At 39.1% G+C, this 72,089-nt stretch overlaps 1 protein-coding gene across 1 annotated transcript; it reads right to left on the bottom strand.

Annotated features, from left to right (window-relative positions):
- Positions 1 to 32,565: 32,565 nt before the first annotated feature.
- On the bottom strand, positions 32,566 to 57,644 carry SPACA1 (sperm acrosome associated 1). The gene is made up of 8 exons (XM_032215224.1): positions 57,578 to 57,644; positions 57,389 to 57,472; positions 56,758 to 56,814; positions 50,635 to 50,736; positions 49,067 to 49,173; positions 47,393 to 47,528; positions 34,467 to 34,587; positions 32,566 to 32,779 (listed from the first exon to the last, which is right to left on the bottom strand). The coding sequence occupies exons 1-8, from the start codon at positions 57,642 to 57,644 to the stop codon at positions 32,566 to 32,568; spliced, it is 888 nt and encodes a 295-aa protein (XP_032071115.1).
- Positions 57,645 to 72,089: the final 14,445 nt, after the last annotated feature.

Genomic DNA, 72,089 nt, shown 5'->3' with positions numbered 1-72,089 from the left:
GGAAATGTCACAAATAAAAAGATTATGTAAGACGATAGAGAGCCAAATAACTTCTCTGACATATGCACTTACACATAATTCTGTACTGAGAGTGCTTTGCAGCTCATATGCAGGCAAATATACAAACCCTTTTGGGAAAAGATGATTTTAAAATTAAAAATACAGCTCTCCCTTTTCTAATATAGTGGATGCAAACATAGCTGTATTGCAGCTGGTTTCTAGGATAGTATTCCACTATAGACTAGGTCCTAGGACATGATATGATATCCTGAACTGATACCACATGGGCCATAGGAAAGTGGTAGGGCATCCGGAAGATCCTAAATTTAATAACTGGCATTTTCAGTGTTGTGGGAAGAAATGTCCTTCTGGGTTCAGTTCCAAGCGGGGAAAAAGACACTGGCAAGCTGCTTGGAAAGATGGTTTTAATGGTGGACAGGACCACATGGTTTAAGGTCCTGAGGGAAAAGGTGATCACATGCTTCCAGATGTTGGGTGAAGAAGGAAAGAGGCCGAGATGCTGAAAGTCCCTGGCTTTATGCCCTCTCTGGCTTTTGATCTTGATCTTGTATTCTGATTAGTTGCCAGACTCCTATGGGGCCATGCAGGGACAACTCTGTAGGCTGTGCTTTGAGTCCAAGTTTACTTGCCTTGCTGACTGATGTAATTTTCCCAGGTGCCTTGTGGTGAGTTTCGGTAGAAGGCAAATCCTACCTTTGTTATGTACAATAGACTAGCTCAAGCTTTCATGGTCATTGACAAAGGTGGGGACTATTAAGAGTGGGTCTGTTTCCTGCCCAAAAACATGTTTCTTACTTGCCTTGCTGACTGATGTAATTTTCCCAGGTGCCTTGTGGTGAGTTTCGGTAGAAGGCAAATCCTACCTTTGTTACGTAGAGTAGACTAGCTCAGGCTTTCATGGCTCATTGACAAAGGTGAGGACTATTAAGAGTGGGTCTGTTTCCTGCCAAAAAACATGTGTCTCCACTTCTCTTATCCAGGGAAATATAATATTCTGCCTTTTCAATATTTCCCAGGATATTTCATTCTTCTAGGAGAGAGGTGGGTGCTTAACTTCCTAAAAGTGCACCTGGTCAAAAGAGATGAGAAGCTTGAAGCAGAGATGGGCAATCCTTCTAGCTAGGACTCCAGAAAATTGCAAGTAGACTAGCAGGTCCCAATCTTTTGGGCACCAGGGACCAGTTCCATGGAGAGAGGTTTTTACATGGACTGGGTGTGTGTGTGTGTCATATGCTGCATTCATCATAGATGGGGCTTTGCGTTTTTGCGCAGCCCATTTTCTGGTTTGCTGCAGCCCAGTGCCAGTCCACAGACTGGGGGGGTTGGGGACCCCTGAAGTAAGCTACATAATATGACAATAGAAGGACAATTGATCTGGTAGAAAGTCGCTTCCAGAAAGTACATAAGGCGCTCTCTACATTATTTTAAAATGTTTATAAAGGTAGAAGGCAGAGTGAATTAGCTTAATACCAAATTCTGAAAACCCAATACCTTCTTATGAGAAAGTAAAAGAAAATAAGACATAATGCATCCAGAGACAGTGAGTAAAGCTAACAAGGACATCTTGTATTCTTATGCATGTTAGATCAATAAAGAAAGTTAAAACTGGGACCATGGAAACAAGAGTTTATCTTTTCAGTTAAAAAGACAGCAAGGCAGGTGTTAATGAATCTGTACTATCACTGAAATTGTGCTTCTAAATCAGGGGTGGGTTCCTCCCAGTTCTAACCTCTTCCATAGAAGAGGTTCCACAAATCTACAGTGCTGTTTAGAACCGGTTCCAGCTCCCTCCCCCCGCCCGTCCACACATCATCAAGATGAAGAGCGAGAGGAGGAATTCTGGGAGTTGAAGTCCACAGGTCTTAAAGCTGTCAAGTTTGAACACCCCTGGGGTTTTTTATTCTAAAGGGTTAGGGGTGCAAGGGTTTTGTAACTTGAAAGCTTTAAGACATGCGTGCTTCAAATGCCAGAGTTTCTGAGCCAACATTTTGGTTGCTAAGCAAGAGTGTTGTTAAGTGAGTTTCACTACATTTTACAAGTTGGCCACGCCCAGCCAGTCACAGGGCTGGCAAGCCACTCCCACCCGGTCACATGGCTGGCAAGCCACTCCCACCCAGTCACATGGCCGGCAAGCCACTCCCACCCAGTCACATGGCCGGCAAGCCATTCCCACAAAGCAGGCCACACCTACAGAAGAGGTTCTAAAAAATGTTGAAACCACCACTGTTCTAAATCCATAAAGCAAATATATTTGCAAATGAAATGTTGAGAGAAAAATAAACACCCTCTCAAATATGAAACTATCAGCAGTGATTAAAACAAATCCTGTGTAACCATGTTTAGCCATCTATTCTACAGCATAGTAATTTTCACATTAAACTCAATTAATTTCTGAAAATCAAAAGGTAGAGATAAGCTTTTGCTCTCTGCCTAAATCTAAAGGCAAAATTCCTCCCAATGTGAAAAATTTAACTGAAGGTTAATTACATATATCGTACCTGTATGAAGATGTATAAATAGGTATTTGTTTATTTATTTTTGTACTTTATCAGCTTTATACCCTGCCTTTTCTTCAGGAGCCGAAGCCATTGTTTTTATTCCTGACAAAAACTCTTGGAAATAGGTTGGGTTGAGAGAGAGTGAGAGACTGGCTCAAAATAACCTAATTAGCTTCCATGGTTGATGGCAAACTTGCACTTGGATTTACCCATGTCAGTCCAAACCACTAAGCCAGAAGTGGGTTTGTAGCCATTTGGACCAGTTCGGCTGAGTAGGTAGTAACTCGGCTGGCCACGCCCTTGAACTGGTTCTATTGGCGGCAGCGTAGGCACCGCCATCTTGTTTTTTGCTTCAGCGCATGTGCAGAAACAATTTTTCACTATTGTTGATGTTTCTATTGCTATTATTATTATATTTATAACTTGCATTTCTTCAAGAAGTTCAAGACCATATACATAAGGGAGTTTCTCTCTTCCTTTTGCCTTCTTTGTGCAGTAGATTGGTCTGTGAATATTCTGTTTTTCCAAAAATAAGACCTCCCTGGATAATAAGCCCAATTGGGCTTTTGAGCACATGCACTAAAATAAGCCCTCTCCAAAAATATTGCAACACAACAGCAACATGAGATGACCAGGCCCACCGCCTCCTGCACCTCAAAAATAATAAGACCTCCTCGAAAATAAGGCCAAGTGCTTATTTCGGGGGCCAAAAGAAAATAAGACCCTGTCTTATTTTTGAGGAAATATAGTACTTATTTCAGGGGCTTATTTCAGGGGTCAAAAGAAAATAAGACCCTGTCTTATTTTTGAGGAAACATAGCAGTTGAGTCAACATTCAACCCAGCCCAACTCAACTTCAACATTTCATAGTTAAAGATACTGTATTGGATCAGAACAGTGAGAATGATTATTATTGTCAAGAAGAAGAAAGGCAGACTGAGAATTAGCAATGGCATTGCTCCTTTAATCTTTATATAGACTAAGGGAGTCAGCTTCTGTTGCAGTATTTATTTTGACCAATAAAAAATGTTCAGTCCTCAAGTCCGAGTTCATTTATATGGAACCTAAAGGAACAAAGTATCAGCATTTCATAGATGGAAAGCCTTTCCTAGCCTCAATATTAGAGATTTCTAGAGTTTCCTCTAACAATCATGCCGACTAGGAAACTGAATTTCTACGCCTAATCTTGTGTGTGCATGCAAGTGTATATAAAACTGACTGGATGAAGAGAAAGGCAGCACTAGTTTTCATCTTCATGTGCTGTCTCTTTTAATTCCTAGTCAGACCTTGCTGATTATGAATGATGAGTACTGCCGATGTCCAATCATACGCTCAAAATAAGCCGGTTTCTAATTATAACTTATTTTTAGTAATTAATGAAAGCAAAGGATTAGCTTAAACTCATTGCCAATATCCCGGATTAAGATTTAAAAACAAGATTTATATACAATATATGGAAACTAGAGCATGAGAAAATAAAATGTAATTTATAATTAAAGCCAGAACCTGTTGATGGCTCAGATGAGGCAAACTGGCAAGGTGGATAGGTCCCAAAAGACATGCAAAGTGAAATGTGTTCCTTGGGTTTTTGCATATTGCAACAAACTCTGAGGAAAGTAAACAAACTGACTAATTTATAGTTATAGTTTATAGTTTTATTGATTTTGTATGCCGCCCACTCCCGAAGGACTCCGGGCGGCTTACAATAAAACAAGGGAGGGGGAATAATACACAAACAACATTAAAATATACAACAGTCACAATCTCCGGGGGGCTGGATATTTCGAGAGCCCCCCGGCCTGCTGGAGCAGCCAGGACTTAACAGCTTTGCGGAAGGCCGGGAGGGTAATAAGGGTCCGGATCTCCACAGGGAGATCGTTCCAGAGGGCTGGCGCTGCAACAGAGAAGGCTCTCCCCCGGGGAGTCGCCAGCCGGCATTGGCTGGCAGATGGAATCCGGAGGAGACCTAACCTGTGTGATCGAATCGGTCTATGGGAGGTGATCGGCAGGAGGCGGTCTCTCAGGTACCCAGGTCTGATGCCATGAAGGGCTTTATAGGTAATGACCAGCGCCTTGAAGCGGATCCGGAGACTAATGGGTAACCTACCAACTTCTACAAGCAGAATTTCATTTCCTATTCTGTGCTGCTCCTTTCCACTTCTTCTTCCTCCTCCTCCTCCTCTTCCATCTCCATCTGCTTTCCTGTTTACAATTTTCTCTCTCAGCAAAGTGCACTATTTGAAAGCAACCTGCCACCAATGTGTGTGTGGATGTAGAACACGACCTATTCCTTGGCTAAACGCATTGCCTGTACTGAGCTTGCAACCCCTGACTACGATGTATTTTTGGAGATTAATTATTCATCTTCATATTATTGAAGAGAACTACTGATACCTTGTAGAGTAGGAGGACTTAGGAAATTAGGCTGGGAAACAAGAGGAAGTATGCCATCTGCCCAAAGCTATAATGGCTGAGCTTGCAACAAAACATTCTCAGTATGAAGCCACAAATTGCTCAAATTTCCCAATGCTCAGAATCAGACAAACAGTGCAAAGACTACACCGCATTCTTACACCTTACAAAGTCCTGCAGAATGCTATGCATGACAATAAGGGTATACCATCTCCTTAGAAAAAATGGTCAAGATTCTGTTATCCCAGAAAATCATCTGGCCTTTACAACAGGAGTTATTTATTTATTATATTTATTTATTTTTCACATTACTCTACCACCTATCTTCTTCGAAGTGGGACTCTGGGCAGTCTACAGTAAACTGTTAAAGTATAAAACAGTATCAGTGTTTCTCAACCTTGGCAACTTGAAGATGTCCGGACTTCAACTCCCAGAATTCCCCAGCCAGCGTTTGCTGGCTGGGGAATTCTGGGAGTTGAAGTCCAGACATCTTCAAGTTGCCAAGGTTGAGAAACACTGAGTATCATCAATTTCAGCTGACATCTCCATTCAGACCCATACAGCCTCCAGGCACCACAAAAGACCATCCACTGCATCACTCACTTCACCTGGAATAGAGATATATAATTGGATATCATTAATGTCCTGGTTGATCTCATCCAGTGGTTTCATGTAGATGTTAAAAAGGAGTGAAGAGACCACCAATCCCTATGGCACCTCACAAATCAGGGGCCTCGACCTGGACCTCTTACTCCCTATCAATACTGATTGGGACCAACCTCTGAGGGAGAAGATGAACCATCACAGAACTATGCCACCCATCCCTAACTCCCTAAGTTGGCCCAAAAGGGTTAGTCCATGTTCAATAGTATCAAAAGCCATTGAGAGGTTAAGACGAGCATCTTCTTCTGTTGAAGATAAAAGAACCAACCCATGACCACATTCCAAGTAATTGAAGTCAACTTTTTGAAATCTTCCACTGCCATGGATAGAGTTAAATAGCTCTGCTAGAAAAGGGCCATTGGCGGAAGGAAGGCCTTTTCCTCTATACAGTTATGCCATCTGATGTCTTCTTCTAATGGCTTCCACAAGTGGACAGCTTCTGATCATCCTAAGAAGCAGTCCTTTGAGTATTGTTCTGTCTTGTTTTGGATGCCTTGAAGCATTAAAAGGTTCAGGAATATTTATACTTTCTAAGAAGCATATTCAACCCAGCATAGTTTTCAGAGCATAATGTAAAGTGCTGCAGGGAAGATAAAGTTACTTTATTTTGAGAGTAAAAATCCTACAGTTTTGGTTTTGGGGCTCTCCATTCTAAACCACCATCTCTGTATGTACAGACTATCATGAATAAGCCTTCATTTTCCCAGGTCAGCCTTCCATATTGGAAATACCCCTGAGACAGCTCTCTGGAATTATTCTCTTTCACTTTAGAAAATCCCTTAGCAATTGAAAAAGAAAAAGACATGGAGTTGACATACCTTTTAGAATGCATTCCTATATTTGCTTGGATTAAATCTATAATTAAAAAAGCTGCTAACAGCAGTAGCAGCACTAACAACAGAGGTGGGTTCCTACCAGTTCGCACCAGTTCGGTAGAACCGGTTCATCAAATCTACCAAACCGGTTAGAAGAGGATCCACCAGTGGACCTGGAAAGCAGGCCACACCTACAGAAGAGGTTCCCAAAATTTTTGAAACCCATCACACACACCCACAGAGAGAGAGAGAGAGAGAGAGAGAGAAAAAGAAAGAAAAAGTGAGAGAGATGAAAGAAAAAAAGGAAAAAGGGACAGAGACAAAAGGAAAGAGAGAGAGAGAGAGAAAGAAAACACATAGCCGACAAGCCACTCCCACCAGGTCACATGGCCGGCAAGCCACTCCCACAAAGGAGGCCACACCCACAGAGTAGGTTCGAAAATTTTTTGAAACCCACCACTGACTAACAACAATAACAAAATAATGCGAGCAACAGCAAAAGTAAAACCAAGACAAAGAATTTAGTCTCCTATGTCATCTGTGAAGACAGGGAGACATTTACCCTTTTGCTGCTCATATTTAATAGGAAGCAAGTCTCATTATTTCAGTGGAATATAGTTCCAAGTAAGTTTATTTCATATTGCAGCTGCCTTTGGTTTCATGTGTAACTGGGCAATGGACAGTCAATCAGCATGGGGTGACTGGGGGCGGGGGGGTGTCACCATATGGTGTGAGAAATTAGCTGTGTGATTCCATTCTGGGAATAGCACTCTTAGCTTTGTTAGTAGATGTCACATTTAAACGTCTGAGATTGCCACAATGAAAGACACTTCTTATACATAAATACAACTTGGAAATGATACAGCTTCCCTGTTATGAGAAGAAAATGCAAATGGCACATGGTGATGGGTTTTGGCTTAAAATGAGTTTAGCAGATAATCAGTCATAGTTTCTGGTGATGTGCTTCAGAAAGTAGGGTGACTTTTCTCAACATGTGTTTGTGGAGGAGGCTGCAGAGACTATGTTCCATATATTTACTTATGTTAAATTTGTTCAATGCTTATCCCATAGATGCCTGCACTATTAGAAGGGTGCTTTTGTTTTGTTCTTCTGAATCTGCAGAAAGTTTAACAAAGACTAATTTGAGAAGAGAATTGTCTTTTTCCCTGATTAAAAAGACAGCCTTCCACTTATGCCAGGAATAAACATGATGTACTTGTGGATCAGTGGTGGGTTTCAAACTTTTTTAGAACCTCCTCTGTAGGTGTGGCCTGCTTTGTGGGAGTGACTTGCTGGCCATGTGACCAGGTGGGAGCGGCTTGCCAGCCATGTGGCTGGGTGGGAGTGGTCAACTTGTAAAATGTGGTGAAACTCACTTAATAACGCTCTTGCTTAGCAACCAAAATGTTGGCTCAGAAACTCTGGCACTTGAAGCACGCAAGTCTTAAAGCTGTCAAGTTACAAGACCCTTGCACCCCTAACCCTTTAGAAAAAAACCCAGAGCCACTATGTGGTTTTGGTTTAAATTTTGGAATGTTTGTTATAAAGGGACATTAAAACAACTATAGTCAAGGATGAGGTATGATAGCAATAGCAATAGCAGTTAGACTTATATACCGCTTCATAGGGCTTTCAGCCCTCTCTAAGCGGTTTACAGAGTCAGCATATTGCCCCCACAATCTGGGTCCTCATTTCACCCACCTCGGAAGGATGGAAGGCTGAGTCAACCTTGAGCTGGTGAGATTTGAACCGCTGAACTGCAGATAACAGTCAGCTGAAGTGGCCTGCAGTACTGCACCCTAACCACTGCGCCACCTCGGCTCTAATGATGATAGCAATATATATAAATATATGTGATGTAAAATAAATAATTTGATATGAATCAGAGGTGATGACTGTGGAAGGAATGCACAAAAGCTCTTTGTAACCAATTGACACACTTTCTACAATTTGTAATGGAGGATGATTTGTTTGTTTTTATTTAAAAAATAAAAAAAATTGGAAAAAGAAAAAAAAACCCAGGGGTGTTCAAACTTGACAGCTTTAAGACTTGTGGACTTCAACTCCCAGAATTCCTTCTCTCGCTCTTCATCTTGATGATGTGCAGACGGACAGGGGGAGGGAGCTGGAACCGGTTCTAAATGGCACTGTAGATTTGTGGAACCTCTTCTATAGAAGAGGTTAGAACTGGCAGGAACCCACCCCTGCTGTGGATCATGGGTGTTTGTCCGGGACAACTTACCACAGCCAACTAACTCACCATGGTCACCTCGCTACAGCCAACTCACTATGGGGCAACTCATCACAGACAATTCTACATGGTAACTCCACACAATAAATGTTATCTGCCACTCTGACAAAAATAGAAATAATGTTGATGAAACAATGGTGGATAATATTTATCACATTGAGTTATCCCACCTGAAATTGTCTGCAGCAAATTGTCCTGCAACAAATTGGTTGAGGCAGAGATGGCCATTGCAAATTATCCCATTGTCCTACCAATTGCAGTTAGACAAGAAAGCATCATGAATGACATTATGCAAAAGCCATAACTTATGTGCTTCTCTGAGATATGGAGATGCATTATGTTTATGATGTCATTGCAAGAATGACATCATTATGGTGACATTGTTGCTTTGCTGGAGATGTGTTGCTATGAACATGTTTCTTAATTTTCAACCAAATCCTTATTACACTTGATTTTAATTTTTTAAGATTTTTGTTTTTATTTTAAAAAATAATGGAGAGTTGGCAATGCGACAAAACAAAGCATTGGTTTCTGACATCATATTTAGAAACAAACAAGCTTTATAAAGCTGCTTATATATGGTATCCACTACTTCTCTACTGCAATTAGCATGTCTTAATATTTCTTTGTTTTCCATCTTTGTTAAACATTCTCTTAAGGTACAAAAGCTCTTCTATTTGATATAATTTTTCAACATTTTTCTACATCTGCCTATCTTGTAATCATTAACTCCATTTTACCTGTCAAATATGTCTATCTTGGTAAAGGATTCATTAATTTTCAAATCAGTATTGTGCTCCTTTTTATTTCAAATACTCTTATTTAAAATTCGCTGGAAAATTTCAGGTTTCAGCCAAGAAAATGGCAACCTGTGCGTATAAAACCAAATGTATCTTCATGTCTACAACGAAAATACTATACATGTAACACAAGCATATCTTAAAAGTTTATTCATTAATACATTAAACTATAAAGGAAACAATAGATCTTTGTTTTATTGCCTGGTCAGTTATGAGCTATTCCTTAAGCATTCTGTTCATTCTTGTATGTGCTTTACTTCCTTCATATACTGGTTTTATCACATCCTGCACCTAATTCTCATATCCACATTTGTGTAAAACAGTCCATCATTTAAGTTTATTCAACAAACATGTATTGATAAAATATTGAGCTATAAAAATAAACATATAGTATTTTTCTTTCTCGCATTCAAATACTTTTCAATTACTTGTTGAAAAAGAAAGATTTAATCTGTATACCCCATTTTGTCTAAACACTGATCTCATACACGATAGTGACCTATAACATGACTTGTTCGGGTTTTACTCAGCATAATTTGTGAACTCAACTAATCAGGGCTCATTTAAGAAATAAACAAACCAGGGATTAGTAGAATGTGTGAATTCAGTCACTGGAAAGAAGCAGCGGATTGGAAAGCCGGAACTGAAATGATATAGGGTTTCCTGTCTAGGCAGAGGGTTGGACTAGAAGACCTCCAAGGTCCCTTCCAAATCTGTTGTTCTGTTCTGTTCTGTTCTGTTCTGTTCTGTTCTGTTCTGTTCTATTCTATTCTATTCTATTCTATTCTATAGAATAAACAATAAACAATAAATAAACAATCTATTCTATTCTATTCTATTCTATTCTATGCTACTGTATTGTAGCTCACCGATTATTAGTTCTCCATGATTAGGAGAGCGTCTAAATCACTGATGGCAAACCTTTTTTGGATCGCATGCCAAAAGCGGGGGGAGCGCAGGAGGGTCATGGGTGGGCGTGCCACACCCATAATGCTATGCGGGCAACCCAGCACACATGCGCACACAACCAGCGCTTCCCCCTTGCTTTTGGTGCAGTTTTTTCACCCTCGTTGGGCTCCAGAGGCTTTCTAGGAGCCTGGGGAGGGCGAAAACAGTCTCCCCCGCCCCCCAGAGGCCCACTGGAGGCTTCAGGAGCTTCCATGAAGCCTCCAGAGAGCGAAAAACAGGCTCTACGGGCAAACTGGAAGTTTGTTCCTCTGTTTCATGTTTCAACCAAACTTTGTTCATTTTAGCAATTATATGTTCATCTTCATTGCACAATTATAAAAATTATTACAGCTGGAAAATGAAAATGGATAAGAGATAATGGCCGTTTTGCAGGAAGGGTAAATGAGTACTGGAGGAAGACTAAGTAAAATAAACCCCTGATTGGAAAAAAAATTTCAATCAAGCAAAATATTGGGATGAATTGCAGAAGGAAGGGAAAGAAAAAGAAGAGGAATGAAAACGAAAAGAATGAATTAATGAAAGGAATGAAAAAGGAAATAAACAAGCCCCTAGGGTAGGGGTGTCAAACACGATTTCATTGAGGGATGCATCAGGTTTGTGTTTTATCTCGGAGGGGGGGCATGGGGGCAGCTTTATATCACTCATGTCCGGGGCACCTATGGTGGACCGAGTACTCTGTCAGTGAAAACTGACTCCCGAACTCCATTTTTGACTGGGGTGGCCTCCTGCAACCCGCTGCAAGTGAAAACCGAACTCTGTTTTCACTGGCAGAGGGTTGCAGGAGGCTGTCCCAGCTGAAAACGGAGATTGGGAGCCTGTTTTCTCTGGCAGAGGCCCCACGGGCTGATCCTTCACTCTTTCCAGGGCAGTCCCAAGGGCCAGATCTAAGCTCCCCATGGGCCACATCTGGCCCCTGGGCCTTGAGTTTGACACCCCATGCCCTAGGGCATGTAGCACTTTGGATTCAAGGGGAGAAAGTGTGAAAGTGTATCAGTACTCATATGTACTGTAACTTAACAGTATCACCTTATGCTGAGTATCTCTTCTCCCAAAACCATTCTCTAATGCAGTGTTTCTCCTTCTCCTTGCTGCACTGTGCAAGCGTGTGCAAACAGTCATAAAATCAAATCTCCTTTCAATCAAACTCAGCTTCTGCTAATTCCATGGACATATCAACATAATTTGGGGGCAACAACATGGAAGAGGTTTACCAATGTCTTCTTGAAGGATGGCTTGTCGCTCTCTTTGTCTATTTTTGGGTTGCTTTGAATTCTAGTTTACTTGGGAATCTCCCAGTGGTGGGTTTCAAAAATTGTTCGAACCTACTCTGTGGGTGTGGCCTCCTTTGTGGGAGTGGCTTGCCACCCATGTGACCGGATGGGAGTGGCTTGCTGCTCATGTGACCAGATATGAAGATGCTTACAACACTTGTCAGAACCACCTTAAATTACCTCACACACAGCACTGGCATGTATAAGAATATGATATAAACTTGTTTTTTAAAAGGCATCTTTGGTTTGCATTAAAACAACTTCAACACACGCAATGTTCTGATTGCACCACAAATGCAGTAGTCATCCTTACCTTTCACAGAGGAACTGAATTTTATAAATATGAGCATGATAGTGTAGAATAATCATATCCAAGGACCAGTGGTGGGTTTCAAAAAAATTTGGAACCTCTTCTGTGATGGCTCACAATGCACTACACTTTTCTGCATGTTAAATTTCTCAATTGCATATCCAAAACAGAAGTCTAAAATGGATTATGAAACCAAGACAGAGCAAGTGGGGAACCTCCATCCTATAGCATGAGTTACCCAATAGCAACATCATTCTCTTTGACATCAGGATTGGGATTTGGAATGGGTCAGGGCACAACTCTACTAAGCAGTAAAAATTGCAGGAAAATCCGAGGTTGGTTTTTTTTTTCAGGCAAAGAGTAAGAAGGAGGAAAATATTTCCAGTGATTGGTTTTGAGGCTGATTTAACCAATACCTTTAACTAGGATGTTGCACATTTACTGGAAAGATATTGCTTTGCTTATGGGATGGACTATAGTGAGGAGGCAGATCCCCAGGAGGGAAGGATTGCCTTCCAGAGGAGTAAGAGGCATTCAACAGAATCCAGTATGAGAATTCAACAGCTAGATTGCAGCAACTGGAAAACAACTACATGCAGAAGTTGCACTGAAGATAAATGTTCTTGGATGTACCTACTGTATTTCTAATGACAACAGAAGTCTTATTAGCATTTTACTACTATCATAAGCATGGTTTGGCCTTATTGGTATTCAGGATGAGGTCTGTGCATTGGGAGAGAAGGAAAGAAGAGGAACTGGGATAGAACCAAGAAGAGCAAGAGAAAACTAGAATGTTTAATATGTACAGTATATGAACGATATGAAGAATGAGCCATTAAGATCATTCTCAGTGTTCCCTGTAGGGCAGCTTATGTATTTAAAGCTAAATACATACAATTAAATAAAGTGTTACTCTAAAACTATTAAACTATAATGAAATCCACAGTATGTATGTCTCAAGATGTTAAAACACAACATATAATTAGGGAGAAACTAACTGAGTTCAGGGCTCTTGTGTATATTGTTGAAGAGAGGGAAGAATAGCTCCAGCAATAGAAATATCCTGATTGCTGTATACACACATCTCTAGGCTTAAAGCAGTAACTCACACTTCCCCTGATTGCCACCAAAATACAAAGGGCATCCAGGATACAAGCACATAGAGAAAAAGAGGGGAAGACACAACAACTTTAATGCAACAACCCTCACAAATCCTGTCCCATAATATTAGAGGGCGATTAAAATCCATAGAGATAAACACATTACAGTAGAGGTGTATTTGGGCATTGAGGTTTGAAATTTGCACTGTTTTCTCAGATTTTCTTGAGTAAAACAATAAGTGACTCACTTTTTAAAAAGTTAATAGGTTTAAAATTGTTACGTATGTACGTACATCAGAAATCTACATCAGTTTTCATGCTCGCCGTGGATTGGCTAGAATCTACATAAGTTTTCATGCTCACTGCGGATTGGCTAGAATCTACATAAATTGTCATACTCACTGTGGATTGGCTAGAATCTACATAAGTTGTCATGCTCGTTGCGGATTGGCTGTCCCAACCGCGGGGAATTTAAACTGCTGTCATTGGCTGGCTGGTCTGCCTGGAGCTCCTTAAAGGGCAAGCTCCAGCAGCCCAGCCGGCAGAGCGCAGTCACATTTTTTGGGAAATAAAAAGTGCTGAAATCACTAGTGACTCTCGCCTGCTTCATTCGTGCGGATCTAAAAAAAATGAAAAGACGGAATTTGATCCAAAAGTATGGCCTTATTGTCATAAATCTAAGGCAAGGAATGGCGAGCGTGCAAATGTCCAAGGAAAATGGAGAATTGGCCCAAATGAGGAGATCAGAGTCATCCAACTGGATGAAACACAATACTTAAATTTATGGCCTTCTATTATTTTCCATTGATTATATTGGTATTCTCTATTCCCATGGAAACGTAGATGATGAAGCTGTAATTTAGCCTGGAGCTTTTCAGAAGAAGTGAATACATGTTTGGCAACTCTGTGATTGCAGTGATAAAACTGCATTAGTAATTAATAATCTCACAAAAATAGAGAGCCATCATCGGCTGTCGTGAATCTATTAAGAAATAAATCTAGAAGGAAGGAGTTTCCCAGCGGGAATCTCTTGATGGATGATAATAAATTTAATGGTAATAGAATGGAATGTTTGGGAGGCAGGAAGAGAAAGAGAAAGGGGACAAGAGAAGAAATTCAAGAGATTATTATACCAATTATGGTACTTCAATAGCTGAAGATGTTTTAAGTCTTTGCGTATTACCACCCAGACACATGCAAAAGATGATTGACTTTTTAAAAAAAAACTTTCCCCCCTTTCTTCTGCCCATTTTATCTTCAATCATCTCCTACTCCCTTGCTAAAAATCTTCCATCCGTTTTGTTCAAGCTTTCACGGTTCCCTGGATGGGTTGTGGCACTGCTGCAGCCCTCCAGCCTCCATTCTTGTTTTTACAGGTGTTCACTGGCTGTTGCTGCAGCTAGGCTGACAGAAAGGAACAAAAAGGCAAGTCCTGTTGTCAGCTTACAATAAAACCCATAGCCCTGGGGTGACCTTCCTGGTGCATTATCCTCAGCAACTATCCCATTTTACCTGTGGCATGCGTACCAGAGGTGGCACGCACAGCCCTCTCTGTGAGCATATGTGCCATTGCCAGTTGCTCTTCTGGGTTCCAGCATGCACGTCTCTGCCAAAGACCAGCTGGCCAGCAGATGTGCCAGTGGTGGGTTTCAAAAATTGTGGGAAAATACTCTGTGGGTGTGGCCTCCTTTGTGAGAGTGGCTTGCCGCCCATGTGACCGGATATGAAATTATGAATTAGTACTTAGGTCGGTCCAAGTAGCTATTCAGAAACTCTGGCATTGAAGCCTGCAAGTCTTAAAGCTGTCAAGTTACAAGATCCTTGCCAGTGGTGGGTTTCAAAAAAATTTGGAACCTCTTCTGTAGGTGTTGCCTTCTTTCCGGGTCCACTGGTGGAACCTCTTCTAACCAGTTCGGTAGATTTGACGAACCAGTTCTACCGAATAGGTGCGAACTGGTAGGAACCCACCTCTGACATGCGCACACCAGAGCCCAGAAGATAGCAGCTGGCCGCCACTTGCATGCACACCGGCCAACTGCTCTCTCCTGGGTTCCGGCACACTGGAAGGCGCACACTCCATTTTCAGCACTTGGTGCCGAAAAGATTAACCATCACTGCATTACACCTTCTTAAACATGCTACTAGTTTAGCTTATCGCAAAATGTTTTGCTGCTGATTAGGAGTCAGGATTTAACTAAAGCAAAGATGATGGCAGTGATGAGGATGGTGATAGAAGTAACAATGATTAACAACACTATTGCTGACCTCTATTATGTCACTTGTATCTCCAACTTTGCTGTTGCACCAAGGAGCATTCTGGCCACGGTCTTCTCAGTTTATGGCACAAGCACAATTCCCTTTACAGTTAAAGGTTGAGGTTTTCATCCCAAAGTGCATAGCTAAATGTCAATGGAGATTCTCAGCCATCCAGGTCATGGTTGTCCCAAAGGTGCTTTTTTCAAGAGGTAACTGGACGTTCTGTTTTTTTTTTCTTTGAAGACGTTTCACTTCTCATCCAAGAAGCTTCTTCAGCTCTGAGCTGAGCAGAATGGAAGAAGCTTCTTGGATGAGAAGTGAAATGTCTTCAAAGAAAAACAAAACAGAAAGTCCAGTTGCCTCTTGAAAAAAGCACCTGTGGGATAAAGTTGAGATTGTTTCCCAAACTATTGTTTAAGATCACACCATCACGATGCAGCCTTCCCCTCGTCTTTGGCCCATGGCTGAGGCCACCCAACTGGAGTTTTCTTTTCTACTTTGAAAGGGGTATCTACTCTCTTTTACTGCTACAAACCTTGCTTGGACAGCAATTGTGTCAGTGATTCAGGAGAGACTGGAATCTGCCCAGCAATTTGTGGACACTTTGGTCATGTTGCACAGCAGAAAAAGTGCAGATAACTTGAATTGCCCTGAGATAGGACATCTCCCACCCCCTTCAAGTCAACCTGTGTCAAAATAAAAGCCTTGACTGATAGGCAGCCTGATCCATGGGGCATTTTGTGCACTGTGTGAGCTGTCAGCAGCAAATGCACCCCATGGATCAAGGTCAGCCTGTGGGAACTTTCTCACCAAATCCACAAGAGTGGAGTGGCTGCCAGGGGATGATAGGGCTTCTCTATAAAGCAGGACAGGGAAGCCTCTCTTTCTTTATTGTAAATCTCCTAGCAGCTGATCCATAGGCTTGTGAGGGTTTCCAGACAAAGCAGGAATGAAAAACCTCCAACTGCTTTTTGGAATAGGTTCTGACTGACAAGACAGCAGTCCACTACTCTAACCATCTGTCAAAATTCAGCTCCTCCCTAGTCCCATCCTACATTAGGGAGAGTGATTGGCAGGTTTCTCTTCCGCTGACAGGGGAAACTATCTCAATATCTGAGTTAATTCTTAGGAGAATTGTCAGTCCTTTGTTTAGGGACAGCTGTAAGATTTGTTCTACAATATGATATTGAAAGACATCAGAAATAAAGAAGTAAGGCATCCCTACTTAATTCCCTTGATCCAGTCAGTGTTTCATCTGATATTTTGCTTCTCCTCTTCAGCTTAAAATTCTCGCAGTTATTTTCTGACTGTCTGTTGGTCGTCTTGGCCACCAAGTCGCTTTGGAAAAAAGATGTAATGTATTCAACACTGGTCCATATTCTGCAGTTTAATATCATGGCCAAGTTTCCTGAGAGGAAATAAGCTTTGTGGAATAGTTTTCCTTCAGTTGCAGAGAAAGGTGTATCGGTTTTTGCAGCTTCCTGGAAGTAATTTGAGCCTTGATGTATGGACTCAGTGGCTCAGTGGCTAAGATGCTGAGCTTGTCAATCAGAAAGGTCGGCAGTTCAATGGTTTGAATCCCTAGCACCACATAATGAAGTGAGCTCCCGTTACTTGTCCCAACTTTTGCCAACCTAGCAGTTCGAAAGCATGTACAAATGCAAGTAGAAAAATAGGGCCATCTTTGGTGGGAAGGTAACAGCTTTCTGTGTGATTTCAGCATTTAGTCATGCCAGCCACATGACCATGGAAATGTCTTTGGACAGCAGTGGCTCTTTGGCTTTGAAACGGAGATGAGCGCTGCCCCCTAGAGTCAGGAATGACTAGCACATATGTACGAGGGGAACCTTTACATTTACCTTTGTATGGACATTACTACTGAAAGCAGATCTGATCCAGGAGATCTGCTGTCTGTCTCCCTGCTCCCTGCTTCCTAATGTCTCTTCTTTTCGGGGAGGGGGAGGGAGTCAAACTTACCAAGATCAGAGGGAGATGGAATGACCAGAAAATGTCAAATTCAGATTTGTGCGATAGAATATTCAGTAGTTTACCATCTGAAGAATGTAGACGATGTAGTTATTTAAAGTGAAACGTAAGAAAAATTGTATCCACCTGAATGGATGTTGTGTAAAGGTCCATGCTTTCTGTTGGTGTTCTACATATTTACATTCTGTTTTCCCCAATAATAAATGGGATCTTCTGTCTAAGAATTGTCCTGATTGATGGAATGCTGCTTTTACAGCCAGCAGCTCTCTATTGAAGATATAAGATTCCAATCAATCAATCAATCAATCAATCAGACAGTCAATCAGAATAGAGCTGGAAGGGATCTTGGAGGTCTTGTAGTCCAACTCCTGTTCCATTTAGGTCCATTTAGCGAGGTGGATTCCTAAGTGCAATGTGCAAGTTCTTTAGCTTTCCTGGGGAAGGACAGCCCCCAAAGCAGAGTTAAAGACATTTGTTTGCTCAACCAAGGTGTAGCTGGGATTGGAATGTCTGAGTGCCGGCTGGGATAAAAGGCAGGTTCCACCATAAAATCGCGTTCGACTAAAGCGCGCTCAACGAAACCACGTACCTGACGTCATCACAGTGCGACGAAAAAAGCACGCTGTGAGCGCTAAAGCTAAAATTAACCCCTAAACCTAAACCTAACCCCCCTAAACCTAACCCTAAACCTAACCCTAAACCTAACCCTTAACCTAACCCTAACCCTAACCCTTAACCTAACCCTAAACCTAACCCTAACCCTTAACCTAACCCTTAACCTAACCCTAACCCTAACCCTAACCCTTACCTTAACTTGAATCGGCTTGCTTTCAAAGTGCTTTTTAAAGCGCCCTTTTTTCTCCGCGGTCGCTGTTGTCGCGCTGCTGATGACATCAGCGACGCACTTTAATCAGGCGCGCTTTAGTGGGCCGCGGTTTTGTCGTGCCACGAAAAGGCAAGTTGTTCTTCAGTAGATCAAATGTTTGTCTTTAAGAAACTGAGCTAGTGGCCTTGTACATTCTGTAAAACCCAGAGATGAATCTTTTTAAAAAGTTAGCCATGCTGAGAGAATACTTGAGAATTTAAATGTTTGGGGCACCTGCCATACACACATGAATTGAAATTGCACGGAGGGCATCTGCCCATCCCATTACATCAGATAGAGTGGTCATGTTCCAAGTGTCCTCCATTAAATGATCTCATGTGTTTCATCCTAGGAGAGCAAGACTTAGAAGCTGGATCTTCTCCATAGCAGAGGCTGCCCTTGGAAACAGTTTCCCCTCCTTTTCTGGTTGGCATTGAAGAAAAAGACATTAGGCCAGGACAAGAGTGGAGCCCAGCATATGTCTAGTTGTCATGGGAATGCTATGGCATCTTAATTGTTTGGTTTCAATTCTGTGGAGTTCTTGATTTATTTATTTTTATGTTATTGTTAACCACATAGTGTTACATTATATAAGGTGGGTACACGTATAAATCTTTCAAACAAATCCAATGCATAATATTTTGCAGAATCCATCTGCACGCCTTCTGTAGAATTCCAATATCCTAAATGGAGGAAGATCAAATACACATTTTCTAACCTAGCGTGAAGCTTTTTTTTTGTATAGTCACTGTAACACATTCCTAACATGAGTAGAATGTAAATAAGGGCCTTCTGAAAAAATCAAAATGACATCCAAATAAACTACAAAACATTTGTCCAAATGTCTGTCTGAGTATACTTCATTAATCAAGGGAACTTGATACAGCTGATAATCAAAACATAGGGCAATCCTGTGCATTCATATTTGCCATATTAAGAGGCTGTTAAATATTCCTGTCCCCTTTTCATCTCAATCAGACTGTAAGCTCCTTTCAAGTTCAGTTTAGTTAAAATGTGCATGATAGTCCACTCTATTGCATCTGAAATTAGGGGCTTTTGAGTGGTGGATCCTAATGATCTTACAGTTCAGAGGCATATAATCATAGAAAGGTCTCAGAAAAGAATTATCTTTGTTGTTTATTAAAAAAATAAGAAGTAAACGCAGGAGAGAAATAGCAAATGAATTCTTTCTTTAGATGGTTATCTAGCGTTGCTGACTTTTGAATAGAATATTGAATGGAATATTGTCATTTAGCTGTGATTGGAAATAAACATAATGAGTTGATGGTACATTCCCACATTCAGTGAGGAGACAAGGTAGCAGCAATTACTAGTTCTTTTCTCAAAATATTATGTGGCCCCATATCCTCAGCTGCAGAGAAATCATGTACTGCAGAAGAGAGGTGGCCTCAGAGGTCTGCGCTTCAACTTGCACAGGGTTTTCCCAGATCTTATGTGGGTAAATGAAATTGTTGCACAATAAATTCATCAAAGAAGAAGAGGAAGAGGAGGAGAAGGAGAAAAGGAGGAGGAGAAGAGGAGGAGGAGGAGGAGGAGGAGGAGGAAGCTGGATTTCTGAACCAATTGGTATGGCTACTAACAAAGGTAATAAATAAACGGCAATTAGCAATAGCAATAGCAGTTAGACCTATATACGGCTTCATAGGGCTTTCAGCCCTCTCTAAGCGGTTTACAGAGTCAGCATATCGCCCCCACAATCTGGATCCTTATTTCACCCACCTCGGAAGGATGGAAGGCTGAGTCAACCTTGAGCCGGTGAGATTAGAACAGCTGAACTGCAGATAACAGTCAGCTGAAGTGGCCTGCAGTACTGCACCCTAACCACTGCGCCACCTCGGCTCTAGTATTGCCTAGTATTGCATATGGGAGTTCCCGTCAACTGTCTGAAAAACCCTCCTATGGAGTATTAAACCTATCTGGAAAAGATGGTTCTAAATTGTGCGCAGAAAAGACCTTCACAGAATGGAAGCAGTCTGACATGGCAGCCATCCTTGTAGCTCTTTGGGGGAAACGCAATGACTTCTCTTTCAGGATAAGAAAGGGAGAATCTTAAGCAGAATAGAATCCAGGCTGGGATTAATTATTTACATTTTCACAAATCACATCAAAAATATTTTCTATGCTGACAAAGAAGAATGGATTAGGCCGCAAATGCATTTCTGGTTCAGGAACAATGAGCATAATTTCTGTGCTATTAAGTAACACTTTATGGGAAGCTTGTACGAAGCTGTAGCTTTGGTCTCACGCATCTGAAATAAGACCTGCTCCTGCTTTATTTTATTATTTTTTTTAAAAAGAAAGATCTCTCAGATTTCCAGCATTCTGTATGACAAATGCTACGTCTGCAGTGCTGTTACGAAACAGGCTTGAAATTGGACAAGGGAAATTCCCTTGTGATAAGCTAATGCCAAAACAGACCTAGATTTTAGAAGGTGGATGCCTAAAATTAGAATCCTGAGTGCCCAACTGCAACCTGAATAAGCAGAAAGCTTTTCAAAATGCTGAATTGCCAGTATCTTCTTCTTCCTTTGGACCACATTTGTCACATAAATGTCCCCTGTGATCACAATATAGGAACATTTTTTTTAAAAAAAATTCTTTGCTTATTATTAAGCTTTCCTGCTGAAATTTCTTGCCAAAAAAGCAATTTTAGCCTTAAATAATTTAAAGAAATTTGCTTTCTTTAAAACAAGGGTATTGTCGAATGTGTACACACACACACACACACACACACACAGTGTTATATCATCATTACATTACTTTCATTTTTACTTACAAATGTCTACTTTCATTAAAAAATATACTTTATAGCTGCTATAAAATGATATGGGAAATCAATATGTGCTTTCCTTTGCAAAACCAATAATACGCTATTTAATCTGGGCTTTATTAATAGATTTACTTATCTGGATTAATACATTTACTTGTCTGGATTTTATTACTTTTTTTTTTTTTTTACAAAATGCAGTGATTAATGAGAACAATGGAGAATTCCAAATCTAATAAATTACAGTTGATTAAAGTGTCATACCATCATGATACATTAGTTTTACTTTATAAATGAAGAAGTATACTGCATATGTAAGAAATGTAAATACAAAATCTATCTTTTATCAGTCCCTCCCTTCCTGTCCCTCATTCCTCCCGCTCTCACTCTGTCTCCTTTCCCCCCATGTTGGTCAATCAATCAGAATAGAACTGGAAGGGACCTTGGACATCTTCTAGTCCAACCCACTGCTCAGGTAAGAGATCCTATACCGTTTCAAACAGGTGGCTGTCCAGTCTTTTCTTGAAAACCTCCAATGATGAAGCACCCAGAACTTCTGAAGGCAAGCTGTTCCACTGGTTAATTGTCCTCACTGTTAGGAAGTTTCTCCTTAGTTCCAGGTTGCTTCTCTCCTTGATTAGTTTCCATGCATTGCTTCTTGTCCTGCCTCCAGGTGCTTGGGGGTATAGATCTGCTCAAGTTCTAAATACTGTGAGAGAGGGTAGGAGGGGAAAGAGGAAGAGCAGGAGTAAAGGAGAGGTAAGGGAAGATGGAAGGGGAAGGAGAGGAGGAAGGAATTGAATTGAATTGAATTTATTATATTTCTATGCCGCCCTTTTTCCCCAAGGGGACTCAGGGCGGCTCACAATCCAAGTCAAGGGGGGGGGGATACAAATAAGGAATAAAAAAGACGAACAGAACAATACACAATTTAAAAGCACACAACAACCATACCATTCGAGAGGGGACAAAAACTCATTAGCCCCAGGCCTGTCGGAACAGCCAGGTTTTAAGGGCTTTGTGGAAGGCGTGGAGGGTGGTGAGGGTTTGAATCTCCACGGGGAGCTCGTTCCAGAGGGCCGGAGCAGCCACAGAGAAGGCTCTCCTCCGGGTAGTCGCCAGTCGGCATTGGCCAGCGGATGGAATTCGGAGGAGGCCTAATCTGTGGGATCTAATCGGTCTATTGGAGGTAATTGGTCTATTGGAAGAAAGTAGAGAAGGGAGAGAGGGTGAAAAGAAAGAGGTAGGGAGAGGAGGATGGAAAGGAGAGAAAGAGGAGGAGAGAGGGTAGGAAGGGGAAGAGGAAGACCAGGAGTAGGAGAAAGGTACAGGAAGAAGGAAGGAAAAGGAGAGGAGGAAGGAAGAAAGTAGAGAAGGGAGGGAGAAAAGAAAGAGAAAATAAGGTGGTGTTACAACAGGAGGAAGGGATGGTAAACAAAGCAACCCAAACTGTATTTTATAACCTATTAAATGAAATAATAAATGTATAAGAATGATAAATGTTAAAACACCTGTAACCAAACGACATGCTGTATGTGATGATGGGGTTTTTTGTGTTTTTTTTGTTTTTTCATTGTTGTGTGTATGTGTTGTCTATATAATAAAAATTAAAAAAAAATATTATAAAAAAAAGTTCTAAATACCGTGTTTAGAAATGGCTCTGATTCACCACAACCTTCTGAAAAAGAGATGTTCAAAAACACAAGATGGCCATCTGTAGGCTACCAGCCTTTATTCTCTCTGAGCTTCCAAATAAGCAAAGCTATAAACAAAGTAGGAACTCTTAATTTTATGTTTCCTTTAAATGAATATATATTTTTTGGGGGGGAGAGAATATGGTTACCTTGCATCAGAGGTGGGTTCCTACCAGTTCGCACCTATTCGGTAGAACCGGTTTGTCAAATCTACCGAACCGGTTAGAAGAGGTTCCACCAGTGGACCCGGAAAGCAGGCCACACCTACAGAAGAGGTTCCAAAAATTTTTGAAACCCACCACTGGTCCTTGGATATGATTATTCTACACTATCATGCTCATATTTATAAAACTCAGTGCCTCTGTGAAAGGTAAGGATGACTACTGCGTTTGTGGTGCAATCAGAACATTGCATGTGTTGAAGTTGTTTTAACACAAACCAAAGATGCCTTTTAAAAAACAAGTTTACATCATATTCTTATGCATGCCAGTGCTGTGTGTGAGGTAATTTAAGGTGGTTCTGACAAGTGTCGTCGGCATCTTCATATCCGGTCACATGGGTGGCAAGCCACTCCCATCCAGTCACATGGGTGGCAAGCCACTCCCACAAAGGAGGCCACACCCACAGAGTAGGTTCGAACAATTTTTGAAACCCACCACTGCCTTGCATGTGCTAACCAATCATACTCATTGCCCCATTTTCATAGAAAATTGTTCCACACAAAAGTTTCATTTGGGTATTAACTGCTCTTTGGAATTACATGCACAGAAATAATAAAAAATAAATTAGTTCATTGGTACAAAGACATTTTTTAATCCTCTTTGCCTTACTCTTGTTTCAAGTTCAGATAATGAACATGATTTTCTACATTCAGAAATCACAGGGTTTCCCCATAGCCAAAACTAAAACAAATTCAATTCCTTACAAGAAACTCTGTAGTAATTGAGAATTACTATTACTGTTACAACTGCTGATTACCGTTTATTTAGCACTTATCTATGTACTACAAATTGTACAAAATAAAGAATTAATCTACGGCAACTCAGAGGTTGTATAGAAATGGATTTGTAGTGCCACGAAGTGACACTTTCAACCCTCTATTCCAGTGTTTCTCAACCTTGTCAACTTGAAGATGTCTGGACTTCAACTCCCAGAATTCCCCAGCCAGTGAATGCTGGCTGGGGAATTCTGGGAGTTGAGGTCCAGACATCTTCAAGTTGACAAGGTTGAGAAACACTGCTCTATTCATATTGCAAATGTTGTAAATATATTCTGTTGGCCAAGAGCTCAAATGTTGATCATTTGACTGTGGGGATGATGTGATGAAACTGGTCCTAAGTGACCTTTTTCAAGGCTGTTGTAAGTTTGAACAGTTACTGAATGAAGGGTTGTAAGTCAAGGATTACACGTAAAGCATTTTAATAACAAACAGTATGTGCTTGGTAAGATAAAGATGAAAAGCAATAAAGAAGATGGTAGAGGATAGAATAATCTGAAGCTTATTTGGTTTTGGATAGAATTGGATGTCCTTCAATCTGTATTTGTTTAGAAGGCATTCTGGAATTAGGAATACCCTTGGGAAGATAAAGAGAGTGAGTAAAATCATGTGCATTATGATGTCATATTGCAGATAATAATTTCTACCTGATGTCTATTTCTGGAATGAAGCATTTTTTTTACCTGTCCAGATACCAAGTATTAATATTGCTTAGACTATTATATTTCAGTAATGATAGTGTTCAAGCTTCTATCATTGAAGTCAAGGTTGGAAACTGTAATTAAGGTAAAATACAACAATAAGTTCATAGATGGAGGCTCTATATACCCAGTAGTGGTGTGAGTTAAAAAATGTTTCAGACTTAGGGATGCAAGCAGATTGAACTGCACATTTGAAAATGAATGTTCTCCCTCTTGTCATGTTGAAGACACTTAATATATAGCATAAATGTATGAGATTCTGCAAGCATGAACATCTGCAGAAGCTAACTGCTGTCAACAGAAGGATGAAGGATGTCACAGTTTTGAACTGCAAGCTCTACCCCTTTCATGTGTGTGTGTGTGTGTAACATCACAATGCTGATAGAGTGGGGTTAGAGTTTGCAGCACAATGTTAGAAAACAATTTTTGACAGTCTCCTCTCTTCTCCTTCTGCCTTACTGGGGCTACTATCTGTTCAGTATGTACAATCAGAAAATATCCAGGAAAATATGTGTAAGAGAAATTGTCCATAGGGATTTGTCACAGAGATCAGGGGGAAAGAGTTGGTGACTTTGTGAACTATTTGTATGAAAACAGAATTCGTGATAGAAATAGCTTCATAGAAGTTAAAAGCAAATTTCTAAGTAGGTAGATATAGAGCAGTGTTTTTCCAACTTGTCCACCTTAAGATGCATGGACTTCAGCTCCCAGAATTCCCATGTAAAATGAATGGGAATCCATTTGGTTTGGTTTATTGGATTTACTCAGGGCAGCGTACAACATTAAAAAAACGCATATTACAAAAGTTAAAAAAAATTAGACAGAATATCCAAAAAAACAAACCCACAATAACATTTAAAAAATAATTCGATTAAAATTAACAATAATCAATAATTTGTTTTGTTTTGTTCAGGCCAGGCTGGCTTGCTGGAAAAGCCAACTTTTTAGGGTGCACCAGATGGACCGGAGGTCGGGGATTATACGAAGCTCCGGGGGCAGTTCATTCCAGAGGGAAGGCGCTCCCACAGAGAAGGCTCTCCCCCTGGGGGTCGCTAGCTAGCCAACAGCACCCTGAGGAGGCCAACTCTGTGGGATCGCACTGGACGGTGGGAGGCTACTGGTGGTAGTAGGTGGTCTCGCAGGTATCCTGGGCTATTTATGATTCTGTTGATAACAAGGGGTATATTTGTTCCTCCCTCTCCAAAACCCTTTGATCAGAAGCTTAAAGGAAAGTCCTGTAGAAAACAGATTCCTACTTGGAAGTTGTCCATCGCTTCTGTCTTTGCTTCTTGGACTCTCTGAGATGCAGCTGAGATCTGCTCCTTGTCTTTGAGCCACACAGGTATGCCTATAGAATAAAATTGTCATACCAGTTGCCAGGCAGCCACAAACTGTAGCCTTTCCAGATGATTTTTCAACACATCTCAGACAAGGGTGCCCAAAGGATTATTTTGTCCATATAAAAACTGTTGGACGATTGAGTTAGCTGTCTGCCACCCTGTTCTAAGCATCACACTTTTTCCCAGATAAAGATGGAGACAAGGAATGAGCTTTCTTTTGGCATTCAGTTCCTAGGAAATTTTGACTGGTGTCAAAATTTATTTTTCTTTGATGTTTTCACCCACTGATTTGTTTCTTCAGCTGCTCTTGCTGGAAGGTTGAGTAAAGCAGATTGCCTAAAGCCATCTTAGGTGTTCATGGGCAGAAGTGACTGTGAGAGAATTTCTGTTTTGCGTCTTAGAGTCCTTTTTTGCTCTCTTAAACAAAGGTGGTTCTTTTGAGCCAGGCATCCAAGGATACACAGCGGCAACCAGCAATGAAAAGCTGCTTTTTTTTTTCTGAGAAGCAATAATTTTGAGCAAGTACTGTAAAGGATAATGGATTAAAGAATAAAGAAAAGGAAAATCCCTGAGTGCCCTTTGCTCTGGCTTCTCAATTTTTCCCCCTTAAACTACAGCAAATTGATCATATCTGTAAGAAGTAAAGATTCTCAAATTGAAAGGCAGAAGCATTGATGGTGGAGGGGGGGGGAGAGAGTGTTGGTTGCAAGAAGGTGGGAGTGCAGGGTGAAAAGGAGAGAATGAGAAAGGGAGTGCAGAGAACTTTCTATATGGTAGTGTAGAAACAAGAAAAAAGAAAGCAAAGGGCGGGCGGGGAGGAACCCCAACAACAAGCCTGAAATAATTGGATGGTGTTTTTGTGATATAAAGCAGAGGAAATAAATTACTTAATTAGAAAGTTTCAGGTTTCCTGTTTTCATTAAGATTACAGATATAAAGGGATTAAGGAAATAGAGTTGAATAATTAAGTTCACTTTATGCTTCCTTAAGATATTACTGGACTAAGATCACAGAAACAGACAATGTGCTTTTCCACACTATGGCCTTGATCTGCAATGTCTCCTGTACATAAAATGGCTGGAAAAGAAGCTAGTTTTTTTTTAAAGAATGGCTTTCTGGGCTTCAGGCTCTTCCTCCACTTGGGCCACAGTGATGCCCAGGTGTTCTGTCCCTGCCATAGTCAACAAAGTCCCCGATTTGTCCCCTTCTTCCTCAAGGAAGATGTTATAAATTGGTAGATCTTCCATTTCAATATAATTTATGGTAAGCTTTCAGATTTAAAGTTTAAATTGCATACCGTGTTTCCCACCTAAACTACTTGTGAGGTCTGTGGTATACACAACACCTGTTGAGAACTACTGTGCTAGGCCACATGTATCAAAATATTTGCTTTTGTCTTACATAATATTTCTGACAGCTTTTTGATCTACTAACTATTAAAAAGAAAAGGAAACATGGCAACTTCTATACAAATTGGCGGATTCAAATAGATACAAATAAAAGTGCCATATTGTTTATATTAAGAAAACATGTTGGTTTATATATGTAGTATAATAACCCTACATCAGTCAATCTAGAAGCAGCATTGTGATCATTTGGGATTTTGCACAGGTACCAGACTGCAAACCTAAAAACTATCACATGTATTTATTCTGGGCTCAGGCCCACTGAACTTCATGATACTTACTTCTAAATAAACCTGGATAAAATCATATGGTCTGAAACTTCTTCCAGGTGCTTTTTATTGTCTGGAAATACTAGACTGATGTGGGTGTCACGTTCCGGCGTTCACGTTGCATACAAACAGAGAGTAAAAGAAATGGAATTCCACTCTGAATTTATATTATTCACAATTGCAATTACAGGTAGTGCTCAGCTTATGAGTGCACTTGAAGCCAAAATTTCCATTGCTGAGCAAGACAATTGAGTTTTGTCCCCTTTTCTGACCTTTCTTGTCACAGTTATTGAGTGAATCATTGTGTTGTTAAACTAGTAACATGGTTGTTAAGTGAATCTGACTTCTCCATTGATTTTGCTTATCAGGTAGTTACAAACGCAGATCACATGATCTCAGAACATTGCAACCCTCATAAATATGTTCCAATTGCCAAAAATCCAAATTTTGATCAAGTGGCCTTGGGGATGGCGCAATGGTTGTAAGTGTGAAAAATAGCAATAGCACTTAGACATATATACTGTTTCACAGTGCTTTACAGCCCTTTCTAAGCAGTTTACAGAATCAGCATATTTCCCCAAACAATCTGGGTCCTCATTTTACCCACCTCGGGAGGATGGAAGGCTGAGTCAACCTTGAGCCTGGTGAAATTCGATCTGCTAAACTGCAGGCAGCTGATGATGAGTAGCAACAGCAATAGCAGTTAGACTTATATACCGCTTCATAGGCTTTCAGCCCTCTCTAAGCGGTTTACAGAGCCAGCATATTGCCCCCAACAACAATCCGGGTCCTCATTTTACCCACCTTGGAAGGATGGAAGGCTGAGTCAACCCTGAACTGGTGAGATTTGAACAGCCGAACGGCAGAACTGCAGTCAGCTGAAGTAGCCTGCAGTACTGCACTCTAACCACTGCGCCATCGCGGCTCTGTGATCACTTTTCAGTCATTTTTTCAGTGCTGTTGTAACTTCAAACCGTCACTAAACAATTGGTTGTAAGTCAAGGACTATCGGTAATGTAAACCTTCAGAAATGTTACTGATCAGTTGAAACTAGTGTGTGATTCTCAATTCAAATTATAGTTTCCTGAATCTTAAGCACCCTGGAAAAAAATACAGTATTTTCACGAATCATACAAGTACTAAATAATTTCTTTCCATGATTATTTTTTATTTGTTCTATGAAGCATGAAATTTTTAGAACACTGGTAAGATATCAATGTTACAAAGTACCATGGGAGATTAAAAAAAAATCCCTGTTGCTTTCCTGTTTTTTATTAAATGTCTTTGACTAAATTAAGTAATAAAATATAATGAAAATCTTTTGGATTCATTTCATTTCTTGTTGAGTTAGGCATTCATGAAACTGTAAAAAGGAGAATATCCATTAAACACGATTAGATCCCATACCAAGTGAAACTAGTTCATATATTTTGATCTTCTAGAAATTAACTCACCTTCAATTTCTTGAGAAATACACAGTAGATATACACAGATGAGCTTTTATTTTCTTCCATTTAATTGCATCCATTTTTCGGAGACTGCCTGGACAAGTGCTTGTAGCTTTTTTAGCAAGGTTTTTTTTAGAAATGGTGTGCCACTGCCTATTTCCTAGGGCTGAGAGAGCGGGACTAGCCCAAGGTTAGCCAGATGGTTTTGTGCTTAAGGCAGAACTAGAACTCAAAAGTCTTCTGTTCTAGTCTGGTGCATTAAGCATTACACAAAACTGTCTGTCCCAGATGAACTAAAGGTAAAGATTTCCCATTCTAATTGTGTCCAGATTTATGACATGATGCTCATCTGCATTTCTTCATGGCCAGCGTTGTCCAAAGACTTGCTCCGTGGTCACCTGGCCAGCATGGCTACATGTCAATGGTGCAGAGATTGCTGCTACCTTCCCATCCAAGTGGTACCTCTTAATGTACTTGCATTTGCATGCTTTTGAACTGCAAATACGGGCAAGAGCTGGGGCAGGAATGGAAGCTCACCCTATCGTGTAGCACTCAGGTCTTGAACCTAGGCTATCAGCTTTCCAGCTGACAAGGTCAGCGTTTTTAACCACTTAGCCATTCCCCACCCCCTAGATGGAATGCAAGATCTTTACTAAAAGATCTCCCAAGCAAAAGAGCAAAACAGAAAGGAGATATCACCTCATTTGTATTACCCTCTCAGACAAAATAGGAAAAGAAATCAAGTCTAGGTGAAAACTCCCTTTGTTTAAGTGAGCACACACAATATGCACACTTGCCCGCAAGAACTTTTTGCAACCCACAGATCTCTAGATGGAATGCAACACAGACTCCCATATTTTCCAGTCACAGAGCTGTTGTCCCTCTAGCCTGGGATATCATTTGGGGAAGGAGTGTCCAGATCACCATCATGTGATCACAACAGTGGTGGGTTTCAAAAATTGTTCAAACCTACTCTGTGGGTGTGGCCTCCTTTGTGGGAGTGGCTTGCTGCCCATGTGACTGGATGGGAGTGGCTTGCTGCCCATGTGACTGGATATGAAGATGCCGACAACACTTGTCAGAACCACCTTAAATTACCTCACACACCGCACTGGCATGCATAAGAATATGATGTAAACTTGTTTTTTAAAAGGCATCTTTGGTTTGCGTTAAAACAACTTCAACACACGAAATGTTCTGATTGCACCACAAACGCAGTAGTCATCCTTACCTTTCAGAGAGGCACTGAGTTTTATAAATATGAGCATGATAGTGTAGAATAATCATATCCAAGGACCAGTGGTGGGTTTCAAAAAAATTTGGAACCTCTTCTGTAGGTGTGGCCTGCTTTCCGGGTCCGCTGGTGGAACCTCTTCTAACCTTTTCGGTAGATTTGACGAACCGGTTCTACCGAATAGGTGCGAACTGGTAGGAACCTACCTCTGGATCACAAGGACTGTGTGACAGCAGAACTCCGAGGACCAATTCTAAGTACCCCTTGTCTGCATTACTGCAAGTTCAGATGGTTGCTAAGAATGGTTCTTAATTGAGGACTGTTGTATATATCTTGGTGCTTTTGAATCAGTCTTCACTCTGGATGAGTCCCTTCAGTTTCCTTAGCAACTTTTTAAAAGAGGACGTTTGCTATTTCCCCGAGAGGGCTGGGAGGGAGTTACAGGCCCAAGGTTATCCAACTTGCAGTCCTGCACTTTTAACCGTTATGCCAAACTGGCTCTCAATCAGATTTTATAATGCTCTAATTTGTTCAGTAAATGACACAAGAAAACCATGCCCATTTCAGAATGCAAATGTCTTTTTATTGGTTGCCAAAGTCTACTTAGGGAAAACAACATGTCATTTTTAAATGTAGAATTTTATACCCAATAATGTTAATTTTGTTTCTTAAAAATAAATGTACAGAAATAGGTTAAAAAGTGCTTTAAAGAATTACGGGGGATGCATTTAGAAGACTTCCATCACTATCTGAATTGAAGAAAAATAAGTAATGGTTACTTCCTTTAGGGAACTCTCACATTTTTGTTCATTTTTCATTTACTGAATTTTTAAAGAAGACTTTTATGTACATCATAACCAATTCTATATACGCTTCCATATCTTTTGTACTGTATAACTCTTTTAAGCAGAGATATTAATTACTCTAGACCATTTTAAATTTAGCAATGGCTATTTATTATAACATATTTAAAATGTCCCACCTTATTCATAATTAGGTTTACAGGTTTTTTTTTGAAAGACATGACTGTAAAGATCTCAAATTGATCTAAAACTCACCTTCATACTCTACTCCCTTTGCCTGACCTCAGAAATATGCAAATTTAGAGTAGCTATTATTTGGAAAATGGAAAATCAGTTATCGGAATTCTACAATTTATGTATTTATTTACTTATATTTAGGTCCTGCCTTTCTTCTAGGACAGAAGTGTCAAACTCGCAGTCCGCGGGCTGGATGTATCACACGCTGGCCCCGCCCACCGTTTTAGTGAAGGGGGGAAGTCACGATACGTCACGTGACAACGTAACAACATGAATTTCACATCAGTGTCCTAGATCTCAGCACTCTACAGTGAATACAGTACTCTTTCTTGATTGTTATCCCTATAATTCTGAGATAAGCTGAATGGAGAGATGGTAAGCAATCCAAAGTCATTCAGTAATAACTTATCGTGGACTTGAACATGATTGAATGCTAACCATAATACTCTTATTACATTTAATTTTAACATGTGTTGGGGAAATCTTACATAATGTATGGACCTGGTCATTTTGACTTAGTGTGTTTGAGCTATGGCACAATGGCTTACTCAACAACCTATGCTTAATATCTATGGAGATTCTCAGTCATCCAGACCATGGTTGCCCCAAAGGTGCTTTTTCAAGAGGCAACTTGACCTTCTTGTTTTTCTCTGAAGACATTTCACTTCTCATCCAAGAAACTTTTTCAGTTCTGAAGAAGCTTCTTGGATGAGAAGTGAAACGTCTTCAAAGGAAAACAAGAAAGTCCAGTTCCTCTGAAAAAACACCTTTGGTACAATCTATGCTTAATGTTTATTGTCGTTTAACACTGTATGTGACTCCTTCTTCCACGTTTACTATAACATGTGAGCAACACGCAAGCTTGTCATGAGATTACATCATGTCATCTCTCCAAAAATATTTTTAACATGTCACATCATAAAAAAGTCTTTCATAGATTGCTAGATATAATTGCAGAATAGTGCAGTGAATTCCATGGCGATCAGGAACAAAAGTCTGTCCTGGCATACAGCCAAATCCACACACAGTACACAAGTCATAAATTCCTTAAAATATCACATATATCAGTAAATATACTATCATGATTTTGTAAAACATGAATACATCATAGAAAGATACAACAAAATAAATATTTAGAATCAGAGTGCCATTTATTTATTGCAAGTTTGGTAACTCCTTATTAAAATATTTCATTTTTGTTTTTCAAGAACCCAGAAAGGCAAAAAGTCTTGGGTGAACCACATTAATCGTAACAGGAGAAATCCACCTTTAAATCTGGTTCCTACAGTTTCACACCACATCATTCCAACGTTTCAAAGCAATGTTCATCAAAGCAGCAAAAGTCACTTTTTAGAAGTGGTACTCTTTAATATTTAGTGCATCTTTTAATATAATCTCTCTGATATAAAATAGTTTCCCCCTCTCTTTCTTTTAATAATTTCCTTTGTCTCCTTCCCCTTCTGCTTCCCCTTCTCCACCTGCTGCATTCCATTCCTGATAGGGACCAGGTTCCTGCATAGAGGTTTCTGCTTGTGACATCTGAGATGCTTCGACTGTGGTTGCCTGCCCAACGGATGTTCTCACTGAACCGAATTCCTCCTTATTTTTCCAAACTTTTGTCTGCCAGAAACTTTTCACAGCAGCCCTATAATAAAAATCACACCCAAACAATAATGGGCAAATGTCACAAAATACTAGATACTTTAGATAAGTTATTATTAACAAAATTAGCAAAAGGGATCCCTCTCTGTATTGTAGGTCCATTTCTTATAATTCTTTTAGCTTAGCACTATCACATTGGGTAGCCAAATCTTATTTTTGCACTCTTCAGAAATCATCTAGCTATGATTGTTAAAAATGGACAGCAGAGTTTCCGCTACTTTGAGATCGAGAACAAACAAACAACAGAAATGTAAGTTCTAAAATTGGGCAGAGGGGTGGGGGTGACCCAATCATGATCATGAATATGCTACCTAATTTATTTTATAATCTTCAGTCCCCCTACCCCCAAAAAAATATTGAGCATACTCTGGCAAAAAAACCCAAACATTTTACATAACCCCTCTCAATTTTAACTGGAGATGCTAGGGAGTAAACCTGAGGCACACACCATTCAAAATTGTGCTCAGCAACTGAGCCATGGATTTTTCTTTTTAACTAATCCAACTTCTCAATCCATCCATTTTTGTAGGAGTTTCCAGATATACCGTACATATATTATTTCATGTAGCTTTGTTACACTAAAGGATACTAAATGGTCTTCTCAGCCATGTTTCATGTTACACCATGTAGCCGTAACATTTGAATTTCTGATCTAATTCCCTCTTACATTCTCTAGCTCCTTCCTTTCCGTCTTTGCTAATATGCCTTTTAATTTCCTTCCATTTCTGTATGCTTCTGCTATGGAATTTTCAATGGTGAGCACACCCTCTTCCCAACTCATGGTCAAGTTACTTCCTCTTCCTCTTCAACAACCTCCTTGATGTTCAGCATAATGTCATGCCTCTCCTGGATCTCTCTTTGAGAAATTTCTATTATAGGTTACACCAGCTCTATCTGCGTTCTGAGGAAGGTTTTATAAGTACCTGCTTTGAAATTCTGGAGAAGGACTATACGTACCGTATTTTTCGGAGTATAAGACGCACCTTTTTCCTCAAAAAAGATGCTGAAAATCTGGGTGCATCTTATACACTGAATACAGCATTTTTGCCTCCCCAAACCCCACCCCTTCACCAAAATGGCCATGCATAGCCTTTAGGAGGCTTTCAGAGTGTTCCTGGGGGTTGGGGAGGGTAGAAATGAGCAAAAAACTATCATTTTTGGCTCAATTTTGCTCCCCCCAGCCCCCAGGAGCACTCTATAAGCTACCTAAGGGCTATGCAGCCCCCCTTTGACAAAAAATGGACCATTTTTGGGAGGTTTGCAGAGTGCAAAACTTTTTTTTAAATTTGCCTCTTCAAAATCTTGGTGAGCCTTATACTCTGGTGCGTCTTATACTCTGGAAAATAGGGTATATCATTAAGGAAGAGCAATTACGTTTTTGTGCACATTGATGTGTATATGCATGACTATGTATATAAGCGCGCATGTGCAAGACTTTTCATCTCAATTAGAAATCTTGTTCTCTCTCTTCTCTGCCAGAGAAGCAAGTCTGTGTGAGTGTTTTTGTTTTGTACTTGAACATACTGCAGCTACCTTCTGGAGTTCACACATCATCCTACCTCTCTCCTGAGTACAGCACTGCTTCTGGAGAGAGGAGGGGTAGTGTGAATGTTAACTGTTACTCAAGTGTAAATCCTAATGCAATTAAAATTTAGGTATGTTCTACCTACCAATTAAGAATGATGAAGGTTATTGCGAAGATAACTCCAACACAAACTATAACTCCAGTTATGAGGACAAATACCAATACGATATCTGTACTTGGCTTCTTCAAACGTCTTGTTTCCAGCTCTAAAGAAAAAGAAAATTCTCGTTGCTGTGATGCCCGTTATGGAAATAAAACTGCATGAAAATTAAACTAGATGAAAATTAGAAAAGAGAGTCTTAATTTTCCACGCATTTTAAGACTTAGATAGTATTTTATGAAAAGCTAAAAAAATACAAAGAAAGTATGCTGTATACCTGCACTATCATAGATTGCTTTATATTGACTGAACACTTCCAAACGGCAAATGAACAAAGAAATTCAATTAAAATTGTGAAGTTTCTGTGATACAACAAGACATATAAAGGAATATCTTTTAATAGTAAGATCAATAACAAGACAGAGCTTTACCACACTCTTAGGCAAAATTGACCTTCAAATAGTTGGAAAAAAGCTGCCTCACTCTGATAAGATTAAGCGTATAGCAGCAGAAATAATTTAAAAGAATGTGTGGGAAACTAGAAAAATAAATAGATACAATTTCTGTAAGATTTCCATTAAAAACTGTCTTAAAGTGCAATAGGCCTTTGAAGTGTTACATAAAACATTTTAACGATGTGAGGTTCAGGTGGGCTAAGTAAATAAAATACTGACAGTTCAAAACAATACATAATATTTGAAGTAAAGTTCGAGTCATGACTATTGAAGTTATTTTGATATATTACAAAGAATGATTCTAACAGAGAAAAAGCTAAAGTAAGAAAAGCTGTGGAAAGTGCTGTACTCCCAAGTTGATGATTAGTACAGAACTAAATAACAACAAAGGAAATTTTCACATGTCATTTATCTATTATTTTAAAAGTATAGGTTACTATACTGGGTGTCTGTTTCTGAACATCTCTATTTATGACATTTTTGAAATGTTATTTTAAAATGGTGATACATAATGACAGCTTAATAGCACACATTTGTCACAAGACTGAATTACTAGATGACATTCAAAAAAATACTAAAAGAAATACTCCTCTGTCCTCTAACCAGATTGAACTACATTTTAATGATTCTATTTAAACATCTCCAAGATCATGCCTTTTAAATTGTGTATTGTTATGTTTGTTTTTATTCCCTGTCTGTACCCCTTCCCTGACTGAATTGTGAGCCGCCCTGAGTCCCCTTCAGGGAAAAGGGCGGCATATAAATGTAATAAATCCAAATCCAAATCCATGCCTGAAACTCAAAATAAGAAATTCTAGCAGTATACTGTACTGGTACTGGTCAAGCATGCTGGGACAATATAATTGTGTCCCGACTGGATATAAAATCTTTATTTTTGCTTTCTACTCTTATGTCTGAAAATGAATTGTTCACATTTAAAATATGAATTTAGTTCAGGTTTATAGTAGTTGTTCCTAATCAAATAAACCTCCTGGGGGCTCACTAAGTCACCCGCTAGATTTAAACCAGGACGTGTCTCTCTGTTAAAGTACTTCCCACCCACCCACCCCCAAATCAGCAACTGGTTACAGATGACAGCTTCCTCTGCCCTTTGTAATGATTAAGGTTAAAATAGTCCACGATGATTCACTTTCGGAAGTCACTATAACCCGTTTTGAACAATTACCTTCTCTGTCTTTTTTACATGTTTATATGAGGTAGTATGTTAATTAGACATATGAATATGACTAGAACAAATATGTAAGGGAAAGAATGGTGTATCATCAGGTTTTATGGATTAAGTGCGTATGTGTAAGTTTGCTGGGAAAGCACATGAGTAGTAGTAATAGCTGCCAGCCCTTCCAGGTAATCCAGACAGAAAACACCACTAGATGAGGTAATCCTGCTTTATTGCAAGTTTACATTAAGGGTAATTTTCAAAGATACAAACTTGCCATCACCACTTTTAACTGCTTGATAAGTTAGAGTGGGTGCTTCTTTTTCTGACCATTAAGCCACTGGGCACTCTTGCCTCTCTTGTCCAACTGTTTCTTGGCCAACATCTTTTCCCCTCATCCACCAAGGTCATCCACACACTCCATTATATGCCTATAGTTGATATCCCTGCTTGCTCTAGGCTACAGCTCAACTCTTTGGAACTATAGATTGGCAGGCTTGCCTGAAATTCATTTGGCCTACAACACTAGTTCACGACCCTTCATTAATTTAATAATTGCTGTATCTTCCTGTTGTTTGTGCGCAATGAGAACTGGAAACTCAAATATTAACCAATCTACACCCTAAGCTTTCCTTACACCTTCCAATCTTCCAATAAGGTACTCATTAAGGCAATACTCCAAAATTCTGAAACTACATCTTCTACTCTCCTTTGACTATTCATTCTGATGCGTAGCCGTTGAAAAAATGGAGTTCAGCAACATGCAGAGAGCCACAAGCTCCCTTCGCTTTCAATGAATTTTTATGCAATCTTTATGTCATACATTTGCTCCAGCAAAACATTTGGCTTTATCTCCAAATCTCTCCACTATTGTTTTCTTACTTTTTAGCTTAGTCCCTAGTCCCCCTCTCACTTTCTTCCATTGTTCTTTTTCAATCTCTTTTCTATTTCTATCTTCTCTCTAACACAGCATCCAATACCCTCCAGTTTGCAGTGCAATACTTGTTCAGGGTTAATATCATTTGAATTCACACAGCACCCCAACTTGTTTCTGTCCTAAGGCAAACATATCCTTGTCTCTCACTTATGTTTCTGTCAAGTTCCTCCCTGTTTGTTGCTTGCTCTTCAATCAGCAGGAGCCATGTTCCTGAAGACCACCACCAAAGACCAACTAAGGTTTTATAATCCTGAACAAAACTATTGTATTCTTTTCTATGTAAGTCTAATATCAAATGAACAATAACAATTGCAGCTGTCGAGCTACCTAGATTCTTTGCCAGTTAAAATCTAATTTCTTTAATCTTAATTTTGACTAAAAATATCTTTTGAAGAGCCGAGGTGGCGCAGTGGTTAAATGCAGCACTGCAGGCTACTTCAGCTGACTGCAGTTCGGCTGTTCAAATCTCACCGGCTCAGGGTTGACTCAGCCTTCCATCCTTCCGAGGTGGGTAAAATGAGGACCCGGATTGTTGTTGGGGGCAATATGCTGACTCTGTAAACCGCTTAGAGAGGGCTGAAAGCCCTATGAAGCGGTATATAAGTCTAACTGCTATTGCTATTGCTATCTTAGGATAGTCATGGGTGATGTAATATCATTATTATTATGTAGTGATATTACAAATACATGAAATACTACATTGTTTTAAATTAAACAGAAATTCTGCAAGTCACTATTACCTCATTTGCAAATTGAAAATACTTCATGTTTTGGCCAGTAGTACATTTATTAAAGATGCCCCAAATAAACTAATAAAAAATGTGTTGGCAACATAAGATGCAGCAAGCCTAGCATGTATATAATTAGGAGCACTCACAATGAATGCATCAAAATGTATTTGAATTACAAAAATCCCCACCTGGTCGGAAATTCTGGCATTTGGGTTCTAAATTTACATGGTGGATATTAGGTTAGGAGGTTTTTCATATAAAATGTGAGAATACCAGCTCAGATTCGATTGGGCAGACCATATTTTATTATTAGTTGTTGTGTGAATGGCTTTTAAAATGCAAACTATAACTGCAATACCTTACTTGGATTGCAACCATAGCAAACAGCTATTTCTTTCCAGACTGGCTTCACAATCCTCTCCTGAAACATGAGGGAACCTTGCATTGGCTCAAACAACAGGTATAGTCCTTTTCATTCAGCAGGAATCAATGAGTTCAACCTACATATTACTCCCCTACGAATGTTAATACAACTGGTAATTGCCTAATATATGTTTTCTCTTTAATCATAACAATTGTATCTATTAGACTATGAACATTCACTCTCTAGACTCATAGCTACAATGCTTGTTAGAGCCACACAATTCTCTGATGTCACAGTAGGATAGTGTAATCATCTGGCTTCAAATAGTCTGGTAGCTATTTAGAAACCAGTAAGAAGCCAGAATCCCTCCCTTGAGATAATCATCAGTGCCGTTGACTTGATAATAAACATTTCTAGCAGAAGCAAAATACAACTAGAAAATCTGATTCCTGTTTTTTGCTTTAAAAAGTATTCAAGGATTGCAACATGCACTTAAATGGATATTAATAATCGCAGGTTGGATTCTACATTGTAGAAAAGGTATCCGTTATAGTCATTATCAGTTTTGTTTTAAATAATACAGGATTTTTATGATTCAAAGGTTTTCAAACAATTTGGCAGGTAGGGTAGAATCAAGAAATCAACTGAATGTTCTTTTTAATGGCATACATGTTTGTAGACAATTAAGCCATCTCATTTTATTCATAAAACTAATGGTACTTCCACCATTATCTAGTATAAATACTAAATAAAATGTAAAATAAATTTAATTATTAGGAGTTGTTTCATCATCTACTCAATTTACTTCATATAAGGTGGTTACAGAATGGGTATGGTTTAATGAATTTTTGCTATCATGAAGATGTCTCTGAGGCCTTTTCCAAACATCTCTTTGTGGCAAGTGTATCACATATAATAAACTTCTGTAAGTGTAGCTGTAATTGATACGAGACTATTCTAATTTCTTACGTGTGATACGGAAATCCATCAGATGGGTGGTTTTTATTTGTAAATGTAACATAATAAACTGGTCTGTGCACACAGACAAAAATTATTTCTGGACCTAAATCCATAAGTATAGTTTATGTAGAAAGTGTAATATGCACTCATCAAATATGCAACATTCTCATCAAACATTCTACAAGCGAGTAAGGAAGTGCAAACAGAATTTGCGTTCATTCTGATATATCAGTAGATACACAAGTGTCCAGGGTACCAAATTTGGTGTTTCATAGCGCAATGAATCAAACTGAGGCTTGAAGGGATGGTGGTAAGAGATCAAAGACTAGGCTGAGGGAGAGACATACCTGTGATTCAAAGATGTGGAAATAGCATCAGTCATATATAAATTGAGAATATAAGTTAAAGTTCTCTTCAAGTTGTGCTCATTTCATAATGATTTCATGGAGTGTCTATATAGTTTTCTTACAATATGGAGATGCCTTCCCGGATGGTTTTTCTCAGTCTTGCTTATAGCCTAGAACCTGGTAATCTTCATCAAAATACTAACCATGATCCTACTGAGATTTCTAAGATCAATGTTAGTGAAAAGCAGGGCAAATGGGCAAATCAGGACTATTTTTGATTTTGCTGCAAATCAAACTCTCATTTGATTTTTGCTCTGTTCCAGTAATATAATAGCTAAAAAAGATATCTAGAATATTATCTTCAGACTAAGAAAAGCAGAATGCAACTCTCCTCTGCTACTTGTCAGAAGTTATCACAAGGGCCTAAAGGGACTAAATACTGTTATTTGATTTCAAGGGTCTGAATACTGTTATTTATTTTCAAGTTATTTAAACTTGAAAATATGCTCCAGCAAAATGTATACAGCAGTTAAGAATTTCAGTTAAGAATTGTTTAGATTCAATGTTTACTTGTACAGTATACACAACATAACAAAAAAAAAACCCTCTGGGTTGAGGATGTTGTGGAAAACATTAAAAAGAGTATAAGAACTTTCCCAAATTAGATGTTATCCCAAAACTTAAAGCAGCAAAACAGATTTGATAGTTCTTTTTTTAAAAGGCTTCAAACTATTATTAGTTCAGATACTATTAGTGTGTTCTATATGAGGCTTGTATTGGCTTTTGTTCAAATTACTCTACTTTTGCACAAAGTTCTAAAAAAGATTTTTTGACACCTGATAATAGTGATAAAGACAGCAGGAATATTTCAAACTGCTCTCCTTCAGATCTGAAGGATGCATTGTCTCCTCTTTCTTGCCCATGGTTCCAAGATTTTTGTTTTTATATTATCTTTTGCTATGGTGCAAACTCTCAACTTTGATAATCCAAGTTTTGAGTCACGAGGGTCTTACATACCCTGTATACAGGGTGATATGGAACAATACTTTTCCTTTTCTGTGGGAGGGAAAAAAAACTGAGGATTTGAAGACTTCGTATCTCTAGGAAAAGGAATCCTGTGTGGATATTAATCTAAGGGGAGGGGAGAGAGAAGATTTCTTTGAAAATTATGAGCTGGGACAGCTGTCATCTGTGGAAGGCAAAGGGAAATATTTTGTTTCTCGGCAAAACAGCAAAACGGCTGAATATTGTCTTCTTTAGATGTTATCGCTATTATTGAACCTCTTTAGATCATTCCAGATAATGACAAATCTAGTTAATATGCCACATGTGTTTTACAGGGCAAAGTGTTGCAAAGCAACAGCCTTTGCCTGCAAAGGAAATGGACTGAATTAATGAAAACTGAGTGCGGAATTGCCTCAGCACAGCCAACTGTGCCATGTTCATGTGGGAGATGCTGCCATTTATGAAAACTGGCCAGCTGCCGCCTCCACCTCCTCCCCTGTTGTTGCCAACACACTCCTTCACATGGGTGGCAGAACAAGGAGCACACTCTGGCTCTCGTCTGGCTCTCTCCTCACATGGCAAGATAAGAAGAATCATCCCTTTCACTTACAACACACAGCTTCCCCCGCAGAACTATTATCAGAAAACATGAATAAACTGCCTTATGTCACTGGTTTTGTCAAAAGCAAGTTACAAACCAAAATAGGCTAGTGTATGAAATAGAGCAGCAGTGCAAGAACAAGCCCATATACCAAATTCATTTATTAATGAGATGATGGAAAACAGTTAAAAACATAAAAGGGGTTTTATTTTATTTCTACTAGATCTAACCTGTTAGTATAGGCAACATGCAGATCAAGATCTATTGACAGATCTCCAGCAATTTGTAGTGTATCAGTATAGGCTTTTTTTTTTTTAAATCCCACATATTAGGAAAAATAATGTTTTTTTTTCTATCCTAAATTTTTGGAGCGAGGTGGAGTATTTAGGAGTGACTTTTTATAAAGACGGGGTATGCCCATGGTATATTCTGATGTGTAAAGCAATTTCCTGGCCCATAATTAGAAGTAGTTGTGTTTTGCAACAGACTCCAGTTGCTGTAACTCATGTTTAACAAAAACAAACTCACAAGTTTTAAATCTGACAGTTTCTGAACCAGTACGTGATTAAAAATTGAAGCCACTTTAATTGTGAATACAAACAATCAAAGATTAGTACAAGGAAAATGAACTTCGTCCAAAATGCTCCCTTTGGGTAGCTTTTATACTATATATGTCTTATTCTTAAATCCACCTCAAAACTGAAAGATTGCTTATAATAGTTAACGTGCCTTTTACATTTCCCTGCGCTATTGCCCTTCAAATCCGTAATGAAAATTTCTGAATTGCACATGATGTACAAGAAAATACGTTTTTCTTGGCTACATTGTTTATATTATTCCAACTATTTGAAGAATGACAGTTTTGTATCTCTAGTTTTTAATGTATGCAAATAAAAGACAATTGCACTGCTACTTTCTTCATACTAAGAGAAGACTCTATTTACAAAATAGCAATTGTGTTCAAATTGAGTTTCTAGCTGATGGCATTAAATTGGGGCACTAATGGTAGGATAACTACCACTAAGAGCAGCAAAAACATAACCTATAGAAGGATGGGGGAGAGCTGGTAAATAAGATGTTTTTTTATTTTTTTCCCCCAACTCATTTTTTAAAATTCCATTCTCAGAATCCTTCGAGAAAAACATAAACTAAAAATACCGTGCTACTTGGTTTTGTTTTGTTTTTTTGTTATATGAGTTTTGTTTACGACTGTTTGACAATAAAGCTGGCTGGTGGGAGATGAATCAAGTTCGATATCATGAAATACAAGTGCTGCAAAACTATAATAGCCTCCAAAAAATACATACAAAATTGTGAAACTGTATGCATGTAAAGCTCACCTCCTCAAGTATCCATGAATAGCCATAAGCCCAGAGAAAAAAATGCCCTTATTTACCAGGAAAAAATGATTCCTTTGTCTCATTTATGAATTATGGAGGGGAAAAATAATTTTACATATATGTCACCAACAATAGAAATGCAAACATAAGCATTGGAAGGTTAGAAAGGAAGGTAAGAAATCAAGAAAATGCCCAGTCTTGCTCTTCTCATTTCTGTCTATAAGTACAGGATGAGTGTTTGCAATGGGGGAGAAAACTATTATTCATGAAAACGCTCTTCATAAATTATGAGCCTCAACTGATGGTGTCTCATTATCAGAGAGGCTGATGGTGGAAACTCATCTTGTGTGGGAATGATATGAGGATGAGATTAATACACAGAGCAAGAAGTCCTAATTTCCGGGAAGTAACAGCCATCTCACTGGGATTTACATAACTGACCTTGTTACTTGCAGCTGAGCACATGGGTATTGCTGATTACTTTTTCAATCACGAAATGAAATGGAAAACATGTTTTGTACATGAAAAGTCACATTCTGGCTCATCAGATACAATATTCGAATGGACCATTTTGCACAGGCCACTGTTCAGCCAAACCAAAATCCCAAATCCTGTCAATGCTTTTCCTTAATACTTGAATTCAAACGTATCACATCCAACTGGCCTATCTGCGCCTATTTTTTGTAATCTTACAGTGCCTTCCTTTCCCTAACCTCCTATTGGTTTCACTGCTGGCTATGATTTTTCCTAACTGCTTCTCACCCCAAAATGCCTCTGCTGAGACTCATTTTCACAAACCAAACATACATGATTTAGATCTATACCTTGACAAAGCATATCTGTTTCGAACCAGGCATTGACAAGTGGAATGTTGGTGTAATGGTGAAAGTGCTGGCCTAGAAACTAGGAGACTGTGAATTCTAGTCCTACCTTAACTGATGAAAGCTGGTTGGGTGATGTTGAGCCAATCAATTTTTCTCAGCCCAACCCACCACTTGGGGTTATTGTGGATAAAATAGGATGAGGGAGTATGAGGTATGTTTCCTGCCTTGAGTTACTTATAAAGTAATAAATACAGAAAAGAAAGAAAGAAAGAAAGAAAGAAGGGAGGGAGGGAGGGAGGGAGGGAGGGAGGGAGGGAAGGGAAGGGAAGGAAGAACAAGCAAGCTAGCTTATATGGCTGAAATCAGATTTCTGCAGTTTTTTCCTTCATAACTATGTGTTCGTTTGCATGAATACATGTGAGTTCTTTATATACTATCAGAAAGCATAGACAAAGTGTGTACGTATTGTATAAGTGAGATTCTTATAAATGTGGTGCTTTAAACGACATATAAATGTAATCAATAATCTTTAGTATTTCCCCCCCTGCCCTCACAATTTAGAAAATATTTCTTGTGGTCAATTTATACTAATATACTAGTGAGAGTCAGCAATCGCCCTTTTATTGATAAGAAAGCTCAGGAGTATAAAGATTTTTGTATGTATTTATAAATGTTTCTTTTAATCTTTATGTTTTAGAATGTGAATTTAAGGCAGATTTCTAAAGAGAGAGAGATCAAACAAAAAAAGTTTATAAACATATACAAAAATCTTTATACTGTTGAGCTTTCTTACTAATAAAAGGAAGATTGCCTCTGCCTTGAATTCAGTGCCTTCTTTTGGATTAATAGTAATAGTCTCTATTTTTCTTTACAATTCAGGATTTATACAGAAATAGAAATGTAATCCAGAGTTACTGAGTCAGCTTATTAGTGTATGTAGCTATGTAGTGACCATGGTAAGGGTAAAAGAACACACTTCCTCTATCAGAAACCTGTGGCTCTACACACCCACAGTCTGCCTCCTGCTTTCGTTTAACAGCTTGGCAATCGTTGCTGCCATACCTATCTTCCAGGCATATGCTTTCACTTGATGTCCCCACCACAACCCCCATACTTTTTATCAACATACACATGAGAAATCACGGCACATTATTAAAATGAATTTTATATTTTATGTCTCACTTCTCTAGAATATGCAACATCTGGGTTATATGTAGGAAGAGGAGAAGCAAAATTGCCATCAGCAGCAGAAGTCAGTTCAATATAACATTTGATTTACGCAATATTAAAAACAATACAATTTTCATTATCACAGTAAACACATATCTTAAAATATACCAAGCAAGCAATAGCGCACTTAAGAGTGTGTGTGTGTGTGTGTGTGTACACACACACACACACACATATATTTCGTTCAATATATATCTATGTATGTGTGTGTGTGTGTGTGTGTGATAAACAGTTGTGCTGATAAATAAATAAAGGGAGACTAGTATAGATCTATTTCATGCTATTTAGCCCTCATCAGCTAGCCATACCCTTACTGGGATTTGAACCTGGGCTATATTACATACTAGGCAGACTTCTTAGCCTAGTATGTAATATAGCCCAGGTTCAAATCCCAGTAAGGGTATGGCTAGCTGATGAGAGCTAAATAGCTTGAAATAGATCTATACTAGTCTCCCTTTATTTATTTATCAGCACAAATACAACAAAAATGTAACAAAAAGGCAACAGTAAAAATATTGGGTTTCTGCCTGGATGGTCTCTTGTGACGAGCCGAAGGACAGAGAATGGAAGTAGTGATCTTCCTCCCATATTTGGGCATACCGGGGGTTGTAAAATAAGAGTAAAAGAATAATAGAGTTGGAACATTCATTTCAATTCTATTTTCTGTTATCAAGATTGTTTCTTACTTGACAAATTGTCAAGGTTGATTCCTACTTTACAAATTTCAATTATGAATAAGATGGGTAAATGCAAACCAAGATGAAACTCTCAGGCTTTAACAGAGGTATGGAGATTAAAGTAATAAAATGTCAACTTCTACCCAATAATTAAAGGCATTGTTTTATACTCACTATTCTACTTTTATATACGTTCTCATTGTGGTCTGCATGTACCTGTCTCCTTTACAAAGAGACAATATACCGTATTTTTTGGAGTATAAGACACACGTTTTTCCCTCAAAAAGAGAGTGAAAATCTGGGTGCGTCTTACACACTGAATACAGCATTTTTGGCCTCCCGAAACCCTACCCCCTTCGCAAAAATGATGGTGCATAGCCTTGCCCCCTTCGCAAAAATGATGGTGCATAGCCTATAACTTTATGGTTATAGCCATAACCCTGCCTGCTTCGCAAAAATGATGGTGCATAGCCTTTAAGGAGGCTTCCAGAGCGCTCCTGAGGGTTGGGGAGGACAAAAATGAGTGAAAAATGGGCCGTTTTTTTGACAAAAATATTTTTGGGGGGAGGTCTGCAGAGTGCAAAAACTTTTTTCTTAAATTTGCCTTTTCAAAATCTTGGTGCGTTTTATACTCTGGTGCGTTTTATACTCTGGTGCGTCTTATGCTCCAGAAAAATACGGTAAATTGTTTTCATGCTGGTCCCCCCACTCTCCTATGGCAGCTGAAGGAATGGAATGGAATGGAATAGAATAGAATAGAATAGAATTCTTTATTGGTCAAGGGTGATTGGACACACAAGGAATTTGTCTTCAGTGCATAAGCTCAGTGTATATAGCAGCTTTTTCAAGAGCTTTCCTAAAAATAAAACTACCTACCATAGTTAAGAATAAGTCATAACTACAATAGAAAAAGAACAGCATTAAGAAGGGGCATTTTTTTCATGTTGATTGGAGGTTTCATTTGAAGCCTTCAAATTATTATATAGTCTGGGTGCAAAATGCAAGATGACACCTGCAGGTACTTGTATCACCACAATTTTCCTCTGTAACAGGTAGCGCTTGACTTACAATTGAGCCCAAAATTTCTTTCATTAAGTTGTTAAGTGAGTTTTGCCCCATTTTATGACATTTCTTGCCACAGTTGTTAAATGAATCACAGCAGTTAATGTTAGTAAGCTGGTTGTTGAGTCAATTTGGCTATCCCATTGACTTTGCTTGCCAGAAAGTTGCCAAAAGTGATCACATGACCCTAGGATGCTGCAATGGTCCTAAGTATGGACAAGTTGCCAAGCGTCTGAATTTTGATCAAATGATCATGGGGATGCTGCAAAGATTGTAACTGTGAAAAAAGGTGATAAGTCGCTTTTTTCTGTGCTTTTGAAACTTTGAATGGTCACTAAGTAAACTGTTGTAAGCCGAGGACTACCTGTATTTCAAGATATTTACCAAGGGCTTGGGGAGAACTGAGTAAGGTGACACCAGCTACTTCTGTTGTTCTTATCTTCTGAAATGCTACAGATAAAATCTATATTAAGTGTTATACAATACAAATTAAAAATGGGTATTTCTGAAACTTAACATAAATAAATAAATAAAGCAGAACATGCACTGGTGCCATACAAATATTGTTCTCAACGAGAATAATGAATCAAGCACTGGTGTAAACAGTTTTCCATTAAATTATGACCACCATATCTGGACTGCAGAACTGCAGATGAGATTAGATGGCAGCAAAGAAACACACACACAAAAACACCAATTCTTTTGGGTCATCCAATCCAAAAATTCCTATTTTAATGGAATTTCAGATATCTGGTCTCTCATACACAAAAATGTGCTTTGTGATCCAGCAGATTTAGCAAGTTCCTGATCCCATAAATTAAGCAATGCTACCCGACAGGAACCAGGAAGTGGAAGCGTATACAAATCAGTATAGATCCCACTCTGATCTATTTTTTTAGACAATCCCTTAAGACTTGGGCCTTTCCCCGGGCCTTTGTCTAAAGCAGCGGAGAGCCTTTTGTGGGTCACATGATCTATTTGATAGCGGCTGTTTTCTCCAGACACTCCTTTCATATTATTGTGTGGTGTGGATTGTTATTTTAAATCTAATATATTTTATGCTGCTGGGAGTCATAAAGGATTGTGCACCTTAAACATTTAATTGAAAATAATTACATCAACAACTCTGTGGTTCTTCCTATAAAGATTCGTTTAAGAGAAGTACTATCTGACTAAACAGTTACAAATTTCATGAACTTACCAGCTGTGGTGTAAACTGTGTATTTTACAGATGCAATCAATTCATCATGTTCTATTGTATCGCACTCAAATGCAACAGGATGAGTATCTCTGTGTACTTCCAAAATAGCTGAATCATTAGGAATAATGAGTGATTGCTATAGATTCAAAGGTGATAAAAAAGACAAAATGAATTTCGTAATTAGGAATTTACATCAACATCTTGTGAAGAGTTTGGTGCTTTTCTCCCTGTGGTCTCTTATAATATACAAAACAAAAATATTTTGAAGACTCCAGTCACGTTATCATTTTAGTTCACAAAAAGGGATCCTATACTCCTTTAAACCCACAACACTAAGGACCCCACAATTTGCCACAGTGACAGAGATTGCTGGGAACTATTTGGCAACATTTGGAGAGTCAAAAATTGGCCGTTCATGTGTAATTTGTTTATTTATTTTAAATACATAAATCCAGCTGCTAACAATCCATACAAAAATAAGCAGTAACTACATTACAATCCCATAAAAACAAATGCACATACCATATTTTTCGGAGTATAAGATGCACCAAGATTTTGAAGAGGTAAATTAAAAAAAAAAAGGTTTTGCACTCTGCAAACCTCCCCAAAACGGCCCATTTTTCTCAAAAACGGGCCTGTTTTTTTTAAAGGGCACGAATAGCCTTTAGGAGGCTTCTAGAGTACTTGTGGGGCCGGGGGGGGGGGGGGGGCAAAATTGAGCAAAAAATGGCCAGTTTTTTGCTCATTTCTGCCCTCCCCAGCCCCTAGGAGCACCCTGTAGGCCTCCTAAAAGCTATGCACGGCCATTTTGATGAAGAGGTTGGGGTTTTGGGAGGCCAAAAATGCTCTATTCAGTGTATAAGACACATCCATGTTTTTAGCCTCTTTTTTGATGGGAAAAGGTGCATCTTATACTTTGAAAAATACAGTATATATTCTTCTCATATTCTAGACCTAACATTTAAAGAGAAACCCAGGTTTTAATATCTTCTGGAAGTCAAAGAGAATGTTAATCATGATAAAGTATAGAATGAATTATAATTTTATAACTTACTGACTTTCTTTTACACTGTATATTCCAGAGAAATATGTTTAAGGAAAATATTAACATCAAAATTATTATTATTTAATTAAATAAGGAAAAGTGGAGATGAGGGGACAGATTTCTATAAAAATCTAGCTAACAGTATTGACTACTATATAGTCTACAATTAAGTTTGTTCTCATATTCTACTTCTGCCTCGGGTTTGAACAGCTTGATCCTAAATAAAATATTTTAAAAGACAGAATTCATCTGGATTTGGCATGGAGGAAAATAATGTGGTTGAACTTGGAGAAGGATTTAGAGAGAGATTTGTTGCAAATAAAAAGAATTCTTTCCTCAAGGAAATATAATGAACGATGATACACGGAATAGAGATAGTGTCTTATTTAGATCAGAAAGCAATAAAGAATGAACCATTTTTAAATAACTTTTGAATATATTTTTCATGTTAACTTTGAATTTTGCCATTCAAGGTTGTATCTTTTTCTCTGATCTAGAATTGGGTAAAAGTAGCATTAATTTTAGATCTATCTAATAAATGGTTAAATTAATTTAGATAACAAATGTAGGAAATAATTTGCAAAATGACATAATAAATTCACAAGATACAAACATACAGTATTACTTACTTGGTCTGGAATCAACATTTTCCAAATGTATTGAAATCGATTTTCTGGAGGTACAAATATACATGGTATCTTCACACTAAGAAGACTCTCAGAAATAGGTTTGCCCCCTACAAGAAAATAGCTTTAATAATCACTTTATGACATTATTAAAATATTATTAAAATATTTAAATAATATTACATGATATTATGTACTACATTATTTTTTGGGGAAACTAAACTTTTGGGCTTGGTTAGAACTTGGATATGAGTCCACCAGAGCTGTAAACTAAACTGAAGAAGTGAAGTGGGGGGGGGGGGGAAGCATTCTATAAGATTACAGTGGTGAACCACTTCCATGTGGAAACTGCATGGATACATCAGTGGTGAAATTCAACTTTTTTTACTACCAAATCTATGGGTGTGGCTTGGTAGGCATGGCAGGGGAAGGATACTGCAAAATTCCCATTCCCTCTCCACTCCTGGGGGTAGGATATGCAAAATCTCCATTCCCACCCCATTCTGGGGCCAGCCAGAGGTGGTATTTGCCGGTTCTCCGAACTACTCAAAATTTCCGCTACCAGTTCTCCAGAATCTATCAAAACCTGTTGAATTTTACTCCTGGGATACATCCATGTAATCACCAAGAATTTAGCTCAATTTGAGGTTAGCTTCTCCTTTTTCATTCCAACCATCTAAAGCTCTGGAAATTATAATTAAAATAGTTTTAAAAATCATGCAGCTCAGCTTATTCTTACTTTTTTTAACAAAAGTGCCTCCAATCTAAAACATTACAGGACCACATCCAAATGCAATTTAGGTTGCTATTTGTCATTTATAAAGACAGTGATGGCGAAGCTATGATTGTGCATGTCAATAGTGTCATACCACAAGGTTTTGGTGATATGTGAATGTTCACCAACACCCGATAACTATTCTCAAAAACACACCTCATTCTTCCACAATTTTTGGAGGCTGCAGAGGCTAAATAAATGGGTTATTCAGACCTTGTGAAAGTCAGAGTGAGGGCTGTGTTCTTGCCAGGTCTCCCAAAACTGCAGAAGCACAAAGTGTGCTTTCAGGTGATTTTGGGAGGCTAGCTGCAGAAGAGCATTCTCCAAAACCATTTCAAGAATGGAAGCAAGGTAAGAGTTGGACGAATCTCAGGTAGGCCTGTCAACAGAAAGAGTATGCACCACCTGAAGGTAAGTGGCATATGGCAGATCCTAGGAGACCTGTTCTGTGGTGGCAACCATGCTATTCCCCAAGGGTTACATGCAGGTTCTAGACGAGGATGGCTTGTGATCTGGCTTCCTGTTGTGCATTCTGTATTGTTTTTGCTAACTAGTTGTGTTATTCTCGCCACTGTGGATATTCTACTACCATTTGTTCTTTTTTCTGTTTTGGAATGCTGCTTTAGTTTTAACTATTATACATTGTTAGAGCTGCCAAGAGTTTTGATTTTGATTGATGTGACCTATAAGTTTAAGTAAATAAATAACCAGCCTTATAATAAATGCATGCTATTATGGAAGGGAGCCATAGAATTCTTATAGGCTAACTAGAATGTATCATTGCATTATGACTTACAGCCACAATCTGCTGGTCCTCTGCATTCTTCAACACGAACAATACACTTTGTTTCACCTCCAGGACATCCATTGGTTAATATAACTTCTCGAATGCCAATACCTTTGATCAAAATGATTAAAAAGAGTATGTGTGTACCTGTATGTTTTATTTATATATCTCTATATGTCCCCATATTTTAATTTCCTCTCTGAGGACCCGGATTGTTGTTGGGGGCAATATGCTGACTCTGTAAACCGCTTAGAGAGGGCTGAAAGCCCTATGAAGCGGTATATAAGTCTAACTGCTATTGCTATTGCTATTTGGAAATCCCATTTTTTAAAACAAAAGTGCCAAAAATCTAAAGGCCTTCAGAAAAAAAAGTCTTTTTATAAGTAAAATGCACCTTAAATCCTAATCTCTTAAAATCACCATCTCCCAATGCAAAAATGTTCTCTTTTTAGTTGAATTTGATACGCACTTTCATTTTGTACACTACTGAAACAAACAAGTTAATTAAAATTTAAATATCAACGTTAGCTTGCAGCTTTCATGAACCTGGCCTTTCAAAGCACCCACCATCTGGTGCCTGAAGCATTTTTGCTCTGATGAGCTCATTCCCAATCAGGTACTGAGCATCCTTAATGCTTATTGATATCAATGGAAAAATCAGAATAGTGAACACGTGATGGGATCTAGGAGTTCCAGAAAGAAGACACAAATTAAGGATGTTTCAGATGTCACATTCATCTGAACCTCTAAACAACTCTTGTAAGACAAAAGATATTTTTAAATTATTCACTAATAGTGTTTGTGTGTATGACTCTGTATGTGTATGGTATGCTTAGGAATAGCATGGATTTCTGTTAAATTGTTCCTTTGAATGGATTATATGTTTTACAGGGGTTTTAAAATTAATGTCTAAGACAGGTTTCCCGCGGGTGTGAAACAATATTCAAGGGGGTGCAAAAACTTGGGTTTAGAACCTTGATGGCAAACTTACGGCACGTGTGCCACAGGTGGCATGCAGAGCCCTCACTGCAGGCAACCCAGTCATCGCCCCAGCCGAGCTCCACCGTGCATGCACACGTGCCTCCTATTGGCCAGCTGGTCTTTGGCTCTCTGCCGCACATGCATAGGAGCCGGGGCGCAGGCAAGGGATGAGTGCACATGCACGGGAGGAGAGCGCATGCGCGGGGGCAGAGCGCATGCACAGGGGTGTTTGCATTGCATTTTGGGTCCTCACGTGGCACCCCCGTGTCTCATTTTGGCTACTAGGTTGGTGCAGGAGGCCTTCCAGGCCCAAAACAGGGTGCAGGGAGCTGCGCATGCATTGCATTATGGGTGCAGGTATGTGGGCGCGGTGTTGCGTGGGTGCACTTTTGGCAGACAGCAACAAAAAGGTTAGCCATCACTGGTTTAGAAGTTTCAAAATTATAGTGTATGCGCATAATTATATGCGTATATGATTTACTTTTGTAAGGGGGCGAGAATATATCAGAAGCATTCTAGGGGTGCAGGGTATAGAAAAGGCTGGGAACCCCTGGTCTAAGATGTTGAAATAAATTTCATCCTCATTTTAGAGTGATAATAATGGAATGCATGATCTGTACTTGTGGCGGTTTTCGAAGGGCAAAACTATTTCCATCAAGTATTCAAATTTACATTCTCGGGAGTAAGATGTTAATTTTAATTAAATTTTTGTAGAGATGATTGATTTTGAATCGCCACAGTCAGTGGTGTGCAGGTGAATATTTAACAATCAGTTCCCCTCCCACCCCATTTTCCACACACTTCTAGGCCTCACTGATACTGATGACTCCAGTGCCACTGCTGTGTTGTCAACTGAATAGCATGCCAGGTATCATAGCTCAGTTTGGTTCTCAGCAGCTTGCCAAACACCAGAAAATTTTAATGATCCGCAACCTGGTAGTAACTTCAGTACACCACTGGTCATAATACAGTAGTAGTAGCAGTAGTAGCAGTTAGACTTATATACCGCTTCATAGGGCTTTCAGCCCTCTCTAAGCGGTTTACAGAGTCAGCATATCGCCCCCACAGTCTGGGTCCTCATTTCACCCACGTCGGAAGGATGGAAGGCTGAGTCAACCTTGAGCCTGGTGAGATTTGAACCGCCGAACTGCAGATAGCAGTCAGCTGAAGTGGCCTGCAGTACTGCACTCTAACCACTGCGCCATCTCGGCTCTTAATTATAATACAGTATAATAATGATCTCAACCACTTTGCCCATTTTATATTAAAAAGTTCAGAGGTGAGGCAGAAGGACACAAACTCCTACTATTCAGTGCTTAAGGCTACAGGCAAGTAAGCAACTTTTTAAAAAAAATCTCTGCCTGCATTCAGCCAAATTAGCAAAGGAAAGGATGGGAACTTGAGCAGTAAAGGGCCAATCAAGAACACACAGCACATCTAACTGGCCAGTGGGCAAAGTGTTACTTAAGGTAAATAGCCAACATTCTCTATTTATCTGACAAAATATACCAGTTTTGGTAACTGGAGCTAGAGCAATATGTACTTCAATGGAATTCTGGAAATAATTTACATGAAGAGGGTTGGGACTCTGTTCATCATCACAGTAACACTCCAAAACCTGAACAAAACAGTACCAAGTTTGGCGTGGGAGAAATTGGTCAAGAAGCAAAGCTGGTGCTTTAAAACTTGCAAAATTTTAATAGACCAATTTTTCCTCTTTAAAAAAAAACCCTATTCCCCCCCCCCCAAAAAAAACCAAACCTAGTTTTGAAGTGTAGCCATGAACAGGCTATGCAAAGTCCAGCAGTCCAAATGAATGAATTGTTGCCCTACAAGCCATGGGTCTGATGCAATGGGGCACAAGCCACTATTGCCTATTGAGCCCAAAATTTCTGTTGCTAAGTGAGACAATAGCAATAGCAATAGCAGTTAGACTTATATACCGCTTCATAGGGCTTTCAGCCCTCTCTAAGCGGTTTACAGAGTCAGCATATTGACCCCACAGTCTGGGTCCTCATTTCACCCACCTTGGAAGGATGGAAGGCTGAGTTAACCTTGGGCCGGTGAGATTAGAACCGCTGAACTGCAGGTAACAGTCAGCTGAAGTGGCTTGCAGTACTGCACCCTAATCACTGCGCCACCTCGGCATTTAACAGCTGTTAAGTGAATTTTATCTCTGCTTTATGTCAGAAGTTCACAAAAGGTGATCAAATGATCCCAGAACACTTCAACCACCATAAATATGAGCCAGTTGCCAAGCATCTGAGTTTTTGATCACATGACCACAGGGAAGCTGCAACGGTCATAAATGTGAAAAATGGTAATAAGTCACTTTTTTCAATGCTGTTTTAACTTTGAATGGTCACTAAAAGAATTGTTGTTAAGTCGAGGACTACCTATATATCATTTCCGATTATTTTCACTTATCGTCTTTATTCAGGATTAAGTAAAAAACAATTAAGAGCACATATTTCCTAGTTATGCAGAGGATTCCAGCCAACAGAAGAGATATACACATATATGCAATTCAAATCACATAAAGAATCTCAAATTTCTATTGTCAATATTTCATTTAGCAATGCCATGCCATTTTTTTAAAATGTAAAGATATTAAACACAAGTGCTATGTTACTTTGCTTTGTTCTTCCCTCTCTTATGCCAAATACTGCATTTTCTGCTTGCTAAAATGACATATAATGCGAGGGAGGAAAGATGTTTAATCGCAGCAAATTATCAGATTATCATCCATTATAAAGACATTTGTTTATTGAACAGTACAGAGAGCAAAGATGATTTTTTTTTAAAAAAATTGTTTTGTTGACCTAGAGATAAACAGAATAATTATTGGAATACTGAATTATACTTTAGGCATACCAAAAATAACTTGGGGTGTTTTATACTTTTGAATCTATTGAGCACAACTTGATGGATACTATAATATTTCTTGGACTACGTGTAAGTCATAAAACATTACTTCAAGTGACAGAGGGAAGCAACAATATTTACTGGAACTGTCACAAAATAAGGATTCTACAACACGGCTGAATATGGCTCAACTTAAATATACAATAACTAGAAATGTAAATGGCTAGGAATTGACACTTTTATTGAAAATATTTTTCTTGTTTTGCAAGCCTATGGCATATTTTTCATAGACATAGAGTGTAGCAAAAACTGATGATGACAAAGATAGTAGGGAGGAAGGGAAAGCAACAGCCACATCAGAAGGATAACAAAGAATTCTTCTAGTCCTTGGAAAGTATAGATGGGATGGGAGAGATAATGGTCTCCATTCACTTCCTAAGGCCTTTTTAGATAGCTAACATACTCTGGTATCCCATCCTTGCTCTTGTGTTATTATCATCCAAATTATAATCCAGGGTCTATAACTATCAAGGTTTTTCTGACATTCATTCTACTAAATTCAATATATATATATAAGTAATTCTGGCTGTTGGGAGTGCTTGCTAACTATGCAATCTCATATACTCCCAATCCACACCTATATTCCCATTCCACGCAACCTACGTATCTATTTACAATAAATACAAACCCTGTAGAAACTAGTCAAGTGACTGGATATTTCTAAGGCAATGGAAGCATTCAGAATCCATCTGAAGGAAATAGTCAAATGATTACCGTACATAGATTTTAAACAGAACCCTTTGGATCATAGGTATGTATTTCACAACCAATTTCTGAAGATCAAGGAGAGACAGAGATAGTTCTTAAGTGGATTAGAATGAAATAGCAAGAGCTTCTAGAAATAGCAACTTGAAAAGAACAGGAAACATTCTTCCATAGAAAAAAGGCTACTTTTAGGCAGGAAAATGTAGGTTTTTGCAACGTGGGAAGAAACAGAAAAAAAGATAACAGGTTACCCACTTGGTAATCTTGCCATCAAAGATGATATATATTAATTTGACTGCAGAGTTTCTAGAGAGACAATTTAGTGTAGTGATTAAAGGCACCAGTGATTAAAGCACCTAGAAACCAAAAGACCATGAATTCTAATTCCACTTTAGGCACAAAGCCACTAGGTCACTCTCAATCCCAGGAAGGAGGCAATGTCAAACCACTTCTGAAAAACCTTGCAAAGAAAACTGTTTAGGAAGTCACCAGAAGTCAACAGTGATTCAAAACAAAAAAGAAAGAAAGAATTCTTAAATGAAATACAGAAGTCATCAAAATGTTTATAACAGTAGGTTATAGCTACATAAAGCTAGGACCATAAAAATATTTTTTCGGAAACAAAATATTATTGATTAAGCAGGGGGAGGAGAAAAACTCTAAAAGAGTATGAGTTACAGATATGAGTTACTGCTAGCAATCCTATTGTAATAGCCGAAAACCTAACCATTGTATAATGAAAAGAACTGGGATAATATGTGGATCAAAATAAAACTTGTTGAATCATTTGGATACAGAAAGAATAGAGAACATTTGACTATAAAATAGATACCAACTGGGTGGCAGGTATGATTTTAAGGTGTATGTGCATATACAATTTAAATATTAGTATTACTAACTGCATTGGATAAAGGATATTTCCTGTTTTACTGCATAAATCCAACAACTAACAAGCCAGGTTGTTTTCTATCTCAGCTACCTAAGAAATAAATACACTGAGAGAAACACCTATCCGATTTGCTCTTCTCTGCATGAAGCCAGACATCTGTTACTAGACAATGAGCGCTCTGCTTCTAAAAACCCTCCACTCCTTCTGAGGCCAGAACTTCCCATAACACAACTAATAAATTGTATAAGTGCTGAATAGGCTACAGCGGAGAAGTGATTTGTGCTAATAAGAGCTGGCAATATTGTAAGTGGGAAGACATCTGTGAGATGATGCATCAGAAGGTCTTTCAGCTTCTGAACATCTCACAGATGTTCACAAATAGAGGGAAATTGTTACTTTGGTAAAAGCAGCTCATAGCCAATAAATGGCTTTTTTAAAAGGAGCTTACAGGCTGTGAAATTAACAACACATCTGACCTAAATTTCTAATGACAATCAACTGGATTGTTTTTGTAAGTTATATCTAACAATTATTGAAAATCACCATGAAGTAAATAAGGAAATGCAACTCAAAACAATTTTAAAAACTATCCTTAGCATTATTTTTATATATATATATATATATATGCTTACCACACGTAACAGTGCATTCTCCAAATTCTACTTCTTTAGGTTCTGTCAAATTTTCACCTGCAAAAGGATGAATTACGCAAGCTGGTAAGATGTAGTTACCTAATTGGAGTAAAATGTATTTCCTAAATTTTTTAGTGCTGTTCACCTGAAATATAGCTGGACCAGCAAATAATGTGAAGCAGGCTGGACTCTGCCTCAATTTAGTTACCCAAGGATATATTTCGTGTACATTCTTTGCTTAAATTTTAAATTATTACTTGACCTTTTGAATGTAAAGCTGCTTTTAAGAAATAGAATGTATATCTTTCTATGGGGCCTCTTTTTAATTTTAACTTTCAAAATCCAACACTGCATTTATTCTATGACAGCGATGGAGCACACATTGCGAGAACAGCAACACCAGGAACATATATTAATATATGCAGGTTTCCCCCCGCAGCTGTTCTGTGTTCCACGATCCCCAGCCGCCATCCTGCTCCTTTCTTAAACCAAGGGACAAGCGTGGTTCTCGACAGCCCGCCTTTTGCGGGCTCCTCCTTTTCGGGGAAAACCTCCGAAAGGCTGGGCGTCGGTAAGCCGCGCTCGCTCCCAAGCTCTGCCTCTCCCTTTTGCGCCGCCCCGGGTCCCTCACCCGAGTCCACCAGCCTCACGATAGGCTCGGCCAAAGCCGCTTCCAGGGACAGCGAGTCGTTGAAGCCGAGGTCGTGCTCAAGGCCGAAGCCGTGGCCGTGCTCATCGTTGAAGACGTGGCCATGCTCCTCGTGGAAGCCGGGCTCGTGCTCCTCGTGGAAGCCGTGGCCGTGCTCATCTTCGGCTAGCAGCAGGTTCAACAGCAGGTTCAGCAAGAAGGCGAGCGTGCACGCGCCTCCCGTTTTGCGGAACCCCATTTCTTGGTTGGGTTTGCGGCGCCTTAACTGCGCCGAGCCCGCGCGGGAGCCGAGCTGACCTGAGCGGGAGCCACACTGGCGACAACCATTCAGGCGTCACAATGCGACCCGCTCAGAATTCGAACGGAGGCTCCCGGCAGGAGGGGAGGAAAAAAAACATAGTGGGCGCCTTTTTCTTCCTTTTTCTTTTTCTAAAGGCCCTTCTTGTAAAGATGCAGGCATCTTTCCCCTCTTCTCTGCCAGAGACTTTATAAGCAGCCCCCCGTAGGGACAAAAACAAACAAACACCCAACCACAATTACTCCGCTGGGCAAAACCACGTTGAAGCTGGCCGTCTCGGCGTAGGTTTCTTTTACGTTTTTCATTTCATTTTCATTTTAATGACATTTATAGGCCGCCCTTTTCCCTGAGGGGACTCAGGGCGGCTTACAATAAATAGGAAGGGGGTGCAAGGTTGTTTTAATTCCTTGCGCGGAGTTTTCTCAAAAGGGCGAGTTGGGGGGGGGCGGGGGAGACACCTTTCTGTTTAATGCACAGGTAGCCCTCGAGTTACGACCACAATTGAGCGCAACGCTTCGTTCGTTTTGCCCCGTTCTATGACTTTCCACAGTTGCCAAGTGCTGCAGTTCATAAAATGAGTAGCTAAGTGGTGGTTAAGTGAATCGGGCTTCCCTATTGACTTTGAGAAGGTGGCAAAAGTCATGACTATGATGATCCAGTTGCCTTGCATCTGAATTCTGATCGTATAATCCCTTCAGACGTGCCCTAAAAAGTTGGCTTTTCCAGCAAGCCAGCCTGGCCTGAACAAAACAAAACAAATTATTGATTACTGTTAATTTGAATTTGAATTCTTTAAAAAAATGTCATTGTCAATTTTAATTGGGTTTGGGATATCCTATTTAATTTCTTTTTAACTTTTGTATTATGTGTTTCTTTTAATGTTGTACGCCGCCCTGAGTCCTTAGGAGAAGGGCGGCATATAAATCGAATAAACCTAAACCTAACATGATCATGGGGATGCTACAAAGGTCGTAACTGTGAAAAAAGGTCATAAGTCACATTTTTTATAAGTCACATTGTAACTTTGAAGGGTCACTAACTGTTGTAATATAGTTCCTTGTGTAGGTGTGGGTCACCCATGGCCCAGTTCAGTGGTCCCCAACCCCCGGTCCGCGGACCGGTGCCGGGCCGTGGAGTACCTGGCACCAGGCCGCACAGCGGCCGGGGGCCATGATCGCTGCAGCGGCCGGGGGACATGATCGCTGCAGCGGCCGGGGGACATGATCGCTGCAGCGCAAAGGCTCCTGGGCTGTGCGCAAAAGCTCCTGGGCCGTGCACAAAGGCTCCAAGGAAGAGAGCCCCGCGCAGGTACGCAATCAATGTGTCGTCACGAACAACGCCCCCCCACCCCTGCACGCGCTCAGCGGGCCACGGTAAAATTATCAAAGGCTGACTGGTCCGCGGCGATAAAAAGGTTGGGGACCACTGGCCCAGTTCATACCAGGGCATGCAGAGCCACGCTGAACCACACAGGAGAAAACAAACTCCTAAAACTCCATAACATCCTGATAGTTCATAACATAACATCCTGAGATGTGCCCTACCAATGACGTCCAGGATTTGACCATATATAGACAGAACTTCCCTGAGTAGTAGATTAGAAATTGTACTTTTACAGGCTGTTTTTAATCACATGCTATTGCTCCTCCTGCCTTTGTCCTATCTCAATAAAAGGGGCTTCCAGACACCAATCTTGGTCACTCCGTCCCGAGAAAGGTCGTGTCCTGTCTTTTCTCCACATTGGCATCATGGACGAACTATGGGAACATCACATTTGGTAGCAGAGGATGGTTACATTACAACTAACCAAACTATCAAGGACTTAACCTGTGTTCTCTAACATATTAGATGTTCTCATGCACCAGGTCTCTTAGCCTCTCTTGTATGGATAGGCATATGCTGGAATGGTTAAGACACCTGTTGCCTCTAAACAATCCCAGAAGGCCTGGTGTGATTTCAAGGGATTGTCACTTTCCAGCATCCAACACCTGTGCCAAAATGACCTTTGTTTATCAGAGATTGGTTGTCCCTGAGCTGCTTTCTGGAGGAGTGTAAATTCATACTCCATTGGCTCTCTCTTGCCCCAGGCTTTTATTCAAGTATTATTGACCTCTGCCCCGGGGCATGCATTTGTGGAACAGAGATGATGGGCTAAGGGATTTGCAGTAGAGCCATTGGGAGGGAGAGGAATATTTTATTCCCAGTAACTCTTCGTGCCCATTCTCAAGCTAGCCATGATCATTGAGTTTAAGTGCAGTTCAGAGATCCCAAGTGGGGCTGTGCAATACAACCCGAAAAATTTGAGAGTTACAGATTGCTTGAATTGCAATCCTGTTGCTACCAAACGCTTTCAGTATTGAAGCTTTAAAGCTTTGTTTAATACATTAGCATGTCACAGAGGTTACACACCTTGCTACTTCCTGTGCTTTAAATACATAATCAGTATTTGTGCTGGACCTCTGGTATGGCTCTCATGAGGGTTCTTTAAACTCTTATACTTCAACCAGAATGGTGTCTGCATCATAGCTATAGGTTTTAATTTTATTCTGTCAGCATATTTGAATGACAAGCTTACCCAATGAAATTGAATGCTATCCTTTGACAGCATTATACATTCAAATAACCTTAGGGCAGGAAGTAGGCAAAATAGTTCTGTGCTTAATTAATATTAGTTACTCTGAATCCTTAACTGAAACCATAGCAAGACTTTAATAAATTAGCTAGCTGGCAAATATTGGGGTGTTCCATGTATGTGGTCAGATCTCAAATCCTGGTGAGAGAAAGACTAAATATGTAGCTAGTTCAACGCACAAACTGCAATTTTTACAACCTAAACAACTCAAAAGTATCAAGAAACTCTGTGATTCAGTGATCTTTGATGTCTGTTAATGCAGAAAGGCATGCCAGGCAAACATGTCTACTAAAAATATTACTGTATATTGTTTCATTTTTTCCATAGAAAGATGTTGTGGCCCTGCAGGAGCTGTTGCAGCTGCCACCAGACTCCGACAGCGAGGGGCCCTGGAGGATGTGGAGGACCCTGGACAGGGTTCCGACTCCGAGCAGGGCACAGAGAGACTGGTTGGCCACCAGGTGGCACCTGAACCTTGGATCAGTGGGGAGGAGACAAGGGAGAGTGCTCCAGAAGCCAGCAGTGAGTTGTTCCGGGATGCACGCCGTCAAAGGGCTACTCAGTGTCAAGAACAACTATGTAATTACAGGAGGTAATTACGCTCAGCTGATGGTCATTAAGCTCCTCTCCAGATTATAAAAGAGACTGCTTGTGCCACGCCCTTCTTGCAGAAGTCAACACTTGGACTAAAGAGAAACGAACTTGGCAGGCTAGATTGCTGCCAGAGTTAGTCTGAATTGCTGCCAAGGTTTGTTGGACTTGCTGCCAAGGTCCTTATCTGTTTGTTTATGTGGCTTTCAGCCACCGAGATTCTGGACTTGTTGTTAAAGGACATTCCATTTTATGCTTGTCTTGACTTTCGTTACTGGATGGAGGAGGGGGTCAGAACAGAAAGATATAATGGGGAGAGATGCAAAGTGACTAATGGAGTTATATTTAATTTGAATGTGGCTTCCAAACTTCACTTTGAATGAACCATCTCCTGTAACAAATGAACATAAACAGATGGACACTGACTGCTAATTACACTGCAATGTATCAAAGAACATCATTTCAAGATTTTAGGAACTAAATTATCTTTTTGGTTATGTCATTTAGACATAGATACAGTAAAGTTCCACTGTGTACTTCTCTAAATAGCTAATTTCATAAAACTCTTCGATTTCATACATCTGCCCAGCAATTGTGTCTAAATCAGTTTTCAATGCAATGACCAGAATTTTTGGCATCATTGGAATAGAGTGAAATTCATTTCTTCTTCCCATCTAGCCTATTAGAATAGCTTTTTAAATCTTCTTTGATTTTTACAAAAATAAATCACAATTTATCTTAAATTAGTTAGGCTAGTTATACATGAAGCATTCAGCCTATTCAATGCAGTTGATGTCATTATGGTATCCCTATAATGCAATTTAATTTGCCTTTCCTTAATAATTTTAATTCTAAATATTCTCTGAAGATAACATTTTGCTATTAACAAAAATTAATGCTTATTGATCTTCCATTTCTTTCCATAGTAACCAAAATAAAACTCCTTTGGAATTGTTAAATGGCAATCAGTACTATAGAAGTTTTTGTAAGAATACAGTCTTCAACACCAAAAAAAAGTTAGATTTGAAATTAGAGAATTTTCTCTAGTAGGAAATGGGAAATATTGCAGATGTAGAAAACAAAACTAATTTAACTTAATTTCCTGCCACTAATGTCTCCCATAGAAAGGAAAGCAAAACTCAACATTGCACTGGTGATAACATATTGGAGAGTAGTAGATAAGAGCTGTGCTAATCTGAAATCTTTAAATTGAAATCTTAGCTTGGGTTACGTGTTATTTGTAAACCTTGGATTGCTCTGTTTTAATAAAACTACAATACCTCAAGTCTGGTTTAGATCTATAGATTTATAAACTATTGCCAGCAGATGTTCAATTTTTCTAGGTCCCAAATGACCTAAAATACTGTAGCAACAATTAAAACACATTTTCTCCTAAATTCAGTTGCTGAAAAAGTACTGTGGGGAACATTTTTTTTTAAATGAAAGAACTTTAGGCTCTTGGTTTGATATCAGTCATAGTTGAATATATGCTCAGAAGCATCCCTTTAATTCTTACCATACATCTGCCCACTTGAGTCGCTATTTCTGTCTAGCCTAGTTAATTAACTTCGGTGTTCTAGTAAAAAGCAAAATAGATCCCACAAAGCTAAGTATACCAGTAGTTATCTATCAGCTTTTCAAAGCATTGAATTGGATATTTTTTTTATCCTCAATATTTTCTCCTCAATAAATCTCAACATTTTCCTAGGCACTAAGTTTCACAGTTCTTTTAATTCCCTTCACCAGGTAAGGGAAATGAGGAAACAGATTATCATCCAGAAAAAAAGTGGAGGAAGAGATCTGTCAGTGCTTGATCAATAGTTTGCCTAAATGTGTATGTCGGAAGGCAGCTGTTTCCTAAGTAAAAAATTATCAGGATGAAAACTGATAAATATCAGGATGTTTGTTACTGTTCTTGTTGAAAAAGCAAGTCCTGCCTGAACGTTCTATTTTGCCATATAATCCAAATACTATGTTAAAAGGCTTCAGTTTTTTTCTGGTGCAACTAATCTAACCGAGTAGGTAGCTTCTGGATGCTAGAGAGTGTATCTTTTCTCCCACTTCCATAGTAATTATATAAAATAAAAGTTGTATTCCCCTACTATAGAATATACACAATTGGCTGGTTCAAGATCAGGTGGTGAGACTGAGAACTTAAGATGTTTCTTTAAAAATCTTGAATGTCATTCCAAAAAATAGTCTTTAACTTTGCATAATCTAAACAAGATTCAATAGAATGCACATAGAATGTAAATAATATTCCTTGTATTCGTTAAAAATGAAGCTGAACTAAAATACCTGATGCAAAAATTTCTAGGGCTAGTAGAAATGAAAATCAGCTTCCAGTATTCTGGTTGTTCACTTTCTAAAAGGTTGGTCAGGTTTACTTGCCGAGCCGAGGTGGCGCAGTGGTTAAATGCAGCACTGCAGGCTACTTCAGCTGACTGCAGTTCAGCAGTTCGGCTGTTCAAATCTCACCAGCTCAGGGTTGACTCAGCCTTCCATCCTTCTGAGGTGGGTAAAATGAGGACCCGGATTGTTGTTGGGGGCAATATGCTGACTCTGTAAACCGCTTAGAGAGGGCTGAAAGCCCTATGAAGTGGTATATAAGTCTAACTGCTATTGCTATTGCTACTTGGTGATAATTCAAATCATATTGTTAGGTTGTTCATGGTTGAAACAAGCTTATATGAATAGCATCATGAGAAGAAGAAAAACATAGACAATAATACAGCCAATGTACACATTTCTATTGTAGTTACTATATCTAAAAAGATTGAAGCTGCCTAAAAATTTAAAGTATTTTTTTCTTTTCTTTTGAGATATAAAACCAGAGGGCAAGCAAAGTAAAGTTCCTCCTCCAGTTGTCAGAGGAAGTTGTCATTCAAAATATTGTGAAGGAACCAGGCTGACCTCTCTTGTTATAAATCATTGTACTTCATAGTGGACAATTTTGGGCCCTTTACCTTATTGCAAAATTGTTATTAGAATATATTGATTGAGGTAATTAATGGCTGCACTTCAGCCACATGTGGAGGACCAAGTGCTTTCTCAGATCTGAACTTTGTATAATACACTTTATACAACTTTATTTAAAGTTTAAACAAAAGACGGTGCCATTTATAAAGGAAAGATAAATCATATTGAAGTATTTTCAGTCCATCAGATGTGCTATTTCACAAATTCTCATTAAGGAAAATTTTCACAGCAACAGGATTTGTTTTATTGCATGCTGTAGAGTGTATACAATTGCTAATAATTATACATACACATTATGTTTTGTCTGTGTTTCCTTTAATTTACATTGGTATTGTTGTGACTCAGCAGAAGTCTTCTGTGAGTCTTTTCAGGATGCAAGATTAATTATGCAGCTAGGGCTCGTTAGGGGATATTCTGGGGATAAAAGGATGGATGGTGCCACGCCCTAGTTGCAGGAGTCAACGTTCCTTGGTTCGTTCAACATTGATCATCGTGGTTTATGTAAGATACACTTGGAAAAGTGCTTTGTTTTCTGTAAACCCGATTCAAGAAGATACACTTGGAGAAGTGCTTTGATTTCTGTAATCCTGATTCGTAGAGACTTTGGAAGAAGTGCTTTGCTTTTGTTTTGTCAACTTGTGTTGCCGTAAGAGAGATTTGTTTTGTATTCTGTTATCTGGTCAGAAACTGTATTTATGTTATTTCTGGGCTCGAAGCCAGTCTGAGCCGAGAACTGATAAAGAAAGTTCCTTTTAAGTTTGTTTGCCTGCCGTTTGTTAACGAGCGGAGAAGGGGAGGACAGAACAGGTATTTAAAATAATATTTATTTATAACCTATCTTTATTGTTTTTTAAAAAAATACTCAAAGTGATATACATATCCAACACACCTCCCTCTTCCTATTTTCCCTACAAACAACAACTTTGTGAGATGGGTTGGGCTGAGATAGAATAACTGGCTCAAGGTGAGCCAGCTGGTTTTCATGGCTACGCGTGAAATGAGCTCATGTTCTCCTGCTTTCTAGTCTGGTGCTTTAACCACTAGACCATGGGTGTCAAACTCTCTGCGTCACATTGCCATCACGTGATGTATCACAATGTTTTTTTCCCCCCTTTGTGGAGCTGGGGTGGGCGTGGCCTGTGTGTGATGCACCTGGCCCTTGGGCCGCCAGTTGGATACCCCTGCCCTACACCAAACTAGCTTTTCATTGCAAAAGAATTATTATTTGTTGTAAAAGAATTATTTTGTAAAAGTATTATCAGCAATTAAAGTTATTTTTTTTAAATCATATTCTGGCAATTTACTGTATATTCTGTTATCCATGTATGTATATCATATGTGGATTTACAAAAATTGTTCCGAAAGGTGAACGTACAACCTAGCAGTTAAATAGTTCCTGCTATATCACAAAATTAAATGCATAAGAGACCCTTATTAAAGTACTTTGCAGCTGAGTTAATTGTTAAACTGCCTAATAGGTGGATGCACAGCATACTAGAATATGTACGCAAATGTAATTTAAGGTATGTGAGAATTTTTTTGTAAAAATTTAAATATACTCCAGATACCTTATTATGAAAGGTCACGATTTACATTTCAATAAATTGTAATAAAATATAATCACCAATTTATGTACCGGTAGTAGATCCGCAGAAAAAAAATCGCCTACCTGGCGATTAAGAAAAATAATTTATGTGGGCAAAGATGCCTGTGTTTAGAAAATGATAAGAGCAATTAATGTTTAAGAATTCTCTGGACTCTTCGTAAAATCTGTACTCAACCCACACATTTAATAAATAATGCTTTATGTTATGTAATTGTTAGCATGATGAGATGGAGAAAGCCAGCTGAATTTTAAAAAAATGAAATAAGGCCTCTAAATGTACTATTAGTTGTTTTTAATTGAATCTTTTGTTTTTCTAGCAAATTAGTTTGATTGTTTAAATTATAAGTGCTTCCTAAAATTAATTAGATCTTAGAATACTTATTTAGATGTATCAAAAAAATGCTGCCCTTATTACTTTATGCAATTATCAGAGTAGTGCTTTATATCAAATTAAAAGAGTAGAAAAAATTATAATGTTTATCTACACTGGTTATCTCCACTGTTTTTAATTTATTTGCTCTCCATAGTTCTTGAATACAGAAGAGAGGGGAAAGAATTAAAGGAGAAGGGGAAGGAATGTGCCAGTTATTTCCAGCCTGTTCATATTATATGCAGCCTTATATTCATTTATCTGATGGGAAGTTCTGTGTAATCGTGACCCGACAAAAGCGCAAACGTCAAAAGCGCGCCGACAAAACCGTGGCGCTAAAACCGCGATGTCAAAAGCGCACCAACAGAAGCGCAATTTAAGTTAAGGTAAGATTTAGGGTTAGGTTTAGGGTTAGGTTTAGGGTTATTTTTAGGGTTATGTTACAGCGCACTTCTGTCGGCACGCTGTTGGTGCACTTCAGCGCTCATTCGTCAGTGCAGTTTTGTTGGCGCGGTTTTGTCACCGCGGTTTAGTCAGGCGCGCTTTTGTCGTTCGCGCATTTGTGGTGGAACCCTGTGTAATTCTGTTAAGCCTGATTAAACATGGTGATCTTACTTCTGCATACGGGTCATCCTTGACTTAACTGTAATTGAGACCAGAATTTTGGTCATAAATTGTAACGGTCATAAGACGAGGCACCTATGTTCCTGGACTTAATTTTGAGATGATTTTTATGGTTGGTTATTAAACAAATCACATGATTGTAAATATGAATCCATACTTCTGATTAATAGGGTGAGTGGTTTGCCAGAAGCTAGCAAAAATAATAATAATGCTGGAATCTGGCAAAAAGAAAAGAAAAGCAAATCATAGTCACATAATTATGGGACATGCAGTTAGTCATAAATATCAGCTGATTGCCAAGTACCCAAAATGCATTCATGTGACTGCAGGAGGGACAGGACATTTTATTATGGCACTTTCTGAGGCTCTGAATAGTTATTAAATAACTGGTCATAAGTTAAGGATTACTTATAAAAAAGCATAAATATGTACTGTAACAGTTTGAACTGGGTGCAGCTTTCGTTAACAATGCCTCCTCTATTTTCTTAAATTATGTCAATGAGATAACGGCGAACAGCTTCTCATTATCAGTTGATTATTTCTACTGTATGCAGCTTTTTTCAGTCAATATTTTCGGATAAGAATGTCTCTGATCTGGAACCATGATGATCAAGAGGACGTACAAACCTGACAGAAGTTGAAGAATTCCAATGTTCTGAGAGCTTTTTAAAACAATGAAAAAATAGTTAAAAGTTGGAAAATCAAAACATTTGAAAATTGGTGATTAGGGGGAAAACTGTATACATTTTCCCCCTGATGAAAAGATTTGTGTTTGTTTTTGTTTTTGCATTCCATTATTATTAAACCATGCATAAGCTTTTGAAAATCATAATTATGTTTTCCCATTTGCCAGACCAAGCCTTTTCCATTTCAGGATTTCTCATTTATGGATGCCTCTTAAGTTTGAAATTGCACCTCTTCATTGCTTATGTCCCAGGAGATAAAACACAGACATCATGATTTTGAGTTCTGTCACTTAACCATCTATTCTTACCATCTTCAGATTTTATAAAATGTCTTTGACATTGTATTTGGCTTCTGAAGCTTGCAGAGGGCATTTTCAGCCAGTCATTGGTTAATTTAAACCAATCAATGGCTGATGAATGCTCATCAATTAATGTTCATGTTCTCATTTCAGGCTTAACAGTCACTGAGTTTATTGCCTGTTCTTTGAGGATTTTCATGAACAAATGGCCTCGCTTTCTTTCACAGAGAAGCTGTGCGAAAATTCCTAGCTTCGGATCCATCCTCCCATGTATTTGTAGGAATGTATTCATTTACAAAAGAACCTTTCAGAGTGATTATTTGCAAGTAAAGACTAATTTTTGAACTATTAGCATATGGATTGAGAAGCCTGAAATGCCTTCTTTTCTCCATGGTGCTAGATCAGTCTAGCATGTGTGGTTTGTTATATATAACAGCAAACCCACTGAGAGCATCGTGCTGCCAATACTGCATTCAGCTGCTTTCCCCCCAGGCTGGGCTGAATAAAAAATAGTTGGAAAGCAGGGACTATATCAGGCACCATCTCTAGTAAAAATGAAAATGCCCACAAATACAGAATTTGTTGAAATATGGCTTTGTTCCATAGTACAATCGGGAGAAGACAAAATAACTTAGTTTCATGAAGATTTTTTTTAAAAGGAGTCTTTAGAAAAGTGAAACATCAAAAATAGTTTGCTGTTCGCATGATCTGATTATTGGAAGTATATACTGTAAAATCATTGTAAAATAGGATTCAGTATTACTGTATTATTGATTCAATATTACTGTCTTATTTATTTGTACGAAAATATATTTTCATTCCCTAAATTTCACTATTGAAACACTTCAGTGGACAAGAGTTCCAAGGAGGAAGAAGTTTTGTCTGGTTGTATATATAGTTTGGAAGTTTATTGGCATTTGTATGCCGCCCACTCCCAGGGGACTCTGGGCGGCTTACAGACAAACAAGGGAATAAAAAATTAAAAATAAAAGTACAATTATTTAAAATTACACAACATACATACCACTTAAAATGGGGCTGGATGCTGATCAACAGCCCCAGGCCTGCCGGAACAGCCAGGTCTTAGCAGCTTTACGGAAGGCCGGAAGAGTAGTGAGGGTCCGGATCTCTACGGGGAGATCATTACATAGGACCGGGGCAGCAACAGAGAAGGCCCTCCCCCGGGGGGGTGGGTCACCAGTCGACATTGACCTGCCGATCGCACCCGGAGGAGGCCCAATCTGTGTGATCTTATCGGTCTTTGGGAGGTAAATGGCAGGAGGCGGTCTCTCAGGTAGCCAGGTCCTAAACCATGTAGGGCTTTAAAAGTAACGACTAGCACCTTGAAGCGTGTCCGGAGACCAATGGGGAGCCAGTGCAGCTCACGGAGGATAGGTGTAACATGGGTATTTATTTATCACCTTTTATCTTATTTTCATGCTTTGGAATAAAACATCCTAATTCAATTTTGTGGAAATTTTTTTTCCATTCCTGGTCTTTTTTTCAACTTTCTCCCTTTTAAACCTCCTTTTAAGATGTGAGGAAACCTTGTGACACACCCTAACTGTTGTGGGCATTCTTAACATTTTTTCTCTTTCTGTGAACAAATTAATAAATAGCTGTACATAGGTTTTCCTAATAGTACAAGATAGGTTAACTTTTTTGGACTGTTCTCTTAATTGTTCCAGCATGATGACATTTAGTGTCTGAAAATTCACACAGGAGTTGGTGTATTCTCTATAGCTCTCTAGGCTACTAATCTTTCCAGACAATGAATATAGGTAGTCTTTGACTTATGACCATAATGGAATCCAAAATTTATGTTGTTAAGTGAGATATCTGTTAAGTGAGTTTTGCCCCATTTTATGACTTTTCTTGCCAAAGTTGTTAAGTGAGTCACTGCAGTTGGTAAGTTAGTAACCACTTTTTAGTTAAGAATCTGGTTTCCCCATTAACTTGGCTTGTCTGAAGATCTCAAAAGGATCACGTGACCTTGGGATACAACAATGGTCATAAATATGAACCAGTTGCCAACTTCTGAATTTTGATCACATGACAGTATGGATGCTACAAAGGTAACTGTAAAATGGTCATAAGTCACTTTTTAAAATGCTGTTGTAACTTTGAATGGTCACTGAATGAACTGTTGTAAGTCAAGGACTAGCTGTATCTATTGCTAATACTGTCACTCTTAGAGCCTTTCCTTGGACTATAATAAGGTAAAGGTAAGGTAAAGGTTCCCCTGGCACATATGTGCTAGTCGTTCCCAACTCTAGGAGCGGTGTTCATCTCTGTTTCAAAGCCGAAGAGCCAGCGCTCTCCCTGGTCATGTGACCAGCATGACTAAAAAATGAAGGCACACGGAACGTTGTTACCTTCCCACTAAAGGTGGTTCCTGTTTTTCTACTTGCATTTTTACATGCTTTCAAACTCCTAGGTTGGCAGAAGCTGGGACAAGTAACGGGAGCGCACACCGTTACGCGGCGCTACGGATTTGAACCACCGAACTGCTGATCTTTCTAATCAACAACTCAGCCTCTTAGTCACGCAACCCTCATGTGTGTGAATATAGCCTCGGCAGAAAGCTGAGAGGAAAATTGTCAACCGCGCTTGGAATCTGAAATACTTGGTGCTTCATTGACCTTAATTTTTCAATGGACTCTTTTCCTGACCCTTTTCCAACCTTGTGTTCCTCAGATGTGTTGGGCTACCTTGATGGTGATTGTGTGTGCTGTAGACTAACACATCTAGCAGCCATGAGAGGGTCTGACATGGAGAATTAACCTTCAATCCCTCGACCACTTTGTGATATCAGAGCTCACCTTTCTGATCGACAAGCTCAGCATCTTAGCCACTGAGCCAACGCGTCCCTTTGGACTATGATACTCAAAATTAATCCACACCTTTCCTTCTATCCATACTTCTGGAAAAAAACAGCCACTTTTCCTCCAGAATTTAAACTGAGAAATGTTATCCTATACAGTAGTTCTTTGAGAGACAATTCTAACGTCATCTGGTATTCCAAGCTGGTAATACTGTACATTTGTCCAAAGACATTGTTATAGCAGTGGCTTAATTTTTCATTCCTTAAGATCTCCTATATGAAACAGGAACCCTCAGATTGATTAATGATATACTTCCAGACCTCAACTCCAATTTTCTTTTCTTTTCCAGTCACTCCTAGTTCAGATCCAATCAATGTATGTATGGTTAGGGTATTTTTGCCTCAGGATGCAAAGCACACTTGCAACTCCCAATTTAGATCCATCCTAAATAATCTGATATTGTCAGCACAAACTCTGCTTCCTTGCTCACCTTTAACTCCAGACAGAACAGCTGCAATTCTTGCTGTCGTATTTTTATCCAAAGAATTGTTGGTAATAAAATAGAAATATAATAGAATTTTTCACATTTTGAAAGCAATTTATATTCTTTTGTTTATGAAAATCCTGCTCTTGCGAAAATGGGCACTCAGTTCCACAAGTAAGTAAAGCAGAAATATTTAATGAAAGGTGATCAACCCCACAAAATACAGTGTGAAAATTCAGTAATATCATGAAGTTTTGGGAACTGGTTTTACATTGTGATAGCCTTTAAAATAGGATCATTTTAATCCAAAGTATTGGATGTTATGATTTCATAAACTCTTACCTTTCTGAAACAATGATTTCTCCTGGGTTTTGAAATAATCTTGTTTCTATTTGATCTTTTTCAGGGTATCTTTTAGAAGCCTGTTTGTGCTGCATTAATATGGAATTATCTGTGTAACCCTTTAGTAGAGACTTCATCATATATGTTCTGTTTGTTTCTGTCAGCCTCTGTTTTGCTGCTTGCTTTTCGGCTGCCATTGAAATGGGGAGGGAGGGCATGGTATTTGGGTGTGGGAAATATTCTGTGCAGGAGTGACTGTAAGAAGGGAGTTGTTCTCACCATCTACTGCGCATGTGGCAGGGAGAGGAGTTCCCGCCAAGGCCAACTATCCAGCATACCAACCTGATGATTTTTGAAGATGTCTCCCACATGACACCTGTGGAGTGTTTGGATTGGACTATGGGATAAGGTTACCAAGGGGAGGGGAATGGGTCACATATTGATATCTATGATTACACGCGCTTTTGCCTCAGATCCTGCTTTGCTTAGCTACTATCTACTCATAACCAGTAAAAGTACTCTAAATTCTGAAAAATGGCGTTGAGTGGTTTCTTTCTTGGTTATTGAGTGAAGCAGCCCTGACAGTTTCTATATATTCCTACATTATAAGTATCAGTACTCAGCCACTGGACATCAGATATTACTCTAGTCATTTCACTAATTGATATTTGTTCCTATCCTTGAATCTTTTAATATAGTTGTGTGCATTAAATAGTTATTTTGGGATAGAAAGAAAACAGTAGTTTTTCACATGTGATACATGTACATCCCTGTGTGTTCTGTATCTGATTCTCTGCAAAGTCTTAATATTTTTAACTGCTATGCTTCTTTCAATTTTTGTTTTTAAAGTATATACATTTATAACCAACAGTTTGAGACTACCAGGTCTTCTGTTTCTAAAATCTCTTCATGCAGTCCTCAGTGAGCACAATTGTCAGCAACTCAGA

Source organism: Thamnophis elegans, chromosome 4, assembly GCF_009769535.1.
Source record: "Thamnophis elegans isolate rThaEle1 chromosome 4, rThaEle1.pri, whole genome shotgun sequence".
Taxonomy (NCBI): domain Eukaryota; kingdom Metazoa; phylum Chordata; class Lepidosauria; order Squamata; family Colubridae; genus Thamnophis; species Thamnophis elegans.
This window is presented reverse-complemented; position numbering and strand designations above follow the sequence as displayed.

What these genes read in the sequence shown, in the direction of transcription:
- SPACA1 (XM_032215224.1), bottom strand. Translation starts at nt 57,644, where the DNA reads ATGGGGTTCCGCAAAACGGGAGGCGCGTGCACGCTCGCCTTCTTGCTG. An exon ending in GAACCTGCTGTTGAACCTGC is followed by an intron (nt 57,473 to 57,577) that starts TGCTAGCCGAAG and finishes GCCACGGCTTCG; the next exon opens with GCCTTGAGCACGACCTCGGC. An exon ending in ACCTTCATCATTCTTAATTG is followed by an intron (nt 32,780 to 34,466) that starts GTAGGTAGAACA and finishes TTTTTATTATAG; the next exon opens with GGCTGCTGTGAAAAGTTTCT.